The sequence below is a fragment of the Arachis hypogaea genome, chromosome 10 (genome assembly GCF_003086295.3).
Source record: "Arachis hypogaea cultivar Tifrunner chromosome 10, arahy.Tifrunner.gnm2.J5K5, whole genome shotgun sequence".
In the NCBI taxonomy this organism is placed as follows: domain Eukaryota; kingdom Viridiplantae; phylum Streptophyta; class Magnoliopsida; order Fabales; family Fabaceae; genus Arachis; species Arachis hypogaea.
In genome coordinates, this window is record NC_092045.1 from 84,236,937 (window position 1) to 84,309,025 (window position 72,089).

The window sequence follows — 72,089 nt, forward strand, 5'->3', positions numbered from 1 at the left end:
CAGCTTGATCGTCGATAATTTACTAGTTGTAATGACTATTAGTAATGGTTGATCATATAATAGTAAAGAAGGAAATTTTTATTTTGCTTTTCGCAAGTTGCAAAAATATATTGTCTCTTGCAACCACTACAAAAAGTCAATAATTATCATCGGATTCACTTTAAAAATCTGACGGAAAAAGTCTTGTTGGTAAAGAGTTATTATTAGATTTTTGTAATACGATACTAATTATCATCGGAAAACTTCGACAGTAACAATATTTAGGGTCACGATTATTGGAAACTATTATTGTTGGAAATAATTCAACAGTAATCTTGGTGTCAGACTAATTTTTCGTGCCATTTGTTATTCTCAGATTCACCTGCCATTGTTGCCATCGGATTTACTAAATGTTCTTTCACAACTAGAAAATTGCTTACTACAGACAGATTTGGACTTTATTATAGATGAATTTTTAGTTACCAATGGATTTTGTCCCTCTATAAAGTCTCTTCGAAAATTATTTATTGACAAATTTTTCTTCGATAATCGTCCCCGTCATTTCATTAAAAATGTCAATTTTTCCGACAGATTTTCCATCGGTAACTAGCGTCAAATTTTTGGATAGATTTTTTGTCGATAAATAACATCAGATTTTTTTTACAGATTTTCTGCCGATGCTAGCGTCAGATTTTTCAACAGATTTTCTATCAATAATTGGAGCCTAGAAAAGCATAAGAACTTTGAATACAAACAAATTTTCTGTCTATAAATTTGTTAGTAAGGTAAAATGAAATTTTTTTTTAGATTTTTCTATTGTAAAATAAACCTAATTTAATACAAAATAAATATAAATTTAATCAAGACAAATTTTCATCTAAGCTGTATTTGAACATTCATTGTTTTTAAAAAATAAAAAAGTTCATCTTATTATCAAACTAGAAGAAAAATACTATAAACAAGCAAGTCAATTCAAAACATAAATAAAGTATAGGGATATATCAACTATAATCCTCAGTATATTGTTCAACCATACTAAAAATATTAGCTATAATCCTCAATGTCATCTTCATTCTCGTCATCATCATAGTCCTCAGCTATAATTACTTCATATTTTCTTCAATCACAAAAAACACAAGACAAATTGACATCTTCAAAATTCTTCAAGATTAATAATCCTACATTGCATAAATCAAGAGTACTAAGTTATAATTGATGTCAATTAGCATAAGAAGCATGTTTCACCAATAGCTAAATTTGGAATCACAACAGCATCAACTTAAATGAAAAACTCAATTTCAATATCCTGGTAAAAAAGGATCATTTGAAGAATATGAATGCAAAGTCATGAAAAGTCTTCATTAAATTCGAGAACTCACGAGGCGATTAACATGCACATGATCCCAATTAGCTGAAGTCTTTGCCTTTCAATGTAATTTCAGGAGAAATATGAGATACACAGTGAGATAAAGTGTTTAGTCCCAATCTATATTCCTCAAAAACCTGAAAAAGTAACATTGGAAGATACTTTCTCATAATATCAACTCAAATTTTAACATAAGAAAACATATTATTGTACAGTGTGTATACCTGCTTGGTGAAATGACAATACACAGCACAAAATTCTTTGCAGGTAATCCAAACACCACCATACAATATATTATCGCTAATTAACTCTTGTAGACCTAGTCAGACGTAACACAACATAAGAAGTACCCAAAAGACCCACTAGTAATTACCTTGTCATACTCTTGTAATAACACAGTGCATTGAACAAATATGTAAAATCCTGAAAAATTAGTAAATTCTTAACCAGTAAATTAATTATTATTTAAAGTAATTAAAAGATTAAATTTTATAGTTTAGAATGGAATAAATAATTAAAATATGAATTTTGATACTAATTTTAAAGGTTTTGGCCCAAAATTTGGCCAAATGAGCCAAACCGGTTGAATTGGGCCCAAACTAGACCCAAAATCCACCAATACTTAAGAGCGCAGCTCTTCTTCTCTTCCCCAGACGAAACACACGTTGATATATATACATTTGGGGGAAGAACGTTGATTCCAAATCCTTAATTTGATTTCAAATCCATATAACTTTTGATCCGGAGCTCCGATCGACGAGCCGTCAGTAACAACATGTTCATCTTAGAATTCTCTTCAATTCTATTTGAAAAAAGTGGTAAGAAACTTTAATTTATTTCCCAATTCTTTCTCTCCTCAATCTCGTTGGTTTTGAGTTTGGGTATTGAGGAATTGAATGATTTTGATGGTTTAGGTGATCTCTAGCAGCGGATAATTACTGGATTTTGTCCAATTGATCCGTGAATAATGTAAGAAATTGGTAAACCCTTATGAATCATTGATGAGCGGATATTTTATACGCTTTTTGGGGGTAATTTCATGTAGATTTTAGTATGTTTTAATTAGTTTTTAGTAGAATATTATTAGTTTTTAGGCAAAAATCATATTTCTGGACTTTACTATGAGTTTGTGTGTTTTTCTGTGATTTCAGGTATTTTCTGGCTGAAATTGAGGGAGCTGAGTGATGAGCGGATAATTTGTATGCTTTTTGGCATTGTTTTTAGTATGTTTTTGGTATGATATAGTTAGTTTTTAGTATATTTTTATTAGTTTTTAGTTAAAATTCATTTTTCTGGACTTTACTATGAGTTTGTGTGTTTTTCTGTGATTTCAGGTATTTTCTGGCTGAAATTGAGGGACCTGAGCAAAAATCTGATTTAGAGACTAAAAAGAACTGCAGATGCTGTTGGATTCTGACCTCCCTGCACTCGAAGTGGATTTTCTGGAGCTACAGAAGCCCAATTGGCGCGCTCTCAACGGCGTTGGAAAGTAGACATCCTGGGCTTTCCAGCAATATATGATAGTTCATACTTTGCCCAAGATTTGATGGCCCAAACCGGCGTTCAAAGTCACCTTCAGAAATTCCAGCGTTAAACGCCGGAACTGGCACCAAAATGGGAGTTAAACGCCCAAACTGGCACTAAAGCTGGCGTTTAACTCCAAGAAGAGTCTCTGCACGAAACTTCTTCATTGCTCAGCCCAAGCACACACCAAGTGGGCCCGGAAGTGGATTTTTATGTCATTTACTCATTTCTGTAAACCTTAGGATACTAGTTTTCTATAAGTAGGACCTTTTACTATTGTATTGGGGGTCTTTCGATCACTAGAGCTTTTTGATCATACATTTTTATGATTGAACCCTCATTGAGAGGCTGGCCATTCGGCCATGCCTAGACCTTATGCTTATGTATTTTCAACGGTGGAGTTTCTACACACCATAGATTAAGGTGTGGAGCTCTGCTGTACCTCGAGTATTAATGCAATTACTATTGTTCTTCCATTCAATTCCGCTTGTTCTTGTTCTAAGATATCACTTGCTCTTCAACTTGATGAATGTGATGATCCGTGACACTCATCATCATTCTCACCTATGAACGTGTGACTGACAACCACCTCCGTTCTACCTTCAATTGGGTGAATATCTCTTGGATTCTTTAATCGGAATCGTCGTGGTATAGGCAAGAACTGATGGCGGCATTCAAGAGAATCCGGAAGGTCTAACCTTGTCTGTGGTATTCTGAGTAGGATTCAATGACTGAATGACTGTGACGTGCTTCAAACTCCTAGCAGGCGGGGCGTTAGTGACAGACGCAAAAGAATCGATGGATTCTATTCCGGCCTGACCGAGAACCGACAGCCGAATTCCGCTATGCTGTGACAGAGCATATGCAATCGCTTTCACTGAGAGGATGGGAGGTAGCCATTGACAATGGTGAAACCCTACACAAGCTTGCCATGGAAAGGAATAAGAAGGATTGGATGAAGACAGTAGGAAAGCAGAGAGACGGAAGGGAAGGCATCTTCATGCGCTTATCTGAAGTTCCTACCAATGAATTACATAAGTATCTCTATCTTTACCTTTTTGTTATTTTCGTTCATCACCATTACTATTTGAGTTTGCCTGACTAAGATTTACAAGATGACCATAGCTTGCTTCAATACTAACAATCTCCGTGGGATCGACCCTTACTCGCGTAAGGTTTATTACTTGGACGACCCAGTGCACTTGCTGGTTAGTTGTGCGAAGTTGTGTAATGCCATGGTATTGAACACCAAGTTTTTGGGGTTCATGACCGGGGATTATGAGAGTTGTGAAAAGTATTGTTCACAATTTCGCGCACCAAGTTTTTGGCGCCGTTGCCGGGGATTGTTCAAGTTTTGAGCAAGCTTTTGGTAACATCAGTGCCAAGATCCGGCAACAACACCAAGTTTTTGGCGTTATTGCCAGGGATTGTTCAGTTTGGACAACTGAAGGTTCTTCTTGTTGCTTAGATTAGGTATTTATTTTTTTTTCGAAATTCTTGAAGATGAATTCTAGAGTTTCATGATGATTTGTTGAAATCTGGCTGGCTGAGAAGCCATGTCTAATCTCATTAGACCGAGGTTTCAACTTATCACCACAAGAGCTTGTTGATCTTTATCAATCTTGCTTTTGGAGCAGTGATCTGCTAAGGCTTGGCTGGCCTCTGGCCATGTCTAGTGTTTTGGACCGAAGCTTTCTTTGGAAGCTTGGCTGGCTGTGAAGCCATGTCTAATTCCTGGACCGGAGTCTTAGACTAGCATTGCACTGATTCCTGGAATTCTCATTGAGAATTTTGATATCTTTTTCCACTTAATTTTCGAAAAACACAAAAAAATTAAAAAAAATCATAAAATCCAAAAAAAACATTTCTTGTTTGAGTCTAGTGTTTCATTCTAAGTTTGGTGTCAATTGCATGCATTCATTCATGTATCTTAAGGATTTTCAAGTAATTCTTGATAATTTTCGTGCTCTAATCTTTGAATTCTATTGATTTGAGTGTTTTGTGTGTCTCATATGCATTTTCATCCTGTTAGTGTCAGCAGTATACAAACTGCTAAGTTTGGTGTCTTGCATGCATTGTTATTTGATTCTTGTTGCATTTTGATTTTTCCTTATTATTAAAAATCCAAAAATATTTTTAATTTGTGTCTTCTCAAGTCAATAATACAGAGAATTGAAGATTCAGAACATACAGCAGAGAAATTGCACAGAAAAAGCTGGGCGTTCAAAACGCCCAGTGAAGAAGGACAGACTGGTGTTTAAACGCCAGCCAGGGTACCTGGTTGGGCGTTTAACGCCCAAAAGGGTAGCATTTTGGGCGTTAAACGCCAGAATGTGCACCATTCTGGGCGTTTAACGCCAGGATGGCTAGAAGGGAAGATTTTGTTTTCAAATCAAATTTTTTCTAAGTTTTCAAAATCTTTTCAAAATCAAATCTTTTTCAAATCAATTTTTCAATCAAATCTTTTTCAAAACCAATTTCTTTCCATTTTTAAAGATACTTACTATCAATTAATGATTTGATTCAACATTTCAAGTATGTTACCTTTTCTGTTGAGGAAGGTTTAATGTTTGAATCATATCTTTTCTTGTTAGTCAAGTTTTTACTTTTCAAATCAAATCTTTTTAAAATGTTTTTCAAATCATATTTTCTCAATCACATCTTTTTAAAACTAATCATATCTTCTTAACCAAATCTTTTTCAAAATAGTTTTCAATCAAACCTTTTTGATTTCTAATTTCAAAATCTTTTTCAAAAATCACCTTATTTCTTTCCCACTCTTCATTTTCGAAAATTAAGTAATGTTTTTCAAAAATGTTTTCAAATTTTCTACTTAATTTTCGAAAATCACTTCCCTCCTTCTCACATCCTTCTATTTATGGACTAACACTATCCCTTAATGCAAAATTCGAACTCCATCTCCTTTGATAAGTTCGAATTTTCTACTTCTGTCTTCTACTCTTCTTTTCCTCTGACACTTCAAGGAATCTCTATACTGTGACATAGAGGATTCCACACTTCTTGTTCTCTTCTCTTTCTTATGAGCAGGAGCAAAGACAAAGGCATTCTTGTTGAGGCTGATCCTGAACCTGAAAGGACCTTGAAGAGAAAGCTCAGAGAAGCCAAAGCACAACTCTCTTTAGAGCACCTAACCGAATTCTTCAAAAAAGAAGAACAAATGGCAGCCGAAAACAACAACAATGCGAACAATGCAAGGAAGGTGCTGGGTGACTTTACTGCACATACTCCCGACTTCTATGGGAGAAGCATCTCTATACCTGCCATTAGAGCAAAACAACTTTGAGCTTAAGCCTCAATTAGTTTCTCTAATGCAACAGAATTGCAAGTTCCATGGACTTCCACTGGAAGATCCTCATCAGTTTTTAGCTGAGTTCTTGCAAATCTGTGACACAGTCAAGACTAATGGGGTTGACCCTGAGGTCTACAGACTTATGCTATTCCCTTTTGCTGTAAGAGACAGAGCTAGAACATGGTTGGACTCTCAACCTAAAGAAAGCCTGGACTCTTGGGAAAAGCTAGTCAATGCCTTCTTCGCAAAGTTCTTTCCACCTCAAAAATTGAGTAAGCTTAGAGTGGAAGTCCAAACCTTCAGACAGAAGGAAGGAGAATCCCTCTATGAAGCTTGGGAAAGATACAAACAATTAATCAGAAAATGTCCCTCTGACATGCTTTCTGAATGGAGTATCATAGGTATTTTCTATGATGGTCTCTCTAAACTGTCCAAGATGTCTTTGGATAGCTCTTCTGGAGGATCTCTTCATCTGAAGAAGACGCCTACTGAAGCTCAAGAACTGATTGAAATGGTTGCAAATAACCAATTCATGTACACTTCTGAAAGAAATCCTGTGAACAATGGGACTAGTCAGAAGAAAGGAGTTCTTGAGATTGACACTCTGAATGCCATATTGGCTCAGAACAAAATATTGACTCAACAAGTCAATATGATTTCTCAAAGTCTGTCTGGAATGCAAAATGCACCAAGCAGTACTAAGGAAGCTTCATCTGAGGAAGAAGCTTATGATCCTGAGAACCCTTCAATGGAAGAGGTGAATTACATGGGAGAACCCTATGGAAACACCTACAATCCTTCATGGAGGAATCATCCAAATCTCTCATGGAAGGATCAACAGAGACCTCAACAAGGTTTCAATAACAATAATGGTGGAAGAAACAGGTTTAGCAATAGCAAACCTTTTCCATCATCTTCTCAGCAACAGACAGAGAGCTCTAAGCAGAATACCTCTGACTTAGCAACAATGGTCTCTGATCTAATCAAAACCACTCAAAGTTTCATGACTGAAACAAGGTCCTCCATCAGAAATTTGGAAGGACAAGTGGGTCAGCTGAGCAAGAAAATTACTGAACTCCCTCCTAGTACTCTTCCAAGCAATACAGAAGAGAATCCAAAAGGAGAGTGCAAGGCCATCAACATGGCCGAATTTTGGGAGGAAGAAGAGGCAGTGAACGCCACTGAGGAAGGCCTCACTGGGCGTCCACTGGCCTCCAATGAGTTCCCCAATGAGGAACCATGGGAATCTGAGGCTCAAAATGAGACCATAGAGATTCCACTAGACTTACTTCTGCCATTCATGAGCTCTGATGAGTATTCTTCCTCTGAAGAGGATGAGTATGTCACTGAAGAGCAAGTTGCTAAATACCTTGGAGCAATCATGAAGCTGAATGACAAGTTATTTGGAAATGAGACTTGGGAGGATGAACCCCCTTTGCTCACCAAAGAACTGGATAACTTGTCTAGGCAAAAACTGCCTCAAAAGAGACAGGACCCTGGGAAGTTTTCTATACCTTGTACCATAGGCATCATGACCTTCAAGAAGGCCTTGTGTGACTTAGGGTCAAGTGTAAACCTCATGCCTCTCTCTGTAATGGAGAAGTTAGGGATCTCTGAGGTGCAAGCTGCAAAAATCTCACTAGAGATGGCAGACAACTCAAGAAAACAAGCCTATGGACTTGTAGAGGATGTTCTGGTAAAGGTTGAAGACCATTACATCCCTACTGATTTCATAGTCCTAGAGACTGGGAAGTGCATGGATGAATCCATCATCCTTGGCAGACCCTTCCTAGCCACAGCAAAGGTTGTGATTGATGTTGATAGAGGAGAGTTGATCATTCAAGTGAATGAAGAATCCTTGGTGTTTAAGGCCTAAGGATATTCCTCTGTCATCATGGAGAGGAAGCATGAAGAGCTTCTCTCAAAACAGAGCCAAACAGAGCCCCCACAGTCAAACCCTAAGTTTGGTGTTGGGAGGCCACAACCAAACTCTAAGTTTGGTGTTGAACCCCCACATTCAAACTCTAAGTTTGGTGTTGGGAGGTTCCATCATAGCTCTGAGCATTTCTGAGGCTCCATGAGAGTCCTCTGTCAAGCTAATGACAATAAAGAAGTGCTTGTTGGGAGGCAACCCAATGTTATATTTTTTTTATTTTATTTTGTTATTTTCTCTTTTTTGTAGGTTGATGATCATAAGAAGTCACAAAATCAATGAAAAAGCAAAAACAGAATGAAAAACAGGAAGAAAAACAGCACACCCTGGAGGACGCACCCACTGGCGTTTAAACGCCAGTGAGGTTAGCTGTTGGGCGTTTAACGCCCAGTCTGGCACCATTCTGGGCGTTTAACGCCAGAAAGGGGCACCAGACTGGCGTTAAACGCCAGAGAAGGGCAAGAAGCTGGCGTTAAACGCCAGAAATGGGCACCAGCCTTGCGTTTAACGCCAGAAAAGGCATAAAACGTGATTTTGTTTGCCATTTGGTGCAGGGATGACTTTTCCTTGACACCTCAGGATCTGTGGACCCCACAGGATCCCCACCTACCCTACAACTCTCTCTCTCTTCTTCACCCACTCACATCCATCCTTCATAAAACCCCACCTACCCCACCATTCAAATTCAAACCAATTTCCCACCCAAACCCACCCTCAAATGGCCGAACATCCCTCTCCCCCCTCCTATATAAACCCTCCTTCACTCCTTCATTTTCACACACCTTAAACACCATTTCTCTCCCCTTTGGCCGAATACAAAGCCATTCCCTTTCTCCTCATTTCTTCTTCTTCTACTCTCTTCTTTCTTCTTTTGCTCGAGGACGAGCAAACATTTTAAGTTTGGTGTGGTAAAAGCATTGCTTTTTGTTTTTCCATAACCATTTATAGCATCCAAGGCCGGAGAAACCTCTAGAAAGAGGAAAGGGAAGGCAAAAGCTTCCACCTCCGAGTCATGGGAGATGGAAAGATTCATCTCAAGGGTGCATCAAGACCACTTCTATGAAGTTGTGGCCTTGAAGAAGGTGATCCCCGAGGTCCCTTTTTCACTCAAGAAGGGTGAATATCTGGAGATCCGACATGAGATCCGAAGAAGAGGTTGGGAAGTTCTTACCAACCCCATTCAACAAGTCGGAATCTTGATGGTTCAAGAGTTCTATGCCAATGCATGGATCACCAAGAACTATGACCAAAGTGTGAACCTGAATCCAAAGAATTATCTTACTATGGTTCGGGGGAAATACTTGGATTTTAGTCCGGAAAGTGTGAGGGTGGCGTTCAACTTGCCTATGATGCAAGGAGATGAACATCCTTACACTAGAAGGGTCAATTTGATCAAAGGTTGGACCAAGTCCTCACAGTCATATGTGAAGAGGGCGCCCAATGGAAGAGAGATTCAAGAGGAAAGCCGGTTCAATTGAGAAGGCATGACCTCAAACCCGTGGCTAGAGGATGGTTAGAGTTTATACAACGCTCAATCATTCCCACTAGCAACCGGTCCGAAGTTACCATAGACCGGGCTATCATGATCCATAGCATCATGATTGGAGAAGAAATAGAGGTTCATGAGGTTATAGCCCAAGAACTCTATAAGGTGGCGGACAAGTCCTCTACCTTGGCAAGGTTAGCCTTTCCTCATCTCATTTGTCACCTCTGTTATTCAGTTGGAGTTAACATAGAGGGAGACACCCCCATTGAGGAGGACAAGCCCATCACTAAGAAAAGGATGGAGCACACAAGAGATCCCACTCATCATGAGATCCCTGAGATTCCTCAAGGAATGCACTTTCCTCCACAAAACTACTGGGAGCAATTAAACACCTCCCTAGGAGAATTGAGTTCCAACATGGGACAACTAAGGGTGGAGCATCAAGAACACTCCATCATCCTTCATGAGATTAAAGAAGATCAAAGAATCATGAGGGAGGAGCAACAAAGACAAGGAAGAGACATTGAGGAGCTCAAGCACTCCATAGGATCTTCAAGAGGAAGAAAGAGCCGCCATCACTAAGGTGGACCCGTTCTTTGATTTCCTTGTTCTTTGTTCTTCTGTTTTTCGAATTTTATGCTTATGTTTATCCATGTTTGTGTCTTGTGATCATTAGTGTCTTAGTGTCTATGCCTTAAAGTTATGAATGTCCTATGAATCCATCACCTTTCTTAAATAAAAATGTGCTTAATTGATAAAAGAAAGAATTGCATGAATTTTGAATTTTATAACAGTTTAATTATTTTGATGTGGTGGCAATACTTTTGTTCTCTGAATGTATGCTTAAACAGTGCATATGTCTTTTGAATTTGTGGTTCATGAATGTTGGCTCTTGAAAGAATGATGAAAAAGGAGACATGTTACTGAGGATCTGAAAAATCATTAAAAATGATTCTTGAAGCAAGAAAAAGCTATGAAAAAAAAATCGAAAAAAAAAAGAAAACGAAAAAGAGAGGAAAGAAAGAAATAAAGTTGTGATCCAAGGCAATAAGAGTGTGCTTAAGAACCCTGGACATCTCTAATTGGGGACTCTAGCAAAGCTGAGTCACAATCTGAAAAGGTTCACCCAATTATGTGTCTGTGGCATGTATGTATCCGGTGGTAATACTGGAAGACAGAGTGCTTTGGGCCACAGCCAAGACTCAATAAGTAGCTATGTTCAAGAATCATCATACTTTACTAGGAGAATCAATAACACTATCTGGATTCTGAGTTCCTAAAGAAGCCAACCATTCTGAATTTCAAAGGATAGAGTGAGATGCCAAAACTATTCAGAGACAAAAAGCTAAAAGCCCCGCTCATCTAATTAATACTGATCTTCACAGATGTTTTTGGAATTCATTGCATATTCTCTTCTTTTTATCTTATTTGATTTTCAGTTGCTTGAGGACAAGCAACAATTTAAGTTTGGTGTTGTGATGAGCGGATAATTTGTATGCTTTTTGGCATTGTTTTTAGTATGTTTTTGGTATGATATAGTTAGTTTTTAGTATATTTTTATTAGTTTTTAGTTAAAATTCACTTTTCTGGACTTTACTATGAGTTTGTGTATTTTTCTGTGATTTCAGGTATTTTCTGGTTGAAATTGAGGGACCTGAGCAAAAATCTGATTCAGAGACTGAAAAGGACTGCAGATGCTGTTGGATTCTGACCTCCCTGCACTCGAAGTGGATTTTCTGGAGCTACAAAAGCCCAATTGACGCGTTCTCAACGGCGTTAAAAAGTAGACATCCTGGGCTTTCCAGCAATATATGATAGTCCATACTTTGCCCAAGATTTGATGGCCCAAACCGGCGTTCAAAGTCACCTTCAGAAATTCCAGCGTTAAACGCCGGAACTGGCACCAAAATGGGAGTTAAACGCCCAAACTGGCACTAAAGCTGGCGTTTAACTCCAAGAAGAGTCTCTGCACGAAACTTCTTCATTGCTCAGCCCAAGCACACACCAAGTTGACCCGGAAGTGGATTTTTATGTCATTTACTCATTTCTGTAAACCTTAGGATACTAGTTTTCTATAAGTAGGACCTTTTACTATTGTATTGGGGGTCTTTCGATCACTAGAGCTTTTTGATCATACATTTTTATGATTGAACCCTCATTGGGAGGCTGGCCATTCGGCCATGCCTAGACCTTATGCTTATGTATTTTCAACGGTGGAGTTTCTACACACCATAGATTAAGGTGTGGAGCTCTGCTGTACCTCGAGTATTAATGCAATTACTATTGTTCTTCCATTCAATTCCGCTTGTTCTTGTTCTAAGATATCACTTGCTCTTCAACTTGATGAATGTGATGATCCGTGACACTCATCATCATTCTCACCTATGAACGTGTGACTGACAACCACCTCCGTTCTACCTTCAATTGGGTGAATATCTCTTGGATTCTTTAATCGGAATCGTCGTGGTATAGGCAAGAACTGATGGCGGCATTCAAGAGAATCCGGAAGGTCTAACCTTGTCTGTGGTATTCTGAGTAGGATTCAATGACTGAATGACTGTGACGTGCTTCAAACTCCTAGCAGGCGGGGCGTTAGTGACAGACGCAAAAGAATCGATGGATTCTATTCCGGCCTGACCGAGAACCGACAGCCGAATTCCGCTATGCTGTGACAGAGCATATGCAATCGCTTTCACTGAGAGGATGGGAGGTAGCCATTGACAACGGTGAAACCCTACACAAGCTTGCCATGGAAAGGAATAAGAAGGATTGGATGAAGACAGTAGGAAAGCAGAGAGACGGAAGGGAAGGCATCTTCATGCGCTTATCTGAAGTTCCTACCAATGAATTACATAAGTATCTCTATCTTTACCTTTTTGTTATTTTCGTTCATCACCATTACTATTTGAGTTTGCCTGACTAAGATTTACAAGATGACCATAGCTTGCTTCAATACTAACAATCTCCGTGGGATCGACCCTTACTCGCGTAAGGTTTATTACTTGGACGACCCAGTGCACTTGCTGGTTAGTTGTGCGAAGTTGTGTAATGCCATGGTATTGAACACCAAGTTTTTGGGGTTCATGACCGGGGATTATGAGAGTTGTGAAAAGTATTGTTCACAATTTCGCGCACCACTGAGCAAAAATCTGAGTTAGGCTGAAAAAAGACTGCTGATGCTGTTGGATCCTGACCTCCCTGCACTCGGAATGGATTTTTTGGAGCTACAGGAGTCCAATATATACTTTCTAACTAATTTTGAACTACATTTTTCGAAAATTTTATATAAAAATTCAAATTTCAATTTCAAAATATTTCCAATTTCCTTTATTTATTTCGTTTTTATTTTATTTTATAAAAATTAATTTTTATAAAATAAATAATATCAACATACATATCATCTCTTTTATTCCATCATGGAATTAAGTGGGAATGATCAGTCCAGGTGGACTCTGGGGTCATATGCTAACCCCACTACTGCTTCATATGGGAGTAGTATCTGTATACCCTCCATTGGAGTTAGTAGCTTTGAGTTGAATCCTCAGCTCATTATCATGGTGCAGCAAAACTGCCAGTATTCTGGTCTTCCACATGAAGAACCTACAGAGTTTCTGGCACAATTTTTACAAATTGCTGACACAGTACATGATAAAGAAGTGGATCAGGATGTCTACAGATTATTACTGTTTCCATTTGCTGTAAAAGATCAAGCTAAGAGGTGGTTAAATAACCAGCCTAAGAACAGCATAAAAACATGGAAACAGCTGTCAGAAAAATTCCTGAATCACTATTTCCCTCCAAAACGGATGACACAGCTAAGGCTAAGCATCTAAGGCTTTAAACAAGGAGATAATGAATCTCTTTATGATGCATGGGAGAGATACAGAGAGATGCTAAGAAAATGCCCCTCTGAAATGTTTTCAGAATGGGTGCAATTAGACATCTTCTACTATGGGCTTACAGAAAAAGCTCAGATTTCTCTAGACCACTCAGCTGGTGGATCTATACATATGAGAAAAACAATTGAAGAAGCTCAAGAGCTTATTGATACAGTTGCCAGAAATCAACATCTGTACCTAAGCAGTGAATCTTCCATGAAAGAAGAAGCTAAAACAGTAACTGCTGAACTCAGTCCTGTAGATCAGGCTAATGAATTCAATCAGCAATTAGACTTTCTAACTCAGCAGCTAGCCGAATTCAAGGAAATACTACAGGAAACAAGAATGGCTAACAGGAATATGGAAGTATAGTTAAGGCAAACAGAAAAGCAACTGTCAAAATAAATAGCAGAAGAATGCCAAGCTGTTCAACTAAGAAGTGGGAAAACATTAAATACCTCACTTCAAAGTAGCAGGAAGCCAAGAAATGAACAAATGGCTACTCAAAATCCCTCTGAGGACAATCAGAGCCCAGAGAGGAATAATGCTAGCGCTGAACGCCCAGCCTATGCTCATTCCTGGCGTTCAACGCCAGAAACAAGCATGAATCCGGCGTTGAACGCCCAAAGGGAGCATGGTTCTGGCGTTCAGATGCCAGTAACAAATGGGGAGATGGCGTCTAACGCCACTCCAGCTTCCACCCCTGGCATCCAAATGTCAGTGGGGGATCAGTCACATACAAGTGCTGATGACAACCCCTCTAAAAAGGCTTCCCAACCCACTTCTGTAGGTAATAAACCTGCAACAACTAAGGTTGAGGAATACAAAGCCAAAATGCCTTATCCTCAAAAACTCCGCCAAGCGGAACAGGATAAGCAATTTGCCCGCTTTGCAGACTATCTCAGGACTCTCGAAATAAAGATTCCGTTTGCAGAAGCACTTGAGCAAATACCCTCTTATGCTAAGTTCATGAAAGAGATCTTAAGTCATAAGAAGGATTGGAGGGAAACTTAAAAAGTTTACCTCACTGAAGAATGCAGTGCAGTCATTCTGAAAAGCTTACCTGAGAAGCTTAAAGATCCTGGGAGCTTTATGATACCATGCACATTAGAGGGTACTTGTACCAAGCAAGCTTTATGTGATCTTGGGGCAAGTATCAACCTAATACCTGCATCTATTATCAGAAAGCTTGGTTTGACTGAAGAAATCAAACCAACCAGGATATGTCTTCAACTTGCTGATGGCTCCATTAAACACCCATCAGGCGTGATTGAAGACATGATTGTCAAGGTTGGGCCATTTGCCTTTCCTACTGACTTTGTGGTGCTGGAAATGGAGGAGCACAAGAGTACAACTCTCATTCTAGGAAGACCTTTCCTAGCAACTGGCCGAACCCTCATTGATGTCCAAAAAGGGGAAGTAACCTTGAGAGTCAATGAGGAGGAGTTTAAGTTGAATGTTGTCAAAGCCATGCAACATCCAGACACCCCAAATGACTGCATGAGTGTTGATATTATTGACTCTCTGGTAAGAGAGGTCAATATGGCTGAGAGTCTCGAATCAGAGCTAGAGGACATCTTTAAAGATGTTCAGCCTGACCTGGAGGAATCAGAGAGAATAATAGAACTTCTGAAAATCCCTCAGGAAGAGGAGAAACCTCCTAAACCCGAGCTCAAACCATTACCACCATCCCTAAAATATGCATTCTTGGGAGAAGGTGATACCTTTCCTGTAATCATAAGCTCTACCTTAGAGCCACAGGAAGAGAAAGCACTAATTCAAGTGCTAAGGACACACAAGACAGCTCTTGGGTGGTCCATCAGTGATCTCAAGGGCATTAGCCCAGCCAGATGCATGCACAAGATCCTATTGGAAGGTGACGCCAAGCCAGTGGTTCAACCACAAAGGCGGCTGAATCCAGCCATGAAGGAAGTTGTGTAGAAGGAGGTCACTAAATTACTAGAGGCTGGGATTATTTATCCTATTTCTGACAGCCCCTGGGTGAGCCCTGTCCAAGTCGTCCCTAAGAAGGGAGGCATGACAGTGGTTCATAATGAAAAAAATGAATTGGTTCCTACAAGAACAGTTACAGGGTGGCGTATATGTATTGATTATAGAAGGCTCAATACAGCCACCAGAAAGGATCATTTTCCTTTACCATTCATAGACCAAATGCTAGAAAGACTAGCAGGTCATGAATACTACTGCTTCCTGGATGGATATTCAGGTTATAATCAAATTGTAGTAGATCCCCAGGATCAAGAGAAAACGGCATTCACATGTCCATCTGGAGTATTTGCATACAGAAGGATGCCATTTGGCCTGTGCAATGCACCTGCAACCTTTCAGAGGTGCATGCTCTCAATTTTCTCTGATATGGTGGAAAAATTCCTGGAAGTCTTCATGGATGACTTTTCAGTATTTGGAGACTCATTCAGCTCCTGCCTTAACCATTTAGAACTTGTTCTGAAAAGATGCCAAGAGACTAACCTGGTTTTAAACTCGGAAAAATGTCACTTTATGGTGACTGAAGGAATTGTCCTTGGGCACAAAATTTCGAACAATGGAATAGAGGTGGATCAAGTTAAGGTAGAAGTAATTGAAAAATTACCACCACCTGCCAATGTTAAGGCAATCAGAAGCTTTCTGGGGCATACAGGATTCTATAGGAGGTTTATAAAGGATTTTTCAAAAATCGCCAAACCTCTGAGCAACCTGCTAGCTGCTGACACGCCATTTATATTTGATAAAGAGTGTCTACAGGCATTTGAGACTCTGAAAGCTAAATTGGTCACAGCACCAATCATCTCTGCACCAGACTGGACATTACCATTTGAATTGATGTGTGATGCCAGTGACCATGCCATTGGTGCAGTGTTGGGACAAAGGCATGACAAGCTTCTGCATGTCATTTACTATGCCAGCCGTGTTCTAAATGATGCACAGAAGAATTACACAACCACAGAAAAAGAGCTACTTACAGTGGTTTACGCCATTGACAAATTCAGATCCTATTTAGTAGGATCAAAAGTGATTGTGTACACTGATCATGATGCTCTTAAATATCTACTCACAAAGCAGGATTCAAAACCTAGACTTATAAGATGGGTGTTGCTCCTGCAAGAGTTTGATATAGAAATAAGAGACAGAAAAGGGACAGAAAATCAAGTAGCAGATCACTTGTCCCGAATAGAACCAGTAGAAGGGGCGTCCCTCCCTCTCACTGAAATCTCTGAAACTTTTCCGGATGAGAAACTCTTTGCCATCCAGGAAGTTCCATTGTTTGCAGACATTGCAAACTACAAGGCAGTGAGATTCATACCCAAAGAGTACAGTAGGCTGCAATCAAAGAAATTGATCACAGATGCAAAGTACTATCTTTGGGATGAACCATATCTCTTCAAGAGATGTGCAGACGGAGTAATCCGTAGATGTGTGCCTAAGGAAGAAGCGCAAAAGATTTTATGGCACTGCCATGGATCACAGTATGGAGGACATTTTGGAAGTGAGCGAACAGCCACAAGAGTCCTCCAAAGTGGCTTCTACTGGCCTACTCTCTATAAAGATTCCCGAGTGTTTGTGCTTAATTGTGACAGTTGCCAAGGATCTGGCAATCTACCTCATAGTTATGCCATGCCTCAACAAGGGATCTTGGAGATTGAGTTGTTTGATGTATGGGGCATTGACTTCATGTGACCTTTCCCACCATCATACTCAAACACTTATATTCTGGTGGCAGTGGATTATGTATCCAAATGGGTGGAGGCTATTACAACACCCACTAATGACACTAAAACAGTGTTAAAATTCCTCCAGAAACATATCTTCAGCAGATTTGGTATCCCTAGAGTATTAATCAGTGATGGGGGCACTCATTTCTGCAATAAACAGCTTTACTCTGCTCTGGTACGTTATGGAGTTAGCCACAGGGTAGCTACTCCATATCACCCACAAACTAATGGGCAAGCTGAAGTCTCAAATAGAGAACTCAAAAGAATCCTGAAACGGACTGTAATTAACTGTAGAAGGGATTGGGCAAGAAGCTTGGATGATGCTCTGTGGGCATACAGAACAGCATTCAGGACCCCTATAGGGACCTCTCCATACCAGCTTGTGTATGGAAAGGCATGTCACTTGCCAGTGGAACTGGAACACAAGGCCTATTGGGCAACCAGATTCCTAAACCTTGATGCCAAGTTAGCTGGAGAAAAACGATTGCTCCAGTTAAATGAGCTAGAGGAATTTAGACTCAATGCTTTCGAGAATGCAAAAATATACAAAGAGAAAGCAAAAAGATGGCATGATAAGAAATTGTCATCCAGAGTCTTTGAGCCGGGGCAGAAAGTTCTGCTATTTAATTCTAGGCTCAAATTATTCCCCGGGAAATTAAAATCCCAGTGGAGAGGTCCATATGTAATTACAAGTGTATCACCATATGGATACATAGAGCTTTAGGATAATGACTCTAACAAAAAGTTCATTGTTAATGGACAAAGAGTTAAGCATTATCTTGAAGGTAATTTTGAGCAAGAATGCTCAAAACTGAGACTTAATTAAAGCTCAGTAATAGTCCAGCTAATGACATTAAAGAAGCGCTTGCTGGGAGGCAACCCAGCCAATCACAAAATTTAATTTTATTTGTTTCTGTTGAATTTTACAGGTATTGGTCACATATCTTCAAGGTAAAAAGCAATTAATCGATTTCACAGAGTTACAGGGGAATTTGGAAGTTCACTGGCGAAAAAAGCCAGTAAGAAACACTTTGGGCGTTGAACGCCCAAAAGAAGCACCCACTGGGCGTTCAACGCCAGTAAGGGTAGCCATCTGGGCGTTAAACGCCAGAAAGAAGCACCTTCTGGGCGTTTAACGCCAGATTGTTAGCATCCTGGGCGTTCAGAAAAACGCCTAGTGACAAAGGACCTCCTGGCGTTCAACGCCAGAAAGAAGCATCAGCTGGGCGTTGAACGCCCAGGAGAAGCAGCATTTGGGCGTTAAACGCCCAAAACATGCATCGTTTGAGCGTTTAACGCCAGGATGGTAGGAGGAGGTAAAAATTCGTTTTTCTTTATAATTTTTCTAAATTTTTATGTTTCAATTCATGATTTCTTACATAAACATGTTTCAAATTGTCATCCCTCATATCAAATTAGTTTTCTAAAAATCCTGATTTCTAAAAATCCATGTTTCAAAAATTTCAAATATATCTTAATCCATAAAGACAAATTGTTTTCCAATCCAATCCAACTCTTTTAAGTTTGTTTTCAAAACTCAATTATCTTTTTAAAATCCTTTTCAAAATTAAAAATTCAGATCTATCTTTTAATTATTATTCAGATCTTTCTCTTTTTAAACTATATCTTTTTCTTATCATATCTATCTTTTACAAATCATATCTTCTATCCTATCTTTTTCTTATTTTCGAAAATTTCCCACCCCCCTCCCTATATATTGAATTCGGCGCCCCTCTCATCATCACCATGCCACACTTGCTCTCCTCTTATCCCTCTTCTTTCTTCTCTTTTGCTTGAGGACAAGCAACGCTCTAAGTTTGGTGTGTTTATCCGTGATCACAAAAACATACTCATTTAGATCATGGCTCCTAAAGGAAAACAACCCACCCCAAGAGGCAAGAAAGAGAACACTCCAAAACCACTTTGGAATCAAGGGAAGTTCTTAACTAAAGAACATTCAGACCATTACTACAAGATAATGAGTCACAGATCAATGATCCTGGAAGTCAAATTTGATCTGAAAGAAGATGAATATCCGGAGATCCAAGAGCAAATTCGAAACAGGAACTGGGAAATTCTGGCCAATCCTGAAATGAAAGTGGGAAGGAACATGGTTCAGGAGTTCTATGCTAATCTATGGCAGACAGACAGGCAAAGAATAATTGGAGCTGGTCTCTATGACCATCGGACCTTAGTCAGAGGAAAGATTGTTCATACCCATCCTGACAAGATCAGGGAGATATTTAAGCTTCCCCAACTGAAAGATGACCCAGACTCCTTTAATAGGAGAATAATGAGGGTAAATAAAGGTCTGGACAAGATTCTAGAGGATATATGCATCCCTGAAGCCAGGTGGACCACCAGCACGACTGGCATCCCAAATCAACTCAAAAGAGAAGATCTAAAACCAGTAGCCAGAGGCTGGCTAGATTTCATAGGGCGTTCCATATTGCCCACCAGCAACCGTTCTGAAGTTACTGTTAAAAGAGCAGTAATGATTCATTGCATCATGTTGGGAAAAGAAGTAGAAGTCCATCAACTGATCTCATGTGAGCTATACAAAATAGCAAACAGGAATTCCAAGGAAGCCAGATTGGCCTATCCAAGCTTAATTTCTATGCTCTGCAAAGATGCTGGAGTGAAGATGGGAATAACAGAGTATATCCCAGTTGAGAGGCCAATCACTGGAATATCAATGGTCAGACAACAGCAACAAGATGATTCAGCCAAGAGGAGAGCACAGGAAGCCCTCCCAGAACTGCCTCAATTCGAATATTGGGGACATCTTGAGGCTTCTATTTCCAAATTGCAAGAAGCTATGGACCAAATAAGGGAAGAACAAAGCAATCAAAGTAACATGCTTTGCAAACTGCTTAAGGAACAGGAATAGCAAGGGCGTGATCTAAGGGAGCTGAAGCGCCAAAAATTAATCCTTGAAAAACACCCCACAGATTAGAGGAACATCTACTCCTCAAAACAATAGGTTGTTGAGTTCCAATTTTTTTGCTTTAACTCTGTGATAGTGTTATTATGAAAATTTACCTTAGGAGATATATAGTGGTAGTAGTAGTAGTAATTAGTATATCTATTTTAATTTTATTTCCAATTAAGCTATAATTTATTTTTCTCATCATCATCAGGCATGAATAAAGTAGTAGATTTTTTTAGAATAAAGAAGTAATCTATATTTTTCGAGTTCTTAATAATAAAAATTATAATTAACTATGTGTGGTGGCAATATTTTTTGTTCTCTGAATGAATGCTTGAACAGTGCATAGCTTGTACTTTGAATTTGATGAATATTGGCTCCTGAAAGAATGAGGAACACGAAAAATATTATTGATGATCTGAAAAAATTTATATTGATAAAAAGGAATAAAAGCCAAACAGCCCTTAAAACCAAAAGGCAAGGGTGAAAAGGATCCAAGGCTTTGAGCATCAGTGGATAGGAGGGCCTAAGGAAATAGTTCCAGGCCTAAGCGGCTAAACCAAGCTGTCCCTAACCATGTGCTTGTGGCATGCAGGTCCAAGTTACAAACTTGAGACTGAGTGGTTAAAGTCGTGATCCAAGGCAAAAAGAGTGTGCTCAAGAGCTCTGGACACCTCTGACTGGGGACTCTAGCAAAGCTGAGTCACAATCTGAAAAGGTTCACCTAGTCATGTGTCTGTGGCATTTATGTATCTGGTGGTAATACTGGAAAACAAAGTGCCTAGGGCCACGGCCAAGACTCATAAAATAACTGTGTTCAAGAATCAACATACTACACTAGGAGAATCAATAATACTATCTAAATTCTGAGTTCCTATGGATGCCAATCATTCTAAAATTCAAAGGATAAAGGGAGATGCCAAAACTGTTCAGAAACAAAAAGCTACAAGCCCTGCTCATCTAATAAGAATCTGAGCTTCATTTAAAACTCTAAAATATTATTACTTCTTAATTTCTGTAAAAACCTATTTTATTTATCTAGTTGCTTGAGGACAAGCAACAGTTTAAGTTTGGTGTTGTGATGAGCGGATATTTTATACGCTTTTTGGGGGTAATTTCATGTAGATTTTAGTATGTTTTAATTAGTTTTTAGTAGAATATTATTAGTTTTTAGGCAAAAATCATATTTCTGGACTTTACTATGAGTTTGTGTGTTTTTCTGTGATTTCAGGTATTTTCTGGCTGAAATTGAGGGAGCTGAGCAAAAATCTGAGTTAGGTTGAAAAAGGACTGCTGATGCTGTTGGATCCTGACCTCCCTGCACTCGGAATGGATTTTTTGGAGCTACAGGAGTCCAATTGGCGCGCTCTCAACGGCGTTGGAAAGTAGACATCCAGGGCTTTCCAGCAATATATAATAGTCCATACTTTGCACAAAGATAGACGACGTAACTTGGCATTGAACGCCAAGTACATGCTGCTGTCTGGAGTTAAACGCCAGAAAAATGTCATGATCCGGAGTTAAACGCCCAAAACACGTTATAACTCGGAGTTCAACTCCAAGAAAGGCCTCAACTCGTGGATAGCTTCAGTCTCAGCCCCAGCACACACCAAGTGGGCCCCAGAAGTGGATTTCTGCACCAATTATCTTAGTTTACTCATATTCTGTAAACCTAGGGTACTAGTTTTCTATTTAAACAACTTTTAGAGATTTATCTTGTACCTCATGACATTTTCAGATCTGAATTACATACTTTTTGACGGCATGAGTCTCTAAACTCCATTGTTGGGGGTGAGGAGCTCTGCGGCGTCTCGATGAATTAATACAATCCCTTTGTTTTCCATTCAAACACGCTTGTTCTTATCTAAGATGTTCATTCGCGCTTAATTATGGAGAAGGTGATGATCCGTGACACTCATCACCTTCCTCAATCCATGAACATGTGCCTGACAACCACCTCCGTTCTACATCAGATTGAATGAGTATCTCTTAGATTCCTTAATCAGAATCTTCGTGGTATAAGCCGGATTGATGGCGGCATTCATGAGAATCCGGAAAGTCTAAACCTTGTCTGTGGTATTTTGAGTAGGATTCTGGGATTGAATGGCTGTGACGAGCTTCAAACTCCTGAAGGCTGGGCGTTAGTGACAGACGCAAAAGAATCAGTGGATTCTATTCCAACCTGATTGAGAACCGATAGATGATTAGCCGTGCTGTGACAGAGCATAGGAACGTTTTCACTGAGAGGATGGGAAGTAGCCATTGACAACGGTGACACCCTACATAGAGCTTGCCATGGAAGGAACCTTGCGTGTGGAAAAGGATTTCAAGGAAGAGTTGAAGTTCAGAGGACAAAGCATCTCCAAAACTCCAACATATTCTCCATTAATAAAGTAACAATTCCTTATTCCAAATACTTTGACTTCTTACCATTAAATCCAATTAATCTTATTGGCATCCTGACTAGGATTAATAAAATAAACATAGATTGCTTCAAACCAATAATCTCCGTGGGATCAACCCTTACTCACGTAAGGTATTACTTGGACGACCCAGTGCACTTGCTGGTTAGTTGTACGGATTACAAATTCGTGCACCAATCATTGAATTAGTGAACCCTATAATGATTATAGTGATATTGTGTGAATTAAATGGTGTTCTTGTTGATTTGAAATTCAATTTAGAGTTCAATTTGACAGTTTGAAACGAAATTTGGGTAATTAAGCTTGAGGAATTGACGTTTGGAAGCTTGGAGCTTGTAAAAGGAGAGGTTTTTGAGATGTTCCGAGCTTAGGGAGGAATTGGCCAATGTATGGTTTTGGTTTCTCGTAGTTAATGTTTAATGTCACATGAAAACGTAGGCTAGAAGACCTTAAGATAGGAATGAACTGAATGAATTATTGATGGATTATGTATATGGTATATGATGTGTGTATAGAGGATGAATGAATTTGTATATGTTGTATTATGTCTTTGATAAGTATAAAAAATGATAAAGATTGTTGATGTGTTGAGGATTAATAGTAAGTTTGTGAAATTGAATTGAATGGATTGGTTGGGAGATGTGTGGTTTGATTTTGTAAGCGACTTGTTATTAAATTTGGTTGATATTGGAAAAAGATTTAATATTAAAATTGGTTTAATTTTGAAATAATTTGATACTAGAAATGATTTGAATGACTGAGAGCAGTGGCGGATCCACGGGGGGACCTAAGGTGGCCATGGTCCCCCCCAAATTTTTTTTAAAAAAATAGTAAATAGTAATAATTAATAATATTAAATTTTTTTATATATAATATTAAAAAAATATAACTTACAAAATTTTATAAATTAAAAAAACTAAAAACTGCATTATGTATTAGATATTTGAATTATTGTTGCTCTTGTTAACAAATAGCACATTCTAATAATTAATAAAAATGGTTCTATTATACTAGTCCAAGCCCATACTATTAATTAAAGTAACCCTAGTACATTTTTCAAATATTTGTTTCAAACTATCATAGGCATAGCGCCACTTTTCTCTCTCTTTTAGTGATTCCCAAACTTTTGGTCTTCTACTCTTCTCATTCTAATTTTCTTTCCATACCAAAACAAGACATATGAAGAAAAACCATTGAAGAGAAGTGAACAACAAAATATTAACCATTGAATGCACAACAAAGATTCAAAGAGGTATATTTCAATTTTTTTTAAGTTAATGACAATGTCAAGTATTATTTACATTATTTATTTAAAATAATTAATTTATTTTTTTTATAATGGACAGTGTTCAAAGATTGAAGTGAGGACAAAACTCAATAGAATTATTTTTTTGTGAGACTTGGAACAAAAAATAATTAGGTAAATCAATAACTTTATTTTTGGTTATTATATATTTGTGTTTCTAAAATTATTTGTTATTGCTCAATAGGTTTAATATTTTTTTTTAAGAAAATAATATATATACAATTATTTTTGTTTTTTTTTTGTTAGATAGTTCAAGTTAAGTTAAAAATGTCAAAGATGAAAACAATTCACTCATTTTTCAAGAGAAAAGAGAGAATATATGATGAACAAAATTCAGCTTCAGATTCTGAGTAATGTTCAAAATATTATTGAACAACCTGTGACACAACTTGTTGAGCAAGATATTCAACCCCCTGCTTCCAAAATAGCAAGGACTGAAATAGATCAAGTTAATATTGATACATTGATGCGTGATCCCGGAAAGCGTCCGCAAATTTGGAATTATCCTATCAATCAACAAGATGAAATCCGTAGAGCATACATAACGTTTGGACCATATCAATTTATTATGGATGAGTACCCTCTTTCTGGTCTAGAAAGTCATCCTCGTCGTTTCAAAGCTCATTGGTTTAAGAGTTTTTCTTGGCTAGAATATTCGCCAGAAGTGGATGCTGCATTTTGTCTTTCATGCTATTTATTTTCTAGAAAATCAAGTCCATTCACATCAGGAGGATTTCGCAATTGGAAAAAGGTGAATAATGGAAAGGATTGTGCATTTTTATCTCATGTGGGTAAATCTCTTAATTCTCCTCATAATATTGCTGTTAAGTCTTGTAAAGATTTGCTTAATCAATTATGTCACATTGACAAAGTATTGGCTAAGCAAAGCTCACAACAAGTTTTAAGCAATAGATTGCGTCTTAAAGCCTCTATTGATACTGTCAAATGGTTAACGTTTCAAACTTGTGCTTTTAGGGGACATGACGAGAGTCATGAGTCTCAGAATCGAGGAAATTTTCTTGAAATGTTAAAATTATTAGCTTCTTACAATAAAGAAGTGGATGCAGTTGTTTTGGATAATGCTCCTCAAAATGCAATATACACATCACCTTCTATTCAAAAGGAAATTCTACATGTTTTTGCTAGAAAGGTGCAAAATGAAATTCGCAATGAGATTGGTAATGCAAAGTTTTGTTTGATTGTTGATGAAGCTAGAGATGAATCTAGAAGAGAACAAATGGCAGTTGTTGTTAGATTTGTTGATAAGCATGGATTTGTCAAAGAAAGGCTAATAGATGTTGTTCATGTCAAAGATACTACTTCTGCTACTCTAAAACAAGAGATTTGTTCTGCATTATCTCATCACAATCTCAACATTCAAAATGTTCGAGGTCAAGGGTATGACGGAGCTAGTAATATGCGTGGAGAGTGGAAAGGGTTACAAGCTTTAATTATTCAAGAATGTCCTTATGCATATTATGTTCATTGCTTTGCTCATCAATTACAGCTAGCTCTTGTTGCTGCGGCTAAAGAAGTTGTTGATGTTCATGCTTTTTTCCAAAGTTTGAGTAATATTATCAATGTTGTGTGCTCTTCTTGCAAACGCAATGATGAATTACGATCTGCTTATGCAACTGAAATTTCCCATTTAGTTGCAACTAATCAAATTGAAACAGGAAGAGGAGCAAATCAAATTGGCACATTAAAAAGATCAGGAGATACCAGGTGGAGCTCTCACTTCAACTCAATTTGTAGCCTTTTACGTATGTTTGGAGCAACAACTTCAGTTCTGGAAGATTTGGCTACTAATGGATCTACATATTCTCAACGTGGTGATGCTACTTATGCTCTTAAATCTTTATTATCATTTGATTTTGTTTTCATTTTGCATATGATGAAAGAAATCATGGGAATCACTGATAAACTTTGTCAAGCATTGCAACAAAAATCTCAAGACATTTTGAATGCTATGCATCTGGTTTCTAGTACAAAGTCATTGATTCAACAGTTAAGAGATAGTAGTTGGGGAGCACTTTTGGAGAAAGTTAGTTCTTTCTGCAATGATCATGCTATTCAGATACCTGATATGGGTGCTTCTTTTAGTGACATAATTCGGTCTCGTCGTAAAAAGGATGTTGTCACTGTTGAACACCACTATCGTGTTGACATTTTTACTAGCGTGATAGATTTTCAATTGAAAGAGCTAAATAGTAGATTTAGTGAGCAAGCAACCGAGCTCCTCATACTGAGTACATCTCTAGATCCTAAAGATGCTTTCAAGTTATTCAGTGTTTGCAACATATGCAATCTTGTAAAGAATTTCTATTCTTTAGATTTTTCTGAGCAAGAAAAGATTCAATTGGATTATGAGTTACAACATTATGAACTTGATGTGGTTAAAGCTCCAGATTTTCAGAATTTGTCTACTCTTGCTGAATTGTGTCAAAAATTGACAGAGACAGGAAAATCAAATATATATTCTTTAATTGATAGATTAATTCGTCTTGTTTTGACTCTTCCTGTGACAACAGCAACAACTGAACGGGCCTTTTCAGCTATGAAGATTATTAAAACAAGGCTTCGAAACAAGATGGAAGATGAATTTTTAGCAGATTGTATGATTGTATATATTGAAAAGGAAATTGCTTCAAAATTCACTTTAGAGATGATAATTGATGATTTTAGTTCCATGAAGCATCGTCGAGCAAGTTTAAAAATATCAAAATCTTAAAGTATGTAGTTGAACATTGACTTTTATATAATATAATTACTTTTTTGATATATATGCTACAAATCATATTTTGTTAATTTTTTGTTATATTTTATATTTAATTGGCCCCCCTCTTATGAAATTTCTGGTTCCGCCACTGACTGAGAGGTGTTTGGTTTGATGGTTGGGACCCTTGAAGGGTGGCAGAAGTTTGCGTTTTAGAGGAAATGCTGCCAAAATTTCTATAAAAATTGAAGATTTGATTTAAAGTGTTATTTTAAAAATAAAAGAAATTATTATATGATTTGTATATTTTAAGATTAATTGTTGGCCCTCTATCGCAAGATATGAACGGGCACTTTAACTTCCCGGGTTCTCCCATGGGCATGCATATATATAAATTTAAGCTTGGAATTTTTCCATAGAATATTATATTATTGAGCTTGGAGTTTGACTCCATAGAACATTATATTATTGAGCTTGGAGTTTGACTCCATGGAATATTATATTTAAGCTTGGGGATGCGCGCACAGAGGGACTGTCCAAGGTTAGCTACCAGGACATGAAGGGTTGGTTATATAACTGACAGATGAGACTTGTCAGCCATAGGACAGGCATACATCATGTGTATTTGTATGTTTTGCTTGAGTGTGTATTGTTTTGGTTTGCTTAATTGCTTAACTCTACTTATCTGCTACTTGTTCTACTTGTTGTAATTGTACCTCTATCTGTGTTTTCCTTGCTTGAACTATATGTGTATGATTCTGGGAGACGCTCTCTTGACAGAGGAGTGAAAGAGGGTTGTTCCACCGGTGATTTGGAAGTTTAGAGTTGACAGAAGGTGCAGATTTAGAATAGGGTTGGAATCCTTTAGTTAGATTTTCGATATTATTGGTTTAGAATAAATTTTAAGATTAATCTAAGTGTCAAACTTTTAGGAATGCCTCTAGCTTTCTGGAGATCTTTTATATTAACTATGCAAGCACCTTTACCATACTGAGAACCCTCGATTCTCATTCCATACATATTTTGTTATTTTTCAGATGCAAGTCGAGAGGCACCTCGCTGAGCGTCTGGAGTTTCCTGTGCAAGCAAAGTTGGGTTAGTTTTGGGATGCTGTATTTTGTATTTATGCTATGTATATATGTATATAGATTCTCCTCTGTATATATTTTATGTTTGTCCCTCCTAGAGGTTGACCTGGAGAAACAGGTATTTATTCTATAGTTTGAATTATATTTTGGGTGGTATAAACGTATATAATTACATACTTTGGCCGGACTTAGCTTTGCAAGTCGAGATATGTATATATTTGTTTTAGCTTATTTTCCAAGGCTCCTAGATATGAATTCTTTCAACTATATTTATGTAAATATTTTATTTTTAGAGGTTGTAATACCTCACTACCTCTGTTTCACGACTTAAACGTAAGGCTCTGTGTAGTAGGATGTTACAAATTATCCTTGTGACAGCTAAAGGTGTATAACAATTTCATATGATTGTTTGTATTGTGCAAACTACAAAGAAAAAACATAACTAACATGATAACAACTTAAGATTAAAAAAGTTACCTCAGGATGCATATTGGAGAAATTAATAAGCCTAGAACTAAAATATGGTCGAAGATCCATATCAGCAAATTCATTAGAATCCTCTTCTAAAACATCAAATACCAAGGTGATCTTCATGTCTGACTTCATACACAAGCTCTTCTTATCATGAACAAGCACCTTATCTATATGTGTGCCATCAGGAAGTAATACTTCATTTGTACAAGACGAGCATATGAGAATTTCCTAGGAATAAAATATAGAGTAATAACTTGATTTTGCTTAACGGATGAAACCAAAGTTGTTAGAAGAGTAATCCCTAAAAAAAGATTGCACCCAATTGCCAAAGCATTAACATTAGTCTCACTACAAACTGAATAACTTCAGCAGAGTCCATACAAATCAAAGTAGGACTATAAGAGTCATACTAGTTGTCTTTATAACATATTGGATACTATTTTATTCATGGACAACTTTGGAGATCTAATGTTATTGCTAAACTAAATCAAGAAACATCTAATAAAACAAAACAACACACCTCTACGCCAGAATTTCAACTTGGGCACAAATATTTTGAAAATTTGGAGACTTTTTACACAGATGAAGCAATCTAAGTGAGCAGCTCATATGGCCAAACAAATCAGCTACTGCTTTGCATCTGAAACAAAACTTAAAAAGTAACACGAAATCACACTTAGCATAATGAGTGCATTGTTTTCTCAATTAATTGAACAAGATGCATCTTCTGATTTAAGGCTTGACTTTGGAAAACTCTGTTTTATAGTGAACTCGAACATCTATGCAGCAACAGAAGGCGCCACTTTGGAAACATCAATTCGACTAGCCTTGGCCAACTTGCTCTTCTTACTTTAAAAGTAGTCACAAAAATCAAAATTGGCTTAAGTGTCCTACATGGACCACATGTTGGTGATGTATATAATACACATATAAACTTTGGACTTTCGTCGTACAATTTTCTTAGAGCATACCATAGAAAGAAAATCATACAAGAAAAGCAAAAGAAATGCATAAATAACAACCAACATATTAAAAAAGAAAAGGGAATTGATTGAATGTAATAAATGCTAAGACTAATCTTATTATCCTACCTGTCCCTTATGCTTTGCAAGTGTTATATCAAAGCCTTCTTCAACATCCTTTCTGTAAGTTCCTTCTTAAGCTCTTACCCTACAGGCCATAAACCTATAATCACCAAATTCTCAACCCCTTTTTCGGTAATGATAAGAACATAAGAAAGAGAACAAGTAAAGCAATGAAGTATATCAAACAAAGATTATTCCCCTCTCCTCTCTCCCCGCTCGCCCCCTCCCTCCCCAAAACCACTCTTGTATTTCAAACAAAAGAAACCAACTATATCAAAATTATAACCTAATAAATGACAATATAATACATTATTGGGTTCTCACTTTTAGAGGAACATTTTTAAAAAAAATAAAGGAAGAAGAATCACATTGGAGGAAATGAAGGTGACTCATTGAGTTCCGATTCTAATTCCAATTCCTATATTAGCAGTAGCCATTGGTTTAATAATAACTTTTCATTATACAAAAAATGCAAAATAGTAAAAAATATTTTATATACTACATATATCTGAAAGTATGGTGTAACATCTTACCATACAGTGTCTTATGCTTAAGTCATAATTTAGAGATGGCAAGGTATTATGACCTCAAAAAATTAAATTTTCAGTATACATAGTAGTGGGAACAATGTTTATAACTAGGAGCCTTTGAAGAAAAAGGGATAAAACAAAATCGTAACCCGAAAAATGCAACACTCCGATCGATAACATAACGTCTCGGATAAAGGATAAGCTAACGCAAGATTATATATACAGAAGAGTGTCAAAAACAGGAATATCAAAACTCAAAATTCGGTTGCGAAGATAACCGATCTGAGCACAGAAATATATACATGTAAATAGAATAAGAAACCCCAAGGAAACCCAAAAGGACATAAATATAAAAAACCTCTTCTCCAAAACCACCTCTAAGAGGAGTCATCACAGTTTGTATTATTTAGTGGAGATAAAAGTATCTACGCAAAACATATAAACTAAAATAGAGTCCCGAGAACAAAGGATCTTCGCTAATCCAGAAGTCTCCAGCATGCCTCAGCGAGAAGCCTCACGTCTTGCATCTGAAAACCACAAAATCCGCATGGGTGAGAACTGGAGCTTCTCAGTATGGTAACAGTGCCTACATATCTAACATGTAATGTCCTGAGAAAGCCAAAGGCAATCCTAGAACTTCCAACAGATAATTCAAAGCTTATAAACAAACTAAACCACAATTGGCAACTGACTAAAGATCTTCAGTCTAACTAATACTTCCCTTTCCAATTCCTTCAGACCTTCCAACCACCAGCAGGAGTATAATATGGCAAACATAGTTATATCAAACAAGAAATATACAAATAGGAAACAGATACGGCATTTAGACAATTAGCAAGTAATATGTAGTCAATTAGGCAATCTCAAACAATTCACATAATATGCATATGATGAATGCCTGTCCTAATGGCTTATGAGTCTCTTCTGTCAGTTATAAAGCCAACCCGACAAGTCCCGATAGTGAAAGTGCATCCCCAACTCGAGTTATACTCAATATAATTCATAATCATAATTCATATCCAACACCCTCACTGGTGTATATTCACGGGGGCGAGCTCATCCGGAACTTTCACAGTGTCTGGCCACACTTACGACGTAGGATCAGCAGAGTATCGAGTCTCCACCTGGAGCACGTGGTGGCTAGCCACTGCTTTCTTCCAGGGAAACTCGTATCTCAGATAGTGGAAGTGCAACATTCACATTTCATTCAATACGCATATATGCAATCATACTCAGCCATAAATCAATAATGGCCCCGCCATAATCCGGCAATAACTCAGCCATCCTGCTCATAGTTCAATCCAGAACCAGCCAATTTATCAACAAATACAGTCCTTCGGCTCATAGCACATAAAGCACTTCCACCGCCATCCTCCGTATCTCATATAATCATCTTTGATTATCCTTGATCATAAATTTTCCCCTTTCTTCATCCACAAGTTACCACATCCCCTAGCTCATTTCTCATTGCTAGGCATATCATAATAATTTAAGATATAAGGGGGTGAGATCGGAGGCTTAGAATTATGAAATTTGGCTTTTACAACTCAAAATTCAACTTTGGAATGAAAACAGGGTCACGCGTAGGCGTCATCGATGCGTACGCGTTGTCCACGCGCACGCATGGATGGAAAAATAGCCAAGTGACGCCTACGCATCAGCCACGCGTACGCGTGGGTGCGTTTGTGCCCCACGCACAAAACTGGCACATTTCTCGCACAACTCTCGGGAAATAGGCTGGGCATTTGATGCAGCTCACTGACGCATACGCATCGGCCACGCGCACGCGTGGGTAGTGAAAACGACACATACGCATCGGTCACGCCTACGCGTGGATGCGCATTCTGCCAAAAAATTTTCTAAGTTAAAAGCTGCAGAATTTACAGATTCAACCCCCAATCTTCTGACGGGCATAACTTTTCCATTTCAAATCATTTTTCGCCCGTTCTTCGAACGGTATAAACATCTCGAATCTAATTTCATTTCTAAATAAGTTTGGCACAAAATGGGGATCTGGAGTCCAAGTTATACCCTGTCAAAGTATACCCAAAAACTATATTTTCATACAAAACCACAAAGTGTCATTTTCAAAACAAACCAATTTCAACCCTTTTCAAAATCAACCAAAACATACCAATTTCAATCCTTTTTGAAATCAAGCCAAAACATACCAAAAATTAACCTCAAACCTCCTTAACTCATACATTAACATTTTCATCAAAATCACAACCACCATCTCACCATTTTAACCCATCTCAATCAAATGGTTAAATAACAAACACACTAACATGACATACATCCTTTCTCATCCCAATTTCCAACAATACCATTTCCAATCAACCATCATTATACATAATCAATATCATACTCACCATCAACATGGTTTCATCCACAAATCAACCTCAAACATTCATCAAGCATATATCACAACATGTATTTTTCTCATACATCACACCATCAATGCATCAATATTCATAATCACATATATGACCACATCATATATCTCAACCATTTAACAACTTTAACAATTCAATGCCTATCTTAGGGCCTCTAGCCTAAGTTTTCACACCACATTACATTTTAGATACAGGAAACTGAGACCATACCTTAGCCGATTTTCCAAGCTTAACCGGAGGACTTCCAAATCACTTGTCCACAAGCTCTCAAGGTCTCAACACCTCCAAGAACAGATTTTTGCACACCAAAGCCCTTTTTCAAGCTTTTCAAAATCTCAATCAAGCCCCAATATTCACATACACACTACCTAAGCTACAATCATCATACCCAAACACAACATCCCAATACCCAAACATTATAGAACAACAAATTACAATAGAGTTGAGAATCTTACCACACCCAAGGTTCAAGGAGACAAGATTAACCTTCGCTTTCAAGAGAGTTGGGTCCTATAACATCAAAGAGCTCAAAATCTCAACACTTTTCTCCATGGAATTTGAAATTAAGGGATGAAGAACTGAGATGAAATCGTGGCTTACCTCAAGAATAAAGTAGTGGTTTTGTAGATCTCTTTTCAGTGAACGCGTGGCCACAAACGGTGTGGCAATTGGAGCTCTAGATCAAAACCTATGGTGGTTTGAAGATCAACCAAGGGTTATAACTTGAGAGAGTGTTCTTCCCCCTTTCCCTTTCATTTTCAGCGTGTTCTTAGTGTTAGTGAGGAGAGAGAGTGCTGAAATGAGGGTTTTAGGTTTAGTTAGGTTGGCCAAGGGCCCAATATAGGTCCGGTTGGCCCGATTTGGCCCGTTCGGTCCAATCTTACTCCGATTTCTATAAAATTAGTATCGAAATTCTCGTTTCATTCTCCTCTATCATATTAAGCAATAAAAATCACATTTTGGCTATCTAGAATAAATTCTCATTTATGGACTAATTAGTCATTAATTAGCCGGGTTTTACATATGGAACACATGCTCCAAGATTATCCAAGCTCACAGGTTTAAGGTATAACAGTATCAAATCTTTTTATTCTGAATGATCAACAACTATTGGACCTTACAATAGTTCTCAAATTATTTGATAATGCTACAATTAAAACACCCTATAAATAAATAGTTACAGAATAGTACTATATTTTATCACTAACTATGAATTAAAACTGAATCCACACTATAAATGAGAAGAATCTAAATTATTATTATTGAGCACGTATGAAACATTAACCTTCTAAATTAATTTATCACTAAATTATTATTATTGAGTAGAATCTAAATCTATATATGTCCAGAAAATTTCAATCTTTGGTTCACTCTCCTCTTTCTCCTTCGAAAACATAAACTTCTCTATGAACTCCAATAGTGCTTCCTCACCTGATGTACCTCTTTTGTCAGTATTTTAAGTACTTTGAGAGAAGTAATCAAGAAAAAAAATTGGCAAATTGCATACATCTTTTTAAGTGAAGCTGTGTAACCATCCCTATGGGAAGGTCTGGCGAGTCATAACCCATTTCCATTAGTGCAACACCCTAATATTCAAATCCTTATGCTCGAGTCATAAGTCAATGATATTACGGTGGTACGACTCTCGGGTGGATTTTTAATATATAAATATAGGTAATTTCAAAAGGAGTATTAATCGAGAAGCCTGAAAAGAGTATAAATAAAATTGCGAAGACGTATCACTCACGTTTCGACAACGAAAAGTTAAACTGTGAAGCCGAAAGCGATATACGGACAAGGCATAAAGGAGATTAAGAGATAGATAACAGATGAATATATATATATATATATATATATATAACATAAGTAAATAGCCACTAGTCGCGACCCGCGAAGTTTAGGCCGGCTAGGGTACAGTATGAAAGTAACTGACAACAGTACATCCTAATCTCTCCCAAAGGAAACATAAGAGCCTCTATAGGCAAGTTCCAAAAGAGTTCAATACATAATATAATCTTTTCAAAACAAAGGTGGAGAGATTCTAAGAAAAACACAAAGTAGAGAAAATAAATATCTTCGCCGTCTCTCAGACGAACCGCAGCTCACTTCTGAGTACCTGAACCTGTATCTGAAAAACAAGAGATATATACGGAATGAGAACCCCGGGCCCATGGGTTCCCAGTACGGTAAAAGTGCCAAATAAATACAATGCACTACAATAAAAACTCACTAAGCATCCTAAACTCCTTTTCACCAAGTATCCAGCCTAGATTCTCACTAATCCATAAATAGGCATCTATCGTAAGGGGATACTAAATCTAGTTCATGTTACATATGTTTCCCAACTCGCTGATTCTTCCACGAATCAGACTCAGAATCATAAGCAAAACCATCACCAGTTGTTCTGCCTCAGCAACTCTATATCAATACATCATACCCTCGCCTGGAGCTAGTAAAATCACATCACTGCGTCTACCCAAGGGGCTCAAATTATCTCATTCAAAAATCATCATCATCATGCAATCGCATCATGAGATCGGAGGCTTAGAAGTATGAGATTTAGTTTTTAAAACTCAAAAATCAACTTTGGGATGAAAACAGTGCCACGCGTATGCGTACTCCACGCGCATGCGTGGATGGCCAAAAAGCTCATCCACGCGTATGCGTCATACACGCGGACGCGCAGATTGAAACACAGCCAGACGACGCGTACGCGTCAGCCACGTGTACGCGTGGCTGCATTTGCGCCCCAGGCACAAAACTGGCACAACTCTCGGGAAAATGGCTGGGCATTGGGTGCAGTGCATCGACGCGCACGCGCACACCACACCGCACGCGTGGATGGTGCCTTCTTGAAAAACGACGCGTACGCGCCAAGTGCGCCTACGCGTGGAGGGTCATTCTGCTAAAAATTTTCTAAGTTAAAAGCTGCAGAATTCATAGATTCCACCCCCAATCTTCCGACGGAGATAACTTTCTCATTTTAAATCGTTTTTCGCTCGTTCTTCAAATGGCATGGACATCCCGGATCCAATTTTACTTCTAATTAAGTTTGGCACAAAACGGGGATCCAGAGTCCAAGTTATGTCCCATCAAAGTATGCCCAAAAATCATGTTTTCATACAAAACCACAAGGTGCCCTTTTCAAAACAAGCCATTTTCAACCATTTTCAAAATCAACCAAAACATGCTTGTTTCAACCATTTTTGAAATCAATCAAAATATACCAAAATCAACATCAAGCCTCCTCAACTCATACATTAACACTTTGCCACGATTCACAAAACCGTCATATAACCATTTTTACCTATTTCAAACAAATGGCTAAATTACAAACACATCAACATGTCATCCATCCTTCCTCATCCCAATTTCCAACAATACTATTTCCAATCAACTATCATTATACATAATCAATGTCATACTCACTATCAAGTGGTTTCACCCACAAATCAACCTTAATCATTCCTCAAGCATATATCATAACATACATATCTCTCATGCATTATCATACCATCAAGACATCAATAATCATAATCACATATATGACCACATAATATTTCTCAACCAAAACCAAACATACCTCATCTACACAATTTCACCCAAAATTACCAAATCCCACACTTCAACTCCTCAAACCTTATTATTCAATAACCAACCCAATCATTCACATATTCATTATCTGAAATTTATCCAATCACTTGTGTCATCATATAATGCACACATCAACTTACCTTCCTTACCTCTTTCCGGCCTCCGGACCAAACTTTATGGCCTCCGGCCCAATTTCACAATTTAATTGCATAAACCACAAATCAATACTCATTACCCAATACATCAAATTTTTAATACACCAAGCATACAAGGGCACACAATTCTCAACCCAATAATTAATTCACATTACATACCAACTATGCATATTAGCACCAACCATTTACACAATCCAAACTTAATCCTAGGGGCATCTAGCCTAGGAATTCTCATCACTCTACATGGTACTTAAATGAAACTTAAACCGTACCTCTTGTAGCCAAATCAATTGAGCCTCTTCTTTGGAAGTCTCCACCAACCTTAGCCCCAAGCCTCACCAAAGCTCCTCAAACAACACCAATCTCCCAATTGTGCACCAAAACCATCAAATACACTAACATAACCAATATCACATTCATACATCAATCTAGGGCTTATAAAGATGATATATCACAAGGGTTTGAGCACTTCTTACCTCAGCCCATATGAAGTAGGGATAGAACCCACTTAGAATCCATGTTGGAGTATCCCTAAACACCCAAAATCACAAGATTTCAACACTAACTTTCCAAAAACGTGTAATAGTGGGAAATTTCGAAAAATGCGCAGAGATGAATGGAATACTCACCACAAAACTTAAATAGAATTGTAGAGGATGAGAAGAGCAACGCGTGGCCACAAACAGCTCGTCAATTGGAGCTCTGTAGCTCAAGTTATGGTGGTTTGAAAATCAAAGAGAGTTAGGTTTTCTCTCTTCTCTTCTCTCTTCTCTTCTCTCTTCTTAATTCAGCGCCCAACACTCCTTCTTTAGGGCAAAATGAGCTGAAATGCTCATAACTAATGTTTATATATGTTGGGTCTTGGGCCCACTTAGGCCCGGTTCACTTATTTTTGTCCGTTGGCCCAATTTTGGACCAAAACCTTTAAGATTAGCGCTCTAAATCGCACTTCAAATATTTCTACCTCCCCTAATTATAACTCCTCATTTCTTAATCTTATTTACTCATAATCAATTTTCTCAGCTGCAGTACCAGAAAGGTCTCAGCCGGTACTGCCGATCAAAATTCCACTGCGCGCTTTTACGCAGAAAACTATGTCTTCCGACTCGGAAAAATTCACTGAATCCAAATATCATATTTAAATCATCAAATTTCAATTGCCAAATCTTCCAACCATATTCGCTCCTACTTAACTCATTATTTAATTAATTTCGGTTAGACCGGGTATTACATTCTACCCCCTAACAGAAATTTTTGCCCTTGAAAATTCCATCCATCCCTACGAGTACGCGAGCATAGTATGCCTTTATATCAAACGCATAACAGTTCCAAGGTCCTTTTACTCTGTGCGCTTCCATTGTCGCGCTTTGATTTCTCTATTCCTGAGGGTCTCGGTCGTTCGTTCAACCCTGACCAACAGCCTCGTTCCTTACTTTTACCGTCTCATCAACCCACACCCTATTAAATCTCAAATCATCTCATCAATAATATTGCCATCTTCGTTAATCATAGCCATCATCCCACATCACTATGATCAATCAAAGCTTTCTTCGTTTTTAGAATTTAATGAGTTTGGACTAACAAGCTGACAAACTCTTAAGAATCTGCTTTCCTTTACTAATCTATAAAAGCTTTCGAGACACATCTCTTTTGTTGAAGTTACCTAGATCAAAAATCATTTTCAAAAATATAACCAACACTCCTTCAAATTCTTGGAAAAATTTTCAACAGCACCTCCCTAAAAATTGGAGTTTACCACCCGTCACGGGTTCCCTCAAACCAATCTCAGTACCGCATCAACATTTCAATTTAATGGTTTTCACATTCGTCTTTCAAAACCAATCATTATAAATCCCAAACTAAATCCAAGGTCACTATGACCAAACATCATAGTACTCATCTCTCAAACACGACAACTTGCACTCTTTCATCATCTAAATCCAATTATGCATCAATGATAATTTTCTCATCCGCTTTAGAACCATCAAAGCTCACAGCCGCAATTAATTCCAATTATCTAGAATCATTATCTGTATAAGCTCACAAAACTTTTAAGTACTCTAACAATAAAGCATTTCTAATCACACCCCACTTTTCCTTATTATTACTATACTATGCTAACGCTTTAGCAAGCTTCCGCTATGCCACTTTGATTTCTCGTCAAGTATTAGTTCCATCACTTATTTCCTCATGTACTCAACCACAACTTAACATGACTGGCATTTCAAATCAACGTTTCCAAATCCATCATTTAGGACCATTTCTTATCTATTTAAATCAAAGGAACTAAAAGTCACAGGTTCAATCTGTTTCACCAAAAAAAAATCCAGAAATCAACCAACTACATAACAAATACAACACATCATTCTCAACAAAAAATCATTTACATCACAGGCATTTATCCATTCGTATTAAGGCAATTCCTTACTCGGACCATCCGATTTACTTCTCAGTCTAATATTAAGCTTGACATTCCCAGTTTTACTGTACATGCGGTATTATAAAATCATGCACTGTCCTTTAAGCCTGATTATTGCAATTACCTCAATCTTACTACCGCAATCGGCCCGCATCCTGACTCTCTCCTTGTTGATAATTTCTTGATACATGCCCTGGTAACCCGCACTTGCAACATACACCTAACTCCAATCGGCACGGCCTATTTGGGAGATGACTTCCACATCTCTGATAGCTCAAAACATTAGAAGCAGCCACTGCCCGTTTTCCCTTACATTCCTTTGGGACTCCTCACTCGTCGCAAAGTTATTCCGTCCTTGGGGAAAGTGTTGTATGTATCCTCTCTCCTTAAACTCTCGACCCCTTGGTGCGAATCCTTGGTTGTGCTCTCTATGACTTCCTTCCTCTGCAACCCTCCTTTTCACACACTCTTCAGCAATTCTGCTCTTATTCACCAACTCTGAAAAAGTTCGGACCTCCATTGGTCCCACTGAACTCAAGATGTCGCTCCGGAGCCCTCCTTCATACTTAATGCATTTCCATTCCTTGAAGTCTCCCGGAGCTCCCTGATACATGCGAAAAAACCTGAATAGCTCCTCAAACTTGTCTGTATACTCAGATACGGACATAGCACCTTGCTTCAGCTGCAGTAACTCCAATTCCTTGGTTGTCCTGGCGGAATTCAAAAAGTACTTCTTATAGAATTCCACCTGGAAGGCATCCCAAGTGATGGGATCATTCCCCTGTTGCAGGAGACGTTGAGCCCCTTGCCACCAATGCGATGCTTCCCCCGTGAGCAGATAGGTAGCAAATTCAACACACTGCTCTTCAGGCACCAACTGCGCTTGTAGTGCTCGCTCCATGGCCTGAAACCAAGTATTAGCTTCAGTCGGATTAGTGGTTCCCTTGAACTTAGGTGGATTAACCTTTAAGAAAGTTGCCAGTGTCATCGGGTCCTGAGCTTCCCTTCCGCCATTGCCATTATTATTTATCTGTTGCCCAAGAGCCTCCGCAGTGGCTTGCATAGCAGCAGCCATATTCTCCAACACCGCCATAAGATTTACCGGGTTATTCGGGTTGATTTCCGGTTCCTGTGTACTAGTACGATCTCTCTCACGTCCCCGACCGGGTCCACGAGGCGCCATCTGGCTCTTATACACACCAAACAATTGATATCAAGTTGATCAGTCTCAATATCGGAAGTATAGTGCTTCAAAGTACCAAAGGTACACTCATGGACTTCATGCTAGATGTATCGGATAGATACCCTAACTAGCACAGGCACAGACTCAGAGTATGCATTGAAGCATAAGCAGTTCCATCCCTCAGGCTCACGAGGACGAACTGCTCTGATACCATAATGTAACACCCTAATATTCAAATCCTTATGCTCGAGTCATAAGTCAATGATATTACGATGGTACGACTCTCAGGTGGAATTTTAATAATATATAAATATAGGTAATTTCGAAAGGAGTATTAATCGAGAAGCCTGAAAAGAGTAGAAATAAAATCGCGAAGACGTATCACTCACGTTTCGACAACGAAAAGTTAAACTGTGAAGCCGAAAGCGATATACGGACAAGGCATAAAGGAGATTAAGAGATATATAACAGATGGATATATATATATATATATATATATATATATATATATATATATATATATATATGTATGTATGTATGTATATATATAACATAAGTAAATAGCCACTAGTCGCGACCCGCGAAGTTTAGGCCGGCTAGGGTACAGTATGAAAGTAACTAACAATAGTACATCCTAATCTCTCCCCAATGAAACATAAGAGCCTCTATAGGCAAGTTCCAAAAGAGTTCAATACATAATATAATCTTTTCAAAACAAAGGTGGAGAGATTCTAAGCAAAACACAAAGTAGAGAAAATAAATATCTTCGCCGTCTCTCAGACGAACCGCAGCTCACTTCTGAGCACCTGAACCTGTATCTGAAAAACAAGAGATATATACGGAATGAGAACCCCGGGCCCATGGGTTCCCAGTATGGTAAAAGTGCCAAATAAATACAATACACTGCAATAAAAACTCACTAAGCATCCTAAACTCCTTTTCACCAAGTATCCAGCCTAGATTCTCACTAATCCATAAATAGGCATATGTCATAAGGGGATACTAAATCTAGTTCATGTTACACATGTTTCCCAACTCGCTGATTCTTTCACGAATCAGACTCAGAATCATAAGCAAAACCATCACCAGTTGTTCTGCCTCAGCAACTCTATATCAATACATCATACCCTCGCCTGGAGCTAGTGAAATCACATCATTGCGTCTACCCAGGGGGCTCAAATTATCTCATTCAAAAATCATCATCATCATGCAATCGCATCATCAATTTATCTCATCAAGAACAGCCCTCAACATCCACCGACACCAACATGAGGGATCTCTCAGTTGTACAAACACAAGCAATACAGAGAAGTAATACACAAATAAGGTACAAGTAGAACAAGTAGCACGTAATCAGGTAACATAGCATATATGATATAGAAATCCAAAACAAATAGGCAAACCCAAACAATTCAAACATATGCAAATGATGTATGCCTGCCCTATGGCTGATGATATCATATGTCAGTTATATAGCCAACCTGACATGTCCTGGTAGCTAACCATTGGACAGAAACACCCCTTGCGGAGCAAGTAGGTTTGAGCTACAACCCCCTTGCTACTACCCGCTCAACCCAGAGCCAGTGGAACAACCACTACTGCGACTACTACCCAGGCGGGTGTTTAAAAGCTCAACCTGGAGCGAGTGGGTTCACCACTACTTCCGCTACTACCCAGGCGTCACAATCTCTGACTTGGAGCAAGTGGGACGAACCACAACCCTTGCTACTGCCCAGGTATCTTAAGCATTAACCCGGAGCAAGCGGGATGAACTACAACCCTTGCTACTGCCCAGGTATCTCAAACATATATTCATTCAGTCTCAATTCATATTATCAATCCTCATTGTTATCAAATCTCAAACATTAACCTGGAGCAAGTGGGACGAACCCCAACCCTTACTACTACCCAGGTAACAGAGCTACATTCATTCAAAACTCTATAATTAACTCATTTATCATAAACATCCTTTTCCGTCTCATACCCGGAGCAAGTGGACAACGCCACTGCCTACTACCCGGGGTTACACATCACATTTCATGATTTTCCATTATTATCCATTTAACACATTCATTCATCAATCATATATACATTTATACTCAGCCATAATCAATAATGGCTTTGCTGTAACCCGGCAATAACTCAGCCATCCGGCTCATGGTTCAATCAAGAACTAGCCATTTATCAATAAATATAGCCCTTCGGCTCATGGCATACACGGTACTTCCACAGTCATCCTCCATATCTCATATAATCATCGTTGATCATCATTGATCATAACTTTTCCCCTTGCTTCACTCGCAAGTTAACACATCCCCTAGCTTCTTCCACTTTGCTAGGCATATCATAATGATTTAATACATAAGGGGTGAGATCAGAGGCTTAGAAGTATGAGATTTAGTTTTTAAAACTAAAAAATCAACTTTGGGATGAAAACAGGGCCACGCGTACGCGTACTCCACGCGCACGCGTGGATGGCCACAAAGCTCATCGACGCGTATGCGTCATACACGTGGACGCGCGGATTGAAACACAGCCAGACGACGCGTACGCGTGGATGCATTTGCGCCCCAAGCACAAAACTGGCACAACTCTGGCACAACTCTCGGGAAAATGGCTGGGCATTGGGTGCAGTGCATCGACGCGCACGCGCACACCACGCGCACGCGTGGATGGTGCCTTCTTGAAAAACGACGCGTACGCGCCAAGTGCGCCTACACGTGGAGGGTCATTCTGCTAAAAATTATCTAAGTTAAAAGCTGCAGAATTCACAGATTCCACCCCCAATCTTCCGACGGACATAACTTTCTCATTTTAAATCGTTTTTCGCTCGTTCTTCGAATGGAATGGACATCCCGAATCCAATTTCACTTCTAAATAAGTTTGGCACAAAACGGGGATCCAGAGTCCAAGTTATGTCCCATCAAAGTATGCCCAAAAACCATGTTTTCATACAAAACCACAAGGTGCCCTTTTCAAAACAAGCCATTTTCAACCCTTTTCAAAATCAACCAAAACATGCTAGTTTCAACCATTTTTGAAATCAATCAAAATATACCAAAATCAACATCAAGCCTCCTCAACTCATACATTAACACTTTGCCACGATTCACAAAACTGCCATATAACCATTTTTACCCATTTCAAACAAATGGCTAAATTACAAACACGTCGACATGTCATCCATCCTTCCTCATCCCAATTTCCAACAATACTATTTCCAATCAACCATCATTATACATAATCAATGTCATACTCACTATCAAGTGGTTTCACCCACAAATCAACCTTAATCATTCCTCAAGCATATATCATAACATACATATCTCTCATGCATTATCATACCATCAAGACATCAATAATCATAATCACATATATGACCACATATTATTTCTCAACCAAAACCAAACATACCTCATCTACACAATTTCACCCAAAATTACCAAATCCCACACTTCAACTCCTCAAACCTTATTATTCAATAACCAACCCAATCATTCACATATTCATTATCTGAAATTCATCCAATCACTTGTGTCATCATACAATGCACACATCAACTTACCTTCCTTACCTCTTTTCGGCCTCCGGCCCAAAATTTACGGCCTCCAGCCCAATTTCACAATTTAATTGCATAAACCACAAATCAATACTCATTACCCAATACATCAAATTTTCAATACACCAAGCATACAAGGGCACACAATTCTTAACCCAATCATTAATTCACATTACATACCAACTATGCATATTTGCACCAACCATTTACACAATCCAAACTTAATCCTAGGGGCATCTAGCCTAGGAATTCTCATCACACCACACGGTACTTAAATAAAACTTAAACCGTACCTCTTGTAGCCAAATCAATTGAGCCTCTTCTTTGGAAGTCTCTACCAACCTTAGCCCCAAGCCTCACCAAAGCTCCTCAAGCAACACCAATCTCCCAATTGTGCACCAAAACCATCAAATGCACTAACATAACCAATATCACATTCATACATCAACCTAGGGCTCATAAAGATGATAAATCACAAGGGTTTGAGCACTTCTTACCTCATCCCATATGAAGTAGGGATAGAACCCACTTAGAATCCATGTTGGAGTATCCCTAAACACCAAAAATCACAAGATTTCAACACTAACTTTCCAAAAACATGTAATAGTGGGGAATTTCTAAAACTAGGCAGAGATGAATGGAATACTCACCACAAAACTTAAATAGAATTGTAGAGGATGAGAAGAGCAATGCGTGGCCACAAACGGCTCGTCAATCGGAGCTCCGTAGCTCAAGTTATGGTGGTTTGAAGATCAAAGAGAGTTAGGTTTTCTCTCTTCTCTTCTCTCTTCTTAATTCAGCGCCTAACACTCCTTCTTTAGGGCAAAATGAGCTGAAATGCTCATAACTAATGTTTATATATGTTGGGTCTTGGGCCCACTTAGGCCCGGTTCACTTATTTTTGTCCGTTGGCCCAATTTTGGACCAAAACCTTTAAGATTAGCACTCTAAATCGCACTTCAAATATTTCTACCTCCCCTAATTATAATTCCTCATTTCTTAATCTTATTTACTCATAATCAATTTTCTCAGCTGCAGTACCAGACAGGTCTTAGCCGGTACTGCCGATCAAAATTTCACTGCGCGTTTTTACGCAGAAAACTATGTCTTCCGACTCGGAAAAATTTACTGAATCCAAATATCATATTTAAATCATCAAATTTTAATTGCAAAATCTTCCAACCATATTCGCTCCTACTTAACTCATTATTTAATTAATTTTGCTTAGACCGGGTATTACAATTAGCACATACCTGATTTCAATATTCGGTTATTTCTAAACAGCAACAGCAAAAACTCATAAAAGGCAGTGTTCATACCTGTATATCTCCTGGCTGCATAAAACCTTGATGAAATTGGCAACCATAGGCTCAAGTTTACAATGTATCATTGCTATCCCTAGCTGCCGTAGTCCTGGCGCGCCACGCATGACTTGTACTCAATCATCCTAAGCCACGTTCCAAGGAGATTATTGTATTCTTTTAGCTTAAAAGAGGTAGCAATGCCATAACTAATACTTAGAAGTAGCAGTAGAAACATACCATGTCAATGGAGGTAGAACTTGAGTGGCTTTCTGCGGAACTTCTTGTCTCTTTCCCAAGGCTCAAACTCATTACCAGTAATCTCTTCAAAGAGCCTTGTAAACTCTTTAAGAGAATTACCCACATTATTAAACTCTTCCAATCTCTTCTTTGCATTAGTATCGTCTCTAGCTCTTGCTTTCTTGAAGAAATAGATGCAAATGATTCTACGGGACCATAATGGGTTGCATGACACTATAGCTACTACAAATCAATATCACTTGTAATACTCTTATAACCAGAATATCACGCTTCTGCCTGCATTATTCTGATAGCGATGATATTACAACGACTTCCATATACTTAATAATAAAATAGGATCCTTTAGCTCAAAATCGTATTGCTGTTTTCTTTGAAAAATCGGAAATACTTTTTCATGAGAAAAACATACATAAATACAAATCATAACACTGTACATATAGATACATATATATACATACAAGACTTCTTATACAAATAGCTACAAATATTACATACGTACATATCATTACAATCACGACCCCTATCCCTCTTACAAAAATATAAGAATAAAGTTGAAGAAAAACTATAACTATATATAACCCCAGATGTGCAGAAGAAAACTTCGTAAGCTACCTCATCCATCCTGAAAAGAGAAGTCTGTAGGGAGTGAGAATCTAACCACACAGTCGCACCAGAGAAGTTTTTGAATTCTCATAAGAGAATATATAAAAAGAAAGTTGTTTTCAGCCGTAGTGATCATTGCTCGTCTTATGAATATTTTCAAAATCAATAATTAATCTTTACAAATCTAAATCCATATTTTGCTTATAAAAATTCCAAGCAAACATAACATTTCATAATATTTCACTGCTTACCAAAGAATCATTCTAACCAAACTTACCACTAATGCATCAAATCACGGCCTCCAGCCCAAACATAACTAAATCACGGCCTCTGGCCCAACACAAAATCAAATCACACTCAAACCACCATAATTCGAACCAACCAGTCACAATCACACGCAATGAAATTCAAACATAATCAAGGGTAATTACATTAAGTATGTCATTTAGCAGTTAAAAATAAATATTCACATAGACAAACCAAATACAATATGAACACCCAAACAATGTCACATAGATGCACATGATGGATGCCTAATCCTAAATTGGCCATAAGCTCACATCTCGGTTGGTTGCCTGCACCCAACAACATATTACGTATCGTTGTCCCCACTAATCAAATTCATTTTCTCCATAAACGTTACGTATCCATGTCCTCATGGGAACCCTCCTTTAGGTCTCAAGTGGATGTTATGTATCGCCCTCCTCACTGACTCTCACGCACATTATCTCAAGTGAGCGTTACGTATCGCCATCCTCACGAGATTGTGCTTAACCTCAAATCTCAATATTCCTCAATTTCAATCATATTCACAATCAAACATTAATCAAGATCAATTAAGTCTCTTTTTTGTTTAACCAAGTTCTTAAAAAACTTTCAACTTCATTATTGAATTTCAGGCTTTCCCATAGTCTCGAAAATCATTCCATTTCGCCAATCCAATCTAAATACTTCAAATTCAATAAATCTTTTCAAAAAACAACCCCTTTAATTAGCATTAATCAAACAAAATGCATTTCTAAATTTACCAACTTCCCCAAAACAAAATTTACTTCGTTTTCAAGCTTAAAACTTTTTCTCAAAGACTCAAAAAAAATTATTCTTAAATACACACTTGCATTACTTTATTTTTTATTAAATTCCTCAAAACATCACTCTTTAATTCATATTAATTCAATAAAACTCATTTCCATTCAATTAAATACCCAAATCATAATCCTTTTTATAATCAACCATACCAAAGTAAGTTAAATCTCCAATTCACTTCTATTATATTAGCTTTCTCTAAAACTCCTCAAAAACATAATAATCCTTAAACCAATATTAATCAAACAAAAATTCATTTCTTTAGTTCAAGACTTTCTCCCAAAATAGACTTAAAGATCATTTCATTTCACCAATCAATCACAATGATTTAAATTCACTTAAATACTTATAAAAATTTCGGTAGCATCTCTTCTAAAACCCGCATTTTACCACCCTTGAAGGATTCCCTCCAAACATCTCTCAGACCTTTCTCAAACATTTCCAATATCAAAGCATTTTCAACCATTTTCAATTATCAAATCACTTTCAATATCAAACCATTTTCAATATAAAATCATTTCCAATATCAAATTATTTCCAATATCAAACAAATTCTGATATCAAATCATTTCCAACATTAAATCATTTACAATATCAAATTATTTCCAATATCAAATCAGTCCCGATATTAAATTATTTTCAACATCAAGAAAACTAATTCAACAAAGTCAACCAACAAACCAGAATACCCGGCTTTCTCAAATAGTCAATAAATCAATCAGAAAAACAATTTCATTCATCCAAAGCAACTCAGTTCAATCCACAAGACTCACGTAATCATAAAAATATATTTTTCATATCAATATCGACTTGTAACAATTCTTGATAATAAAACGATTTTAAAAAAAAGCTCCTACCTCAAAAACTCGAAACCCGTAAGCCACGAAACGCATCGACTCTTATTCTTCTCACCCACAACAACAGCAGCCGCAACCACAACTCCATACTACTTCTGTAGCAGCAGTAGCAACTTTAATCGCAACATGCAATGATCGAAACTCAACCCTATGACAATAACACTATGAAAACTTCAGCAACATATAACGAAACAGAGATTAAAAGGATTTTCGGAACAAAGCAAGTTACTGCATCAAAGGAATGAAGAACATGGGGCAGCAGCACCTCCGACGGTGCTTCTGGCAGCCACAACGCCGTTCTCCGGTAGCCAAGCACGGCGGCGAGGTTTCCTCCTCCTCCCGTAGTGACACCCGACCCACAGCATCAACCTCCCTGTTCTCTCTCTCTCTCTCTCTCTCTCTCTCTCTCTCTCTTGTTCGAGCTCCTCTTCTCATTGACTCTAATAGTGGTAATGGCGCATGGTGACTTCAGCGATGACGGCAAGGAACACGAATGGCGGCGGCTAGGTGGGACGCAGAGGCACAGAGCTTCTCCTTTGTCGATCTCTCTCGTGAGCTCCCTTTCTCTCCTCTAGCTCCTCTTGTGATGGTGGCGTCTCCCCTTTCTTCCTAGCTTGACGACGACGGCGATAGTGGTCCGCTGGTGCCATCCTCTCTCTCTCTCTCTCTCTCTCTCTCTCTCTCTCTCTTCTTCTCCCTTCCTTCTCTTTTATGTGGGTGAGTGTGGAGTTATGTGTGTGTGTTTTGTGTTTGTATGTGTCCATATGTGTGAGTGAGATGGGGTGGGGTGCCGGCTAGGCTAGAGAGAGGGTGGGTGTGTAGGTGTGTTAGAAAAATTAGGATTATGGTTTTGGTATTTTTAATAATATAGGGATAATGTAGTAATTGAAAACTAGTTTAATGCAACAATAATTATCTACAAAAATACTATTTATTCATCAACTTACAATTTACTTTCAAATAAATACTCTAATTCCAAAATTAGAGATAACCAAATAATTTTTCCTTTATTCATAAAATAAGGTTCAAAAGTTTAATATTCAAATTAAAGCATATAAAATTCTCATTATTTTTCAATAACTAAAGCTTTAAATTATAAATAAGAAATTATCTTATATATATATATATATATCTGAAAATACAATCTAAATAAATATAATAAATCATAAATAACTTAGTATTTAATTTTCAAAAATCTGAGGTCTTACATCCTACCCCACTTATAAAAATTTTCGTCCTCGAAAATTAATGTAATACACAAAATATTACATAGTTTTAACACTTTACTTGTTAAACACCTTATGAAAAAAGTAAAAAGTACCAGGATATTCCTATGGCATAAAATATAAGAAGAAAAAGTGTGGTATGAAACAGAAGCTACAAAATACGCTCGATACAAAAAGGTTACATGGTTTTAACACTTTACCAAAACTTGAAGAAACACAATAAGGTGCAAATTTTCCAAGACAGATATTGCAAAACAGTATGGTTGACAGGCCAACACTCTGATTTCCTTAACTAATAAATTACTAGGCGCTTTCTAACTCGCTTATCACTCCTCAAGAACACTCTTACTCCATAATCTCCCGATTCTATACTATTGCACACATCAAATATATCCATTGTAATAACCAGTTTCACGTAAAGCCTTAAGGTTTCAACTTCCCAAGCTTCAACATAGATCACCTTTATAATTTCCAACTATACTTTATCAACAACTTATCCGAAAGTTCTCAACCTCATCAATCACTTCACAAACCTCTTATTGGTCACAATGCTAACATCCACAAAACTCTTTCACGAGAAATTGGAAGGATACCTTCTACCATGATCAAGCAAGATTGCAGAGAAACAATGAAATACGCCAGAAAAAAAAAATCAAAGTGCATATCAGGAAAGATTCTGAACCAAGAAGCTTTGATAGAAACAATGAAGCATACAAAAAAAAAAATAGGTTCAAGTCGATACAAAGAAACACAAGTTCGTGAATGGAGGTAACTCAACTCAATAGCAAGTTTTTAGAGGTCCAAAGAATGATTCTCAATAAGATCAAACAAGGATGCATGCGAACAAAGGAACATGATTGAAAGATACTCAAATCAATGTCCAAGAAGGAATCCGAAACAAAGAACTCCAATGTCAAACATGAAAGGAAAGGCAAATCAAGACACAAGGATACAAGTAAAGATTAAGATCTGAAATCGAGCTATCCTTGAAGAGAAACTTCTAACGTTCCCAAAACCCACGAGTCACATTACCTATACTCCTATATCGTCTATGATAACTCGTTAGTGTTCCCAAATACACAGACCCATAGCATTAGGTTGGCCAAACTGAATACCAGAAAATGTGAAGATGAACCTTTTTTCATCACAAACATGGCTACAACTACATCAAGCTCAATTAGCATCATCAACAACAATAACAAGAAGATAGAAACTGCTTATGTAAATATTACAAAGCTGAATTAATGAAGCAAAGTAGGATAAACCTAAAATTGGCTAGAAAATTGAGCTCTAAGCAACAGAATCACAAAATCAGACTATACCTAAAATTCACGAAAGGAGCAGACGCGACGAGAGGAGAGATAGAGAGAGCTCTGCTATGATGGTGAGGAAGGGAGCAGATGCAACAAGAGTGGCAGCGAAGGGAGCTTGTGTGATGCGATTGATGATGGAGAGATCAAACTTGTGCGACGTGGGCGACGGCAGAGGAAGGCACGGAGAGAGGAGTGGGTTTTATTTGTGTGGGAGCGTGTGAATGGAATTCAAATTAGGGTTTTATTAGGATTACTTAAATTTCTGACAGATTTATTAATTAATTACAGACGTATTTTTTGTCGGTAAAAAATCTAAAATCAAATTTCAATTTATAGATAGAATTACCAACATATCTCATAATCTGTCGGTGAATTTTTGAAAAAAAATTTAATTTTTTTACTAACAAAAAATTCATCAAAAATCTATCGACATTTTTAACAGTAAAATTCTGTCAAAAATCCGTCTGCACTCTATTGTTTTCTAGCAGTGTTCACATATGCTATTTATTACCGTCTATCAATAATGTAATGATAACATTTTTGTAGAAAATTCATTTATCATTTTTACTATCGGATTATCTGTTGCAAAATTTGATAATAATATTTGTGAAAAAATCCGATAATATTAAACGCATTTTTTTACAATAAACATGTCAAACACATGGCATCTTCTCTCCTTTTCGTAGGTTGCAAAAATCATTTATCAACTTTTTCGTAAATTGCAAAATACAAAAGCAATGCAAGGCATATACGTGTACTCACCAATTTTCAAGAATTATTACACCTATAGCCCGTTTAAAAATTAATCTTTGTAATTAAACAGGAGGTGACATTGTCTACCACAAAACTGGAAGTCATATTGTAATTAACACGCCAAAATGCATAAGATAATATTGCTCGTATGAGCTGTATGTAATTTTGACTATATATACACAATTGAAGTATATAACCTCCCTCGTTGTCGTAGTAAACATGTTAATAATAAGAAGTGTCTTTGTATATTTACTTACTTCTCTTAAACGCTATATGCAGTGGCGGAACCAGAAATTTCATAAGAGGGGGGCCAATTAAATATAAAATATAACAAAAAATTAACAAAATATGATTTGTAGCATATATATCAAAAAAGTAATTATATTATATAAAAGTCAATGTTCAACTACATACTTTAAGATTTTGATATTTTTAAACTTGCTCGACGATGCTTCATGGAACTAAAATCATCAATTATCATCTCTAAAGTGAATTTTGAAGCAATTTCCTTTTCAATATATACAATCATACAATCTGCTAAAAATTCATCTTCCATCTTGTTTCGAAGCCTTGTTTTAATAATCTTCATAGCTGAAAAGGCCCGTTCAGTTGTTGCTGTTGTCACAGGAAGAGTCAAAACAAGACGAATTAATCTATCAATTAAAGAATATATATTTGATTTTCCTGTCTCTGTCAATTTTTGACACAATTCAGCAAGAGTAGACAAATTCTGAAAATCTGGAGCTTTAACCACATCAAGTTCATAATGTTGTAACTCATAATCCAATTGAATCTTTTCTTGCTCAGAAAAATCTAAAGAATAGAAATTCTTTACAAGATTGCATATGTTGCAAACACTGAATAACTTGAAAGCATCTTTAGGATCTAGAGATGTACTCAGTATGAGGAGCTCGGTTGCTTGCTCACTAAATCTACTATTTAGCTCTTTCAATTGAAAATCTATCACGCTAGTAAAAATGTCAACACGATAGTGGTGTTCAACAGTGACAACATCCTTTTTACGACGAGACCGAATTATGTCACTAAAAGAAGCACCCATATCAGGTATCTGAATAGCATGATCATTGCAGAAAGAACTAACTTTCTCCAAAAGTGCTCCCCAACTACTATCTCTTAACTGTTGAATCAATGACTTTGTACTAGAAACCAGATGCATAGCATTCAAAATGTCTTGAGATTTTTGTTGCAATGCTTGACAAAGTTTATCAGTGATTCCCATGATTTCTTTCATCATATGCAAAATGAAAACAAAATCAAATGATAATAAAGATTTAAGAGCATAAGTAGCATCACCACGTTGAGAATATGTAGATCCATTAGTAGCCAAATCTTCCAGAACTGAAGTTGTTGCTCCAAACATACGTAAAAGGCTACAAATTGAGTTGAAGTGAGAGCTCCACCTGGTATCTCCTGATCTTTTTAATGTGCCAATTTGATTTGCTCCTCTTCCTGTTTCAATTTGATTAGTTGCAACTAAATGGGAAATTTCAGTTGCATAAGCAGATCGTAATTCATCATTGCGTTTGCAAGAAGAGCACACAACATTGATAATATTACTCAAACTTTGGAAAAAAGCATGAACATCAACAACTTCTTTAGCCGCAGCAACAAGAGCTAGCTGTAATTGATGAGCAAAGCAATGAACATAATATGCATAAGGACATTCTTGAATAATTAAAGCTTGTAACCCTTTCCACTCTCCACGCATATTACTAGCTCCGTCATACCCTTGACCTCGAACATTTTGAATGTTGAGATTGTGATGAGATAATGCAGAACAAATCTCTTGTTTTAGAGTAGCAGAAGTAGTATCTTTGACATGAACAACATCTATTAGCCTTTCTTTGACAAATCCATGCTTATCAACAAATCTAACAACAACTGCCATTTGTTCTCTTCTAGATTCATCTCTAGCTTCATCAACAATCAAACAAAACTTTGCATTACCAATCTCATTGCGAATTTCATTTTGCACCTTTCTAGCAAAAACATGTAGAATTTCCTTTTGAATAGAAGGTGATGTGTATATTGCATTTTGAGGAGCATTATCCAAAACAACTGCATCCACTTCTTTATTGTAAGAAGCTAATAATTTTAACATTTCAAGAAAATTTCCTCGATTCTGAGACTCATGACTCTCGTCATGTCCCCTAAAAGCACAAGTTTGAAACGTTAACCATTTGACAGTATCAATAGAGGCTTTAAGACGCAATCTATTGCTTAAAACTTGTTGTGAGCTTTGCTTAGCCAATACTTTGTCAATGTGACATAATTGATTAAGCAAATCTTTACAAGACTTAACAGCAATATTATGAGGAGAATTAAGAGATTTACCCACATGAGATAAAAATGCACAATCCTTTCCATTATTCACTTTTTTCCAATTGCGAAATCCTCCTGATGTGAATGGACTTGATTTTCTAGAAAATAAATAGCATGAAAGACAAAATGCAGCATCCACTTCTGGCGAATATTCTAGCCAAGAAAAACTCTTAAACCAATGAGCTTTGAAACGACGAGGATGACTTTCTAGACCAGAAAGAGGGTACTCATCCATAATAAATTGATATGGTCCAAACTTTATGTATGCTCTACGGATTTCATCTTGTTGATTGATAGGATAATTCCAAATTTGCGGACGCTTTCCGGGATCACGCATCAATGTATCAATATTAACTTGATCTATTTCAGTCCTTGCTATTTTGGAAGCAGGGGGTTGAATATCTTGCTCAACAAGTTGTGTCACAGGTTGTTCAATAATATTTTGAACATTACTCAGAATCTGAAGCTGAATTTTGTTCATCATATATTCTCTCTTTTCTCTTGAAAAATGAGTGAATTGTTTTCATCTTTGACATTTTTAACTTAACTTGAACTATCTAACAAAAAAAAAACAAAAATAATTGTATATATATTATTTTCTTAAAAAAAAATATTAAACCTATTGAGCAATAACAAATAATTTTAGAAACACAAATATATAATAACCAAAAATAAAGTTATTGATTTACCTAATTATTTTTTGTTCCAAGTCTCACAAAAAAATAATTCTATTGAGTTTTGTCCTCACTTCAATCTTTGAACACTGTCCATTATAAAAAAAATAAATTAATTATTTTAAATAAATAATGTAAATAATACTTGACATTGTCATTAACTTAAAAAAAATTGAAATATACCTCTTTGAATCTTTGTTGTGCATTCAATGGTTAATATTTTGTTGTTCACTTCTCTTCAATGGTTTTTCTTCATATGTCTTGTTTTGGTATGGAAAGAAAATTAGAATGAGAAGAGTAGAAGACCAAAAGTTTGGAAATCACTAAAAGAGAGAGAAAAGTGGCGCTATGCCTATGATAGTTTGAAACAAATATTTGAAAAATGTACTAGGGTTACTTTAATTAATAGTATGGGCTTGGACTAGTATAATAGAACCATTTTTATTAATTATTAGAATGTGCTATTTGTTAACAAGAGCAACAATAATTCAAATATCTAATACATAATGCAGTTTTTAGTTTTTTTAATTTATAAAATTTTGTAAGTTATATTTTTTTAATATTATATATAAAAAAATTTAATATTATTAATTATTACTATTTACTATTTTTTTAAAAAAAATTTGGGGGGGACCATGGCCACCTTAGGTCCCCCCGTGGATCCGCCACTGGCTATATGATTGCTATAGGCAGCATATAGCCAGCAAATGTTGACAAATTAAAGCAACCATTCATATTCATATATGCTTGTGAGTGCTTTGGTTTATGCTATTCACACGACAAAGTAAAACCCGCGTAGCGACATAACTTGTCCTGCATACACGTAAGATAATCAACTTTCGATTGCAAAGATTACTATCATCATATCATTATACGAACAAGTTAATTATCTGCACCTAACAAATATTTGCACATCATTATTTAGATTTGACATATTTTATCTTAATAGAAAAGTATAATTAAATAATTTTTAATCAGTCAATTTTAAATAATTATAATTAATACTTATTAATTTTATATTTTTTAAAAATAAAATTTAAATAATTACTAATTAATGATAATTAATTAATATAAAGTATAATCTAAAAATGTTTGTTGATTTACTGTTAACTAAATCCCTATTAATTACTTAACAGAATTGTATCTTAATTAATATCAGTATAATTCAATGGTTAATTAATTGAAATGAATGTTTATAAGCTTTATGTATAATTGAATAGAGTGAGTGAATATGAATATAGTTATCCAAATAATTGAAACAATATTTTATGCACAATATATGATGAGATAAATTTTCAAAGGACCAACTTTTAGACCAGTTAAAATAGGCTAATTTTATCTTTAAAATTAAATTTATTTAAATTTTAAATTAAACAAATTGAATCTGATTGACTCAAAAAAATAATGAGTTAAATAAATTTGATGAGTAAATGATAGTTTATTTAAATTTTATTTTATTTTTTAAAAAATTAATATTTTTTCTGACACAATCTAAACATTCTATACATCAATTAAAAAAAATTATTTATTTAAAATTTTTAACTTAAAAATAATATTTTTTGGTCAAAATATTTTTTATAATATAAAATTAAAAAATAAATAAATTAATTTATTTAACTCATTAAACTGAATATAAATCATTTGAATTAAAAAATGATGACCCATAAATAAAACTAGTTTAAACGGATTTGACGAATCTATTTAACAGCCTAGTTAGCCATAGACGCCGATATTAATTAGGAATGGAGAAAAATTGAGAATTAGGTACGAGATTGAGAGGGACGAATGGTGTGTGACACACTGATAATGATGATATATAGTATATGAGATTTATTTAAGCAAGAAGAAGAATGCTTGTTATGGATTTGTGAGCTTTTTTCTTTTCTTAAAAAAATATTAGTGAAATCTTTAATTATTTGCTCTGTTAGCTCCTGTCGAGTGATGTAAGAATCGCATGAAATATATCACATCAAAGCGTTACATAATGGGCCCCTCTTAAAGGAAAATAGTTTACCAAATAGTTGTAAACACTTGACATTTGACAAATAGCAACCAAGTCTTTGTTTCACAAAACAGTGACGCGGCTTTTCACTTTTTGACCTTTGAATTGCTTACTCAAAACATACAGTAGTGTATTGCTCTAACAAAATAACTAAATTTATATTTAGTACTGTTTTAAGGTATTATTTTTACATGAATTGTATTATGATTATGTCTATGGTGATTACAGTAATGATATAATTAATGTTAAATTAAAGTTATATTTATTTTTATAATATGAAAATATTTTTTTAATAATATTTTTTAAAAAGTATTATTAAATAATAAAAAAGTATATTTTAATTTTAATAATATTTTTTAAAATAATATATCTATCATAGCATAAACATATTGAAATCACTTTTTTTATGTTATAACAATTTTTAACTTGAAATTATAAAAAATAGTAAAATAAAATAAAGAGAAAAGAAATACATGTCAAAAAGTAGATTTAAATTAGGGTTTAAATAGAAAAAAAATTTTTGAAAGGAAATAATCATTTCTAATTAGAAAAGATTTAGGCACTGATAAAATTGATCATAAAAAAATAAAACTAATGTTATATCCATCAGAAATGAATTTTGTTTAACAAAAATATCTAATTATAAAATTTTTATTGACTCCATTAAAAAACACAAAATTCCTAAATTATCATATCCCATCGTCTTCAATCGGTTAAAAACCTAAACTTTTCTAACAATATTAAAAACCTCACAACTCCTCTCTAAACTCCATTAACACAGTATTACTCTCCCTTATTCTATCCTTACTCATTTTCATATATCCTTAATCATAAATTGTCAAAACACATGCAAAGGGGGACAAAAAAAGATAAGAAAGAGAAATCAGAGAAGAAGAAAGATAGAGGAAGAAAGAAATAAGAAGAGGGAGAATGGTGGCATCAACGTTGGAGTCGTCGTCCCTATAGTAGCAAAGAAGAGAAAGAAGGATATGCAAGGCCGACAGACATACAGGGTAGAGCAAAAAAAAAAAAAAACAAACAAACAGAGAGGAACTAAAAGGGAAAAGAAGGGGAAGTGGAGAGGGTGACAATAGAAGAGGGTCACAACCACAGTCGTCGTGAATGAGTAGAAATAGAACGAAGCCATCAACTCTCTCTCTCTCTCTCTCTCTCTCTGCACTACCACGTTTGCTTCGTAGTTACTATGTGTCAAGTACTGTTATAATACACTGGAAAAATTTTATTCAAGTGTTCTTTTGGCTATTTTGCATGTTTTGTTTCTTCTCATTCTCTCGTAAGATCCAAGCATATGCTTCTGTTTTTGTTGTTATAATTTTTTTCATTGCCCCTTTCTTCTTCTTCTTTTCTTTTAGATATGAAATAGGTAATCATATTTTGTGTTTTACTATTATGATGGTTCAATTTTTTGTTTTTAAAAATTTTTCTTACACTGCTTAGATTCATTTTATCATTTTGATTCTGATTACTTATTTTTAACCCAAGAAAATGCTTATTTTTTATTATAGTTAATGCAACTAGGTTGAATGCTCAAAGAGGTTGAAGATGATAATGGTAGAGAAAAATTAGGAATTTTATGTGTTTTTTTAATGAAGTCAGTAAAAATATAATAATTGGATATTTTTGTCAAATAAAATTCATTTTTAATAGACATAATATTAGTTTTATTTTTTTCTAGTAAGTTTTATCAGTGTCCAAATCTCTCATGATAAAAAATGGTGGTTTACTCTTTTTCTTAATATATGAAGTTTACGTAGCTATCCAATAACAAAAATGATATGAGCAAACTAAATTAATAATAAGTCTCCATTCATTTTCTTTTTTCAAATCTCTCGATTTTAAAATCCTTAATTTATCATTCTTCTTTTGCTACCAAAAAATTTTCAATGTGACGAAAATATTCTCAACAAAAATATATTCCCATTAATCCATGGATAAAGAACAATTGGATTGACGATTTTAACACAATGTTGCCATCAAATTAGTAAATCAAATGGTAATCATAGCCCCTTTTGTAAGGTCCCACATCGGTTGGGGAGTGGAACGAAGTATGCCTTATAAGGGTGTAGATACATCTCCCTAGCATGACGCGTTTTGAGAGTGAATGTGGGGGCTTTGGTTATCATCCCTATCGTCAAAGAAAAAACAGTGAGGCCTTATGCTCCAAAGTAGACAATATCGTGCTAGTGGGTGGTCTGGGCTGTTACAGATGGTATCAGAGTCAGAGCCTGGATCGATGTGCCAGCATGTATTGCATCATCAATAGAAGCTCAATTTCAGCATGTATATATTCACGAGAAGTTTAGGAAAGTTAAAGTAAAATGTCAGTGCTTATTATTTGAGTCAAGAGGCATATTGTGTCGTCATTCTCTGAGTGCATTAAGTTTTGAGCGAGTAGATAAAGTGTCACCAGGATAAATATTAGAATAATGGAGTAAGAATATAAAGAGGATGTACACACATCTCAAAAGCAACCACAACGAGCCTTTATTGGAGGCAAGAAGTAGGAGTTTGATGATTTGGTGTATCGGTAACACAATATTTGTGAATTGGCATCAGAAGAGTTGACTGTGATTCTGCACCGCACTTATGATACTGCTATGACTGAGATGCAAGAATATAAAGCCAAAAGTAACGAAAAATGTTTGTTATCGTACAAAGATGCTTCTTTGGAAGATATTAACGAACTTCAAAGCCCACCACATGTAAGAATAAGAAGACATCCCAAAAATAGATTGGGATTAAATACTAAAAAGCAAATTGCAAATACTTTAAAGAAAAATAAAAAGAGAGCTCCAAGTGAGGTAAAATTGATATACTGTAATTAGGTAAAATAGCCTTTTCTGTATGTTAATAGATGTATTAATATACGATTTACTTTTTGCAGTTGAACATTTTAGATGGTAAATTAGTGGTGCAGTTAAATTTCAACCTTTATTATGGACAAATTATGAATTATCAGTTTAGATATTCAAGGAATTAGGATAGATTTTTTTATTTTCATTTGAATGAATTTCGGTGCAATTAGTGTAATATTTTTATTTGTTAATAAAAATGAGGGTTACTTTTTAAATTGTGTTATGTTGTTTCATTTACTAATATACTGTTGGTTTTCAAATTACTTTTTCAATTGTTTAATGGTAAATATTTTTAGGTGTGAATGTAAACAAATTTCGGTGCATTTTTTATTTCTTCGATATATTAAACCTAATAACTGTGAACCTTGGGTAATATGGCTTTAGATTCTGCAATACAGTATAAACATGTTCATAGAAGTTTAATTTGGCAAAGGAATTTATCAAAAGCTTCGATTTAATATTTACAAAGATGCAAAGGATGCTTTTGTTTAAACTATCCAGTAAATAAAGACAATTTAATACTCAACCAGTGTAGAAATTCATAACAATTTACAAAATTTAAACCTATACACTTTTTTTATATCTCTTGAAAAAAATTTATAGAAAGGACTTGATATTGCAGCAGATGACTTCAAAAGTATTATGGCTTTAAATTCAATAGTGGCTTTATCTTCAATTGATTTATTTTTTCAAAGAGAATAATGGAAGCATATTCCACTCTGAAACGGTCAACTTGTTCCTACAATTGAAAGAAATTTATTTTTAATTTATGTTAATTTAGAAATAAGGAATTCTGCATTTTTAATGATACTTACCTGTTTCTAAATTTTTTCATGTGTATTTTCCTTTTTTGATCTTTTTAAGATCAATTGTCTCCAGCCATTTCATGACATATATTGCGTAATCTCAACTAATAAAAAAAATAAAATAACAGAGTAAAATATATTTAATAGGACAGTAACAAGAAAGCATAGTAAAATATATTAAATAACAGTACTTACGATGCTCGTTGACCACTAATTGAAATATATGGTGCTTCAATGTCCTCTTAATTGTCCACCAAAATTTTTTCTCCAACATACACCCTCATTTCTGATATCATCAAGCTCTGAAAAGTACAAAAATCTAAACATAAGAAGCAGTACAAATCAATTTTGGATAAGAAAAGGTGATAAAAACAAGTGCACGTTATTTAACACAGAATTACACTGAAATTAATTAATGATTACGATGCACAAACCCAGTTCAAGAGAAGAACATAAACAAGATAAAGAAAATAAAAATATGTATTATGTAAATAACTTATCACAAATTTATTCATTTTTGTTCTTTCTTCATTGGGAGATTATTTATGAATGTGGTCAAGCATATAAAAGATTTTTTTTTCACATCCGCAATTCATAGCCATTAATGTCTTCCATGACAAATTGGGGCAAATAGATGAAATTTGGGTAAATAGGACAATATTTTAGTCTAAATGACACAGAATAAAAGAATTATTTAAGAAGTTTTAGAAATAAAAACTTACAAATGGATGGGATGCTAGTTTTTTTTCTAGAAAAATGAGGTACTCCTTATATTCATTGATGTTGTATGCCTTCTTAGTTGTTGGATTAATGTAGTTGTGTTCAAACTTCATCAACATGTTATTTTGCACAGAAATAATAACTTTTAGCATATAATATATTTTCAAAATGCATTGAAATTGAGGTTAAAATTTAATAGTATAGATCTTACCATAGTATCAAATAGGACACAGTATATCTGTTCTTCAAATCTTTTAGATTTTTTCTTGTTGAGAAGTTAGCACACTGCGGAGACCACCTATGGAAACCAAAGACTAAATTAAATTACGTACATGGCACAATAACTCGTAAGAAAAAATATTAATGTTATAGCAAAAGAATTTACCAGATTTTCTACATATTCTTTAGGGCTTAAAGATGCAAAGTAATATCTAGCTCCCTCAAATATATTTTCATGCTTCAACCTGAATATGATCTCCCATTCATTGCTAGTGACATTTTTAAAGGTCTTGATATTTATGGCCTAATGGTAGCATTTATTCCTAAGCTCTTCCATTATTTTCTTTTGCTTAACTAAAGTCTTGAACTTTTCAAGAAAGCTCAAAGTTAGCTGTACATCTTGTTGCATTGGTTGTGGACTTGTCTCCTTGGAAAATTTTAGTGCTATTGCAACCCCAACATACATAACCTTAACCAGCTTTTCCAACTCATTAACCAGCATAGGGCTCTCTTGTGTTCTAATGTTTGGAGATTTTTTTTGTTGGCTGGTGGTTCATCATCTTGTGTAATTGTAGTTTCATTGGTTGATTGACTTATGCCAATGTCAAAGAATGGTGCACCAAAATCATCATCCAATGCAACCTTTGCAACCATCAGTAATCCAGCTTTAAGATCTTGAGCTAGTAGAGTACAACACCATGATACATAAATTTTTTTAAGAATGCACCGAAATAGTTTAAAAAATTTGATAAATTAGAACTGACACATTAGAGGGACTTCGTGCTGAGTTTCTTTCTGGGAAAGCTTCCTCAGGAGCTTCTTAACGAGATTGTGGAGGACTGTAGGACGAGACATAAAATTATTTATAAAAATACCAAAAAGAATTATGCACCGAAAAGAAATTTAATAAAAATTTACACATTAATAGCTTCTTCTTGAAAATTTTCATTTGTGGGAGATTGCGCAGGAGTTTGTTGTTGAGTATGTGAAAGGTTGGAGATAGAAGGCATAATTCCTCGAAGTGGCACTCTAATAAAGGCAAACAATAAAAATTCAAGAGCGATGCTTAACAAATTTCAGTGCAAATCATTAACTCAATGATTAGAAAACTCACATATTCAGTAGTTCAGATTGTGACCAAATTTGTTTTTGTAGCACAAACATTTGATCTTCGGGATCAGTCCCAAGATTAATAATTAGACTACTCATACTAAATAAAATTGGTGTCAATTAAGTAAATAAAATTAAATGAAATATAAAAACCTATTATTATGAACTAAACTGAATACTTTATGAGGATTGTTAGTTGATTTGATTTCCACTAACTCTAAGCCTTCCATTAATAGAGTTGGCTAGGACTTGTGGATTGAGATCAATTATGCCCTTTTGACTAGTTCTCGATGTTAGGATTGACTAATTGGGATTAATTCTACACAATTTCCATGGTTGTGGTCCATAACTAGGATAGGAATCCTTAATTCCCCAATTCTTGCCAAGAGCCTTTTTTGTCATTTAATTTTCATTTTCATTGCTTTTACTTGCTTCACATTTAATTACTTGCCATTTTAATTTCTTGCCTCTTATAATCAAAACTCCCAATTCCCCCATAGCCAATAATTGAGCATTTCATTGCAACTCCTAGGGAATATGACCCGGGACTTAAAACTTTCAGTTATTTTGTATTGATTGTGATACCTTTGAATTAAAATTTGATTGTGATCAATTGTTGGGTTTGGACTATACTTGAAACAGAGAAATTCTATTTTGAGAGAAATTCCAAACCTGCTCTAGGCTAAGCATCAAATTTTTGGCGCCATTGCCAGGGAGTTGTAATGGTGTTATATTATTGGCTATTATGAATATGTTAATATGTGAATATCTTGCTTTTGTTTGCTTTCTTTATTTTGTTTATATAGAAGGTTAATTTTGGGAGCTCATAGCTTGTTGGAAACTCCATTAAAGTTTGGTGCAATCAATTGAGAATTTTGGAGATTCAAGCATTGTTGGAAGTTCCAAGATGAACATAAGCACAAGCTTCCTTGATTAGAGCTCTCCATAAGTCCAACTTAAGGACAATAAACTAAAGTGTTAGGTGGGAGACACCCCACCATGGTAACATTGTTCTTACCCTTTTCTTGTTCATAATTTTGGTTTATTGCATGTTTGCTTGTCTTAGTTAGCCTATAATTAGTTTAATTTTGAGCATACATAGGTTAATTTTCATATGGATCATGTATTTATGGATATTTGAATGTTGTGGGGTTGAACTTTTGTTGAGCTAAGGTAGAGTGCGCTAGAATTGGAAGAAATATTTTTGGAAAAACAGGGCAATGTGTGTGCGCACACTCTTGCGCGTACGCACACAATGTCTATATTTCGCGCTTTGTGCGTGCGCACCTCTCTGTGCGCGCACACACTAGTCTGCTAGCCCTCTATTGAGAGTGCTCGCATGCCTTGTGCATGGGCGCTCTCCTGTATTTTGCACCCTGTGCGTGCGCATCCACTTGTGTGAGCACACACCAGCTTGCACCCCTTCTGTTGGGAGCGCTGGCACACCCTGTGCGTATGAACCCCTATCCATTTTGTCCCTGTGCGTGTGCACGAACAAGTGTGCGCGCGCACACATGATCCTTCCCCAAGTTATTATTAAAAAAAAGTCTTCTATGCGTACGCACAACCTTGTGCGTGCACACACGTCTTAATCCCAACTCTGCTTAGAGCATTCGCATACCCTTGTGCGTCCACTCACTTCCCTTGTTTTAACTTGTGTGCGTGAGCACACATGTCTGTACGCACGCACAAATGTTGTTTTGGGAAACATTTTCATTGCACTTTAAATTAAGCCCCCAACGCACTTCTGCCCCCTCCATCCCTCCCTTATCTTGTTTTTTCCATATTTTTCTACATGTTTTACTTAGTTTTCATTGCATCTCATTTTTGTTTTAGTAATTATATTAGATTCGGTTTAGTTGTTTGCTAATTAAATAAATTGCAAGTCTTTGATTGATATTGATTGGGTTGCTTCCTTATTGAATTTCATCAATGCACTTATACTTTGCTTTAATATACTAGTACCTAGTGGGTTTGATAATTCTTGTTTTGATTGCACCCTAGGACAAATTAAGTGCACATTGAATTAAGTGAATTAAGTTGAAATTACTTGTTCATCATGATTTTTCATGTTGAATTCATCGCATGACCGGTACTTGTTTCTAATTAATGCTTTGCATTTGTTTGAGTGATTTGAATTGATTGTTATCAAACTTGTCACTTTTTGCAACAAGTATCTTTACCATGTGACTATTTCATTATGTGTGATGATGAATAAGGAGTTTTCTTTTTCCTTATTGGATTGGTTATTGTTTATTGTGCTTCTATATCAATTTTGCGCCTTCACTTGTACAATTTCAATATCCAATATCTCAATTACTCAATTCACTTGAGTTGTGGTTACCTAGGGTTGCTTGTGCCTTAAGTTTTGCTTATTCTTTACTTGCAACCTGGGCCACTTAGTTGAGGAACACATGCTATTTCTTTTGATTGTGTGGTTGCCGTTCTTACCCGGCCAATGTGTGTTTTCTAAACTGTGCACACTTAGAATACACACATTGTCTTTCATCATACCACATGCATATGAACTCTTCCTCAATTCTTGTTTGTTTGTTTTATCCAGCAGCCCGAGCCCTAGTGCCCACCAGCTGAAGGTGGAGCCTCATAGTTCTTCAATCCCGGATTATGTGCATGCACAGAGGATTGTGCAACGTTTAAGTGTAGGGAAAGATCCGCAATTTTCGGGGTGTAAATTTCTCTTTCTCAACACTTTGCACTATTTTCTAGTTTTTAATTGTTATGTTTTGTGAATATTTGTTTATTATTTCATTACATTGCACTTTGTTTAGTTTGCTTGTATATATCTTAGTTTGCTTATAGTTTTATTGTAGTAAATATTTGCATTTGCATGATAGAGTAAATAAGTTTGGTAAAAAAACAACAAGAAATTTTCAAGAAATCTCTTTTAGGGTGTTCTATTGATTAGATTTGAAAACTTGTTTTTTGAACTTGCTTGAAGTATTTTTATGGAACATAGAAAAGAGCTTAAACAAAACACCTAGTGAGATTTGAGCTTTAATTGTGTGGTTGCACATTTTCAACTACAAATTTTGTTCTTGTGTGTTATACTCCTTTTATGATTATGATATGAGATTTGCTTGAATCTTTATGTCCTATATTTGATGTTTTGAAATACATCTAGTATGATTGAGGCCATTTTTGAAAATGAACTCACTAACCTACATGGCCAACCCTTATATCTATCATTGTAAACTAATTTTGAGTCTTTTAATCCCCTTTGTTCTAATAATAAGCACATCTTTTATCCTAAGTGAAAAACCATTAATGTCCATAGATTGTATCTTTAATTAGCTTGGGTTGAGGAGTCTGTGTTACTCAAGTGTGAGGGAGATTTGTTGGGAAACTTTGGTAATAAATGTACATTGGGCTTTCATTATGAAAATATGGAAAAATGGGTAAACACTCATGCATTCATTATTTAAAACATATGCATCTCTTCTTGACAATATGAAAAAAGAAAAAAAGAAAAAAAAAAGAGAAAAGGAAAAGGAAAAGAAAAGAAAAAAATGAATGATAATAATAATGTTAAATAAAAGAATGCATATGTGGTTGAATTAGAAAGAAGAATGCATGAGTGAATGACAAAAAGAGGTGAATGGAAAGTTAGGTTGTTCTCTTTTGTGTACATAGGTTGATATAGGATTAGGTGGGATACTTGAGCTAATCAAAGATCCAATCTATTAGCCCACTTCACCATATTAATCCTACCTTAACTCCAGCCCATTACAACCCTCCAAAGACCTCATGATATCTGTATTCATGCATCAAGTATTTGTTGATTGTTAGATGACTGAAAAATCCTAGAAAACATGATTAAAGGAGAATTGAGTGATTTAAACCCTAAACATTGAGCGACTAGAGTGTATACACAATCGGTGAGGGGTTCGATCGCTCAATTCTATACTTTCATCTCTTCTCTTGTATCTTCTTGCAAGTTGCTTGTTAGTTTTTGAAAATTTCAAATCAAATCTTTGGACATTGATTACATTGCATTGATTCTTTGTCTTGGCCCTAAGGCTTGTTTTGGATTGATTGGAATTCTATTATTTATTTTTGCCAAACTCCATAGGAACCATATTATAGATAGATATCATTTTGCATAGTTGCATGCACATAGGTAGTTGCATTGAATAAGTTGCTTACCCTTTTACCCTTCTCCTTTGATTGTGATTAGCATGAGGACATGCTATTTTTAAGTGTGGAGGAGTTGATGAATCCATATTTGACGATAAATTTGTGATTGATTTGAGTGAATTTTATCATATAAACCCACATTTATTCATCCAAATAGCATGAGTTCTCTCCCTAAATTGAGCTTAATTGTGAAAACATGCTATGTTGTGCTTAATTTAATCAATTTTATCCCACTTTCATCCCATTTGATGTCTTGATGGTTTTGATGAGTGATTTCAGGTATAATAGGTAGGAATGGCTTGATAAGAGTGGAAGAAAAGCATGCAATTGGGAGAAAATATGAAGAAAATAAAGGAGAAGCACAACAGCATGTGTGCGCACGCATGACAATTTGTTCACATGCATAAGTGAAAGATCAGCAAGTGTGCGTACGCACACAAATTTGTGCGTAGGCATAGGTACCGGCACGTGACTAATTTACTGCAAAATGTTGGAGGCGATTTTTGGGCCTCTAAAGCCCAGTTTTGGACTTTCTGAAGCTGATTGAGTGCTATATCAAAGGGGCATCACTCCATATCAAGGGAAGTGCAATTAGGGTAGATTAGAAACATGCTTTAAGTCATATTCTAGAGAGAGAATCTCTCCATTCTCTCTAGAATTAGGGTAGATTAGGTTAGATCTCTCTTAGATTTATGTTTAATTCTTATTTTCATTTAGTTTTCCTTGCCATTTATTGTTATTGCACCTTTGTTCTTTACTTCTATTTATTATTTTCCCTCTTTTATTCCTTTATGTTTATGACGCTTTGTTACTTTTAATTTCAATTATTGCAATTCATGTTTTATGTTTCTTATTGTTTAATTTAGTTGTTATTATTATTTTCATCCATATGGTAGTTGTAGAATTTATTATTTCTTGTTATTTTACCATGCTTTCTTTTTATGCCTTCCAAGTATTTGATAAAATGCTTAGTTGGATTTTTGCCTAATTTTTCACACTCTTGGTTGGGAAATTGGGTAAGTAGGTGAACCTGAGTGGTGGATGTCCATTCTACATTATGTGAGGATTGTTAGTTGATTTGGTTTCCACTAACTCTAAGCCTTCCATTGATAGAATTGGCTACGATTTGTGAACTGAGATCAATTATGCCCTTTTGACTAGTTCTCGATGTTAGAATTGACTAATTGGGATTAATTCTATACAATTACCATGTTTGTGGTCCATAACTAGGATAGGAATCCTTAATTCCCCAATTCTTACCAAGAACTTTTTTTGCCATTTAATTTCTATTTTCATTGCTTTTACTTGCTTTTCATTTAATTACTTGCCATTTTAATTTCTTGCCTCTTATAATCAAAACCCCCAATTCCCCCATAGCCAATAATTGAGTATTTTATTGCAACTCCTAGGGAAGATGACCCGAGACATAAAACTCCCGGTTATTTTGTATGGATTGTGATACCTTTGAATTAAAATTTGATTGTGGTCGATTGTTGGGTTTGAACTATACTTGCAATGGAGAAATTCTATTTTGAGAGAAATTCCAAACCCGCTCTAGGCTAACCATCAGTTGTCAAGCTGCAAATGGATGTCCTTGAAGTCTCCTTGTTGCTTTCTGGTTGAACCTTGGATACTGTTGAGTTCAAGTTTAATTATGGCGTCCTTACTCATTTATGATTGCTATATATTGAGTAGTTTCAAACCATGAATATTTTATTTCGTTAGGGAGGTGATGCATACGCATCATGTGTATTTTTCTATGCTTTTTCATATAAAAAATTAGTTCATAATGCCCAATTATCGAGTATTTGTTGTGCTTATGTCATATATTGCTTTGATTTCTTTGATTTGATGAATTTTGTAGAAAATGGTAGAAAAAGAAGCAAAAAGCACAGAGAAAGCTTCAAGAGGTTTGCAACCTTGACCTCTTTATACTCCAACAAGAATAACCTGAACTACAAAACTCCAAATGAAGTGATTCTAGTGCCATTGAAAAGTAGACTTCCAAAGCGTTCCAACCATATATAGCACTACATGGTGGAAACTAAACTTGAGGAAGAAAAGTCACCCTGAAAGTGCAAAGAGCAAGACTTGGCGCTGGAACTAGGCGATGGAAGTGGCGTTGGAAAAATCAATGCCAAAAGCAACCCTGGAGCTAGCCCTGGCACTGAGTTGGGCGCTGGGTAAACCAACGTCCAGAAATGAAGCATGGATCCATCCTGGCACTGGTTTGGGTGTTGAGTTGGCCGCTCATTTAAGCCAGCGCTAGCAACCCAAATTAGCATGACTTTGTCTTTTTCAAAGGAGCATAACTTGAGATCCAATGGTCCAAAGGATGTGTTTTCAGTTGCGTTAGAAAGTCGACATCTTGAGTTTTTCAACAATATATAATAGTATGGGGTGGAAATTCAATTTGAGTTTCAAAAGCTGGCATTGAAATGGAAGTTAGAGTTGTCATGGCGCTGGAAAAGCCAGCTCCCAAAACCAGCGCCCAAATCTGCATGACCTTGTCATTTTCAAAGGAGCATAACTTGAGTTTCAGAGGCCTAAATGATGCGCTTCTAGTTGCATTAGAAAGACGATATTTAGAGCTTTCTAACGATATATAATAGTTTATAGTGGGTATAAAATTGGAGTACAAACAATAGGCATCTTTAAAGCCCCAAAAACACTCAATAAACCATCCTGGCGCTAGAAGTGCTAGAAAAAACAGCGTTCAAAACCAGCGCCCAATCCAAACCAATGGCCATACATTCTAAAAGACCCCTAGAGCTTCATTTTGGTGCAATTAAATTAATTCAAGGTCCACTACAAAATCATGCAAGAAATCCCATAAATATCACTCAATCAAGGCCACAAGAATCATTTAGAATAGTTCATTTTCATTTGATTGTAGTTTGCTTTCAATTTCATTTGAGTTTGTAATTTAGGATAGCCTATATATAGGCCTTAGTTTCATCATTAGTGAGGAGATACACCCATACACACACTCTGGGGGGATTTCATAGGGGGTCTTCAGACTTCTCTCCTCACACACTTCACATTCTTCTTCTCTTCCATTTTTTTCATGCCCACTTTTGTAAATATTTTGTTATGAGTCACTAACTCTTTACATTGGGAAAGAGAGCTCTATTACAATTTAATGGGTTGATTTATTTTCATTCTTCATCTTCAATTCTTCTTTCATTGCTTCTTTAGAGAGAGTCTTTGTGCTTCAAAGATCTAATTACTATCGAGAGAGGGATTAGATCTATTTGAATTCTATGATGAACTTGAGAAAGGAGTCATGGAATTCAGTTTGAGGCTCTTCTCTCACACCTCTCTTGATTGATAATTCTTAGTCTGATATGTGACATGTAACCACTTTGAATTGAAATCTTGAGCGTTGTGTGGCGTTTAAATTGGAAATTGAACTTCATCTTTTCTCATGAGCAATTAGATCAAGAGATTGACAATTGATCAAGTTAAGAGAAATCAAATCACCAACAGATTGGGGTTTGATTACTTATGATTTGCTAAGAGTTCAATGATTTCATGATTGAAGTGGAGATAAGAATTGTTGATCCTGAGAATGCAATATCTCTTGATCCCAATATTTTTTTTTATTCTTAATTCTAGTTATTTACTTTCTTGCACTTTTCTTTCTTACACTTTACTTTCCCGTACTTTACATTTTTTGCACTTTACATTTCCAGTACTTTACTTTTCTTGTACTTCATATTCATGCCATTTACTTTCTTGCTCTTTATTGCTTTCATTTAATTTCAAGTTATTTACATTTCTTGTTGCTCATCATTCCAAATTGAATCGTCTAACTAGATTAATCAACCAACTTTGCTTGCTTAATTTTTTAATCCTTGTGGGATCAACCTCACTCTTGTGAGTTTTATTACTTGATACGACCCAGTATACTTGCCGGTAGTTATGCGGAATAATATTTCCGTATAAAATTTTTGATACCGTTGCCGGGGATTAATTGTGATTAACAAACTACCGGTTGGTTGATTTTTTAGATTAGACATTTTTATTTTTTATTGCTTTTGTTTCTTTATTTTCTCTTGCTAATTAAGTGTTTGTGTTATTGCCTCACTAAGAATTTCTTATTTGTGACATGAGAAACTTCAATTTCTCTTCGTGATTATGATTGATACAAAGTATTTTCAAGTAAGAATGGAGTTTACCTCACATTTTGATCAATCATATTACATAGAATATTGTCCACTACTACAAAATGATTCATGTTATTATCCTAATGGTGCCTGGAAATACCAACAAGGAATGATGGGATTTGAGTAATCAAATAAAATAGAATACCTCTGAGAGCCACAAAATAACTCATATTGTTATGACAACTACCCAAATTATGGCTGGGGAAGGGATTTTAATGCTTCATTCCCCATTCATCAAGAGCCATTATCCCTAAATTGTCCAACCTATGCACCTTCACAAACTCATCGAAAAACTCTTTTAACACTTGCAATAGAGGAGCTTTCCCAGAGATATCTCTAAATTGCCTAAATCAGTGGTTTCTTAAGGCAAAATATGAGAGAGGTGATTGAAGATATGGAAGCCTCAAGGAAGAATCAAGAAGAGCAAATGAGACAATTGGCACAACATTTTATTGATGAACCAACCAATATCTTCCCTTAGATAGAGGAAGAATATCATGCCATCAGCTTAAGGAGTGGAGTAGTGCTTAATGTTGGTGAAAATGAGGAATTGGTAGAGCAAGAAATAGAGGCCTTTGTACCACGTGAAACCCAATGAAGAAGGAGGATGCAAGGGAAGAAAACAACCAAAGAAGCCCACACTCAAATGAAGCAGAAAGTTGCATAGAGGGTGAGTTCATTGAACCACTAATTCAAGAGATTCTTGATGAAGAGGACATTCTAACCATCACACAACATCTAAGTTTTGAAAACAAATAAGTGAAGGCAATCAACAAAAGCACTGAAAAGAGGATTGTGGCTAAGAAATGGAGGACAATATCCATGAAAAGGTCAACCACAAACAATCTAACCCCTACCCCAACAAGCAAAGCAAATGAAGCCAATAACAAAAGAATGCTTACTGGGAAGATATCAAAATAGGGGGCCTTCAATTTTTTTCCTCTTCTCCCTTGAAGTTATTTCTATTAACCAATTGGAAGAAGAGGAAGAAATTCATGAACAAAATGTCAAGCTAATGACATTAAAAGAGCGCTTGTTGGGAGTCAACCCAACCGTAGGTAACATTTTCTTTCTTTGCTTAGTTTATGTTCAAATAATTTGACAAGAGATTGCATGAAATAAATTTGGTGTTGCTATGCAACAATTTGATTTCCAAATCTTTACTGGGTACTTGCATTAATTCCAAATGAAAGTGTCACACTAAATTTGGTGTTGTCACGTATTTTTCATGCTATGTACCATGCACACATCACTTATTAGTGCAATCACATTGTCTCTATTTTCTTTCTTGTGCCTTTATTGTTATTCTTAATTTTGCTTGTTTAAACACATGTATTACTCACATTTCATTTAAGATATTCATGACCCATCATAAATCCCATCACTACTATTTTATTAGTTGCTTGAGGACAAGCAATCATTCTAAGTTTGATGTGGGAGAGAAAGAATAGGAAGAAAGTGACAACAACAATGATGAAGATCTACAAGGTGGTTAAGTTTCTTTTTCTCTCATTTGTTCCATTCACACTCTATTGCATGATTGTCTTCTATTTCTTCTATATGCATGTGCATTTGTGAATAAGCATAGTTTGATTTTTGAATCATAACATGTTGCTGTGATATCATAACTACCATCTTGAAATTTGTGAGTCAAAGTAATTAAGCATCATGATCATAAACAAACAAGGTAACTAAAGAAGAAGCTAGCATGAGCATATGAGTATTGGAAGGCTAGCATGACTATTGTTGCTTAAATGCATTTGAATTTTTTTTATTGAAGTTTTCATCTAGGACATTTTATGAAATTTTTGAAAGTTGAAAACCTTGAATAAGCAAATCAAATAAGTCAAGTAAAAGCAAAAGGGGAAGAATAAGAAAGCTGAAGGCTCTGAGTACCAATGATAATTCATTAGTCAAGTACTTGTGGTATTTATGTATCAAGCAAAAAGCTTAAAAACAAAATACTTAAGAGTCAAGGCTAGGCACCAGCGCAAAGCACTCCCTCAAAGCTCAAGGCTCTGAGCATCGATGATTAGAGAGTAAAGAAAAGAAACATATGAGCTTAAAGAGTCTCTAATCAAATGCTTGTGGTGTTTATGTATCAAGTGGTAATACTTGAAAATAAAGCATTTAGAGTCGAAGCTTTTAACTAATAGTGCAAAGCACCCAAGAAGCTAAGTTAAGAAAAAGATGAAAAGGTTGTTTCAAAGAAAGAATAAAAGATTTCATAAAGTGAGCTATATAGAAACATCAATCATTTAAATTTCTTTTGTGATTGTTGCATGCATAGTAAACTAGCCAATCATGAACATTAAATTGCTACTCTTCTCACCTTGGATTGTCAAAATCTATTACATGATTCTTTATTTGCTTGAGGACAAGCAAAATTTAAGTTTGGTACTGGTCCGGAGGGTTGATGGAGCGCAGACTTGTTTAGCACCTACCATGTCCCAAGACCATCGACAGTTGGACAATAACCTCATATGAGGGTCATTCTACCGTTGCACAGTCCAACCCATCCATCAGCATCCCTGTCCTACAAGGTGCAGTT

The 72,089-nt window shown here is 36.1% G+C and overlaps 2 protein-coding genes and 1 non-coding gene across 3 annotated transcripts; 1 reads left to right on the forward strand and 2 right to left on the reverse strand.

The window, feature by feature from the left end:
- Nucleotides 1–6,453: 6,453 nt before the first annotated feature.
- Nucleotides 6,454–6,561, reverse strand: LOC112718871 (small nucleolar RNA R71). The gene has a single exon (XR_003161198.1). It is a non-coding gene; the product is annotated as a small nucleolar RNA R71 (small nucleolar RNA).
- Nucleotides 6,562–24,433: 17,872 nt separating this feature from the next.
- LOC112715818 (uncharacterized) lies at nt 24,434–27,404 on the forward strand. The gene is made up of 2 exons (XM_025767639.3): nt 24,434–26,145; nt 27,347–27,404. The coding sequence occupies exons 1-2, from the start codon at nt 24,434–24,436 to the stop codon at nt 27,402–27,404; spliced, it is 1,770 nt and encodes a 589-aa protein (XP_025623424.3).
- Nucleotides 27,405–28,047: 643 nt separating this feature from the next.
- On the reverse strand, nt 28,048–53,144 carry LOC112717676 (uncharacterized). The gene is made up of 3 exons (XM_025769643.2): nt 51,321–53,144; nt 28,147–28,371; nt 28,048–28,092 (listed from the first exon to the last, which is right to left on the reverse strand). The coding sequence occupies exons 1-3, from the start codon at nt 53,142–53,144 to the stop codon at nt 28,048–28,050; spliced, it is 2,094 nt and encodes a 697-aa protein (XP_025625428.2).
- Nucleotides 53,145–72,089: the final 18,945 nt, after the last annotated feature.

Excerpts from the sequence above, each read along its gene's own strand:
- LOC112715818 (XM_025767639.3), top strand. The coding sequence starts at position 24,434 with ATGGATGAGTACCCTCTTTCTGGTCTAGAAAGTCATCCTCGTCGTTTC. Across the intron at positions 26,146-27,346 it reads GATCCTAAAGATGCTTTCAA|ACGCTCTCTTGACAGAGGAG; the intron begins GTTATTCAGTGT and ends TGATTCTGGGAG.
- LOC112717676 (XM_025769643.2), bottom strand. The coding sequence starts at position 53,144 with ATGCGTGATCCCGGAAAGCGTCCGCAAATTTGGAATTATCCTATCAAT. Across the intron at positions 28,372-51,320 it reads ATGCTTTCAAGTTATTCAGT|GAAATTCTCATATGCTCGTC; the intron begins GTTTGCAACATA and ends TTTTATTCCTAG. Across the intron at positions 28,093-28,146 it reads TCTCCAATATGCATCCTGAG|TTTGCACAATACAAACAATC; the intron begins GTAACTTTTTTA and ends TTTTCTTTGTAG.